At 42.0% G+C, this 72,089-nt stretch overlaps 1 protein-coding gene and 7 non-coding genes across 8 annotated transcripts; 4 read left to right on the top strand and 4 right to left on the bottom strand.

Moving 5' to 3' along the window:
- Positions 1 to 1,159: 1,159 nt before the first annotated feature.
- trnaw-cca (transfer RNA tryptophan (anticodon CCA)) lies at positions 1,160 to 1,231 on the top strand. The gene has a single exon. It is a non-coding gene; the product is annotated as a tRNA-Trp (tRNA).
- Positions 1,232 to 21,729: 20,498 nt separating this feature from the next.
- Positions 21,730 to 21,803, bottom strand: trnan-guu (transfer RNA asparagine (anticodon GUU)). The gene has a single exon. It is a non-coding gene; the product is annotated as a tRNA-Asn (tRNA).
- A 10,913-nt stretch (positions 21,804 to 32,716) lies between these two features.
- On the bottom strand, positions 32,717 to 32,788 carry trnat-cgu (transfer RNA threonine (anticodon CGU)). The gene has a single exon. It is a non-coding gene; the product is annotated as a tRNA-Thr (tRNA).
- A 2,426-nt stretch (positions 32,789 to 35,214) lies between these two features.
- Positions 35,215 to 35,287, bottom strand: trnak-uuu (transfer RNA lysine (anticodon UUU)). The gene has a single exon. It is a non-coding gene; the product is annotated as a tRNA-Lys (tRNA).
- A 1,514-nt stretch (positions 35,288 to 36,801) lies between these two features.
- trnaa-cgc (transfer RNA alanine (anticodon CGC)) lies at positions 36,802 to 36,873 on the top strand. The gene has a single exon. It is a non-coding gene; the product is annotated as a tRNA-Ala (tRNA).
- A 1,314-nt stretch (positions 36,874 to 38,187) lies between these two features.
- On the top strand, positions 38,188 to 38,260 carry trnak-uuu (transfer RNA lysine (anticodon UUU)). Its single transcript has one exon. It is a non-coding gene; the product is annotated as a tRNA-Lys (tRNA).
- Positions 38,261 to 54,769: 16,509 nt separating this feature from the next.
- On the top strand, positions 54,770 to 58,188 carry LOC138242822 (uncharacterized). The gene is made up of 9 exons (XM_069198380.1): positions 54,770 to 54,955; positions 55,074 to 55,208; positions 55,458 to 55,523; positions 55,996 to 56,087; positions 56,209 to 56,335; positions 56,430 to 56,550; positions 57,083 to 57,141; positions 57,249 to 57,363; positions 57,929 to 58,188. The coding sequence occupies exons 1-9, from the start codon at positions 54,878 to 54,880 to the stop codon at positions 57,943 to 57,945; spliced, it is 810 nt and encodes a 269-aa protein (XP_069054481.1). The 5' UTR covers positions 54,770 to 54,877; the 3' UTR covers positions 57,946 to 58,188.
- Positions 58,189 to 67,516: 9,328 nt separating this feature from the next.
- On the bottom strand, positions 67,517 to 67,609 carry trnar-ucu (transfer RNA arginine (anticodon UCU)). The gene is made up of 2 exons: positions 67,573 to 67,609; positions 67,517 to 67,552 (listed from the first exon to the last, which is right to left on the bottom strand). It is a non-coding gene; the product is annotated as a tRNA-Arg (tRNA).
- Between the last annotated feature and the right edge of the window lie 4,480 nt (positions 67,610 to 72,089).

Below are 72,089 nucleotides of genomic sequence, written 5' to 3' on the forward strand. Positions count from 1 at the left end.
GCTTTTTGTGTACTTTAATCAAAGAGTAAAAATAGCGAATCTTTTTCTCTCAGTCATTGATCAAAAGCTCAATAAACGACGAAGCAGAGGCTCCTGTTCCAAAGTCAGCCCACGTCTGATTGTCTTGTTTTGGCCAATATCTGATCTTTGAATTAAGGGAATACTCTGTTTGCTTTGTAATTAAAAAAAAACATACAGTACAAATGTCAATTTCATTTTGGTTTCAAGATCGCAATTTAGTGTGAAACATAAAAGCCAGCTGGATAAGCTTTATTAATTTCCCTCACGGGATCAATAAAGTATCTATCTATCTACGTCATTTACAATGGCCTTTCAACTAATAGCCCGTGCAGGGATCAAACCCTAGCTGTTGGTACACTACGAGTTGCGTAAGGCTCTGTAACGCGCAGATGAGAAACTAACTTCTGCTTCTTCATTATATACACAGTGAGCTATATATATGCGAGCTTACTGCCTCCTACGGGCTCTGTATTTGTTAGCGATACAAGACCGGCCGTGGAGAAATGAAGTGAGGAGGGTGTGTACGTTAAAAGGCTCGTAGCGTCCCTGGAAGGGCTCAAACCACCACCCTTTTGGTTAACAACTGAGCCACAAAGACGCATGTACAGCTTAACACTTCTCGGTCTCAGTGAAAGTGATACACTCCGTAAAATTTCCAGAGATTCATTTATTTTAAAAGGAAAATCACAAACAGCGGCCGAGATCTACTGGAGTTTTTTCATTCTATACTGCGATTTCTGAAGGGTACCCTGTGAAAATACGAGTTTTGACGAGAAGGGATGGACATATAAGGTCAAAAGGCTTGGGGAATTGAACTTTAAGGTGAAGACTGCGGGTTCAGTAGCAGCAGAACCTGATCAGTATCAGTTGACTCCGATATACTTTGAAAATGAACTTGGGGATTTAGAGTCAGACGTGCTACCGTTGCACCATGGGGTACTTAATTTAAAAAAATAGAAAAAACAATCAGTGTTCCTGGATCTGTAATTGAGAACAACACCTGCACAAGAGCTGCGCAGGAAGAATAAAATGTGGTAAGAAGAGACTCTCTTCGGAAGAGCTGCGCACTTCACATGAGATTTTTTTTTTGTGAAGCTGATTTGTCTCCTTTGGGGAATTCAAAGGCACAGACAGCCGTGACTTCGTGGCGCAACGGTAGCGCGTCTGACTCCAGATCAGAAGGCTGCGTGTTCAAATCACGTCGAGGTCAGCTGTTACTTTTTCAGGTTCTGCTGGTCCTGAACACGGAATTCACACCATGCAGTTGAGTTCTATCTGTACACCACATAGATTAGTACATAGAGCAGTACAGGACACGCAGTGTGGAGCTCACAGAGGCTTACAGTCTCCAGCATTGGAGTGAAGGGGAAAAAAAGAACTTTGTATTTTTTTAAGAGAAAAGGCACAGTTCACATCTGCTTAACATCACGTCCAACTTTAGAGACAGCTACATCAGATAATGGAATCCCGGAAGTTTCAGATAACTTTTTTTTAATACAGGTTCAAGCAAACCTGAAAGTTAATGAGTTTCCGGACACTTTTGTTTTATTAAAAAGTGTCTGAAGCCTGAAAATGTAATTTGAAAAAAAAAAACCGCTATTGGACATTAGCAGGTGCTTTTTGTAACGATTTGCTATTTCATGCTGGAAAACAAAGGAAACAGACCCAACGTTTGCTTTCAGGTGCGGTTCATTACATAATATACATCTATTACTGAGGAGCTTGAATAAAATTTACACAAGCCAGGTAGAAGTCGAACCTACAATCCTATGATCCGAAATCAGACGCGTTGTTTATTAAACCGCTGGGATTTCACATACCCTGAATTTCCCCATAGTGTGCTCAGCGCCGCTACTAGTAATGCACCGCTCCGTCTAAAATTTCAAAGTGAGAAACGTGTTTTCTGATTTTTTATGAGTTTTAAAATATAATCTCTTTAAATCAGACAAGGGGTTTATGTTTCGCACTGAAATTCCGATTGACTGAGAATTCAAAGAAATACTGTTTTCTTTCACAACACCGTATAATTATCACATCCACCAGACTCTCCAACCTCTCCAGACCTTGCTGGTTGAGCAATTGCTCCGATAAATTAGGTCACGTATCATGTTAAATCATTTCTTCTCAACACAACATTTCGTGGTGCACGTTTTCTCTATGAAAAAAATACATTTTTCCCTTGCACGATTTCTCGTTTTTTTATCAAAGCTAGTGTCGCAAAAGAACTCTGTCGCCCTTGGGAGATATCAAACGCATTGGGCATGAAAATGCCAGATAAAAGCCAGTTCTCTTCGTTTCTCAGTGTCGGGTCTGCTATGTAAAAGAGGCAATTTGTTCTGAGCGCAGGTTCAGCGCTTACTGAACGCAGATGTCTCAGAGCGGTGTGTCCAAGCGGCTGTAAAAGGGGATGGTTGTCCTGTCACCGTAGCCTAGTTGGTTAAAGCGCTTCTCTGTTAAACAAAAGAACCGGGATTCAAATCCCAGCCGTGTCTTTCTTCCTATCTTGTAGTACAGAACGTATCATTTCGGGCAATCACAAAGGGCTTGATTTCGTTAAATGCATGTGTTCATTTCCTTTCTGGAAAACTTGTTTTTGATTAAATTCACACAGCTTGCGAAAAATGAAATTCAATTCTTGGTTATCAGTGCAGAAGAAATATTACCGTCTGGCAAAATAAACAGTAAGAGAGCTTTTTTTTTAACCGAAAACTTGGCGCAATCGGTTAGCGCATTTGGCTTTTAACTGAAAGGTTGGTGGTTCGAGTCCACCCAGGGATGGGATTCTTCTGCAGTATAAACGTTGTCTTAAGTCAATTGGATTTCTCAGCGAAACCATAACCATTTTAATATATGCAGGAAATGCGAGTGTTTAACACGTGTCAGGGTCACCGGGAAATGTCCAATAATGCCCAACATTGCAACTCCCCAGAAAAAATTCATTTATACTCCAGTTGAATCCTCTGCTGAAATATTTTAAAAATACAATGCAGGTTTGTTTGATAACTTGACAAGCATTGTTACGATAGCACTGTGCAGTTGGATTTTGATATTTTGACATATTTACCTTAATTTTAAACATACATACTATACAGTCTATTGTAATTTTAAAATAAGTTAGCTGAGGATGTAAAGGGGTGAAAGGGAAAGGTCAGAGGGTATAGTAAAAACAAGGATTAGGTTAGGATTGGTGGAGGTGGTAGGGGTGTTGATGGTTTTTCTCTGTAGAGGATGATTGAGTTTTTTATCCTTCTCTGAAGTGAGAAATTGGAAGAGTTGGGAGTTGAGGGATCTGATGAGGTTAGTTATAAAAGGAAGTTGATGTGGAGCTGTTAGCCGTAAAACTTCCTAAAGTCTTTAAACTGCAGTAAGCAAAGATAAAGGAAATTATCTTTGCTTACAGCCCTGTCTTTCTCACACCTGAAGAAGGCTCCACAGCCAACACGTTATGTTTCCTTTCTTCTCTTTTCAGCATGGAATAATCCTTTACTTTTTCCTATGCAGCCTACGCATGCTGACACAGCTACCCACCTGATATATAACATTCCTATAATCACAACTATGAATGTCCACTGTGGGTATTTTTTCCATTATTATTTATTTTGGCATTGAAGCATATTTTATGTAATACTGAAGTGTCATAATCACTGAAAAACATATTTTTTCATTTAGAAAGAATTAAAAAAATATAAATCACTATGAATTACATTTAACCTGTTCTGATCTAGGTTTTCTATATACTTTAACATGCCATGTTCAGAATGTCACAACGCAGAAATGCAACAGTGAAGTTTTGTAATTACAAATGTTCGTGATGAGTGATTTTGTCTCTCTTACCTTAGTGTCAGAATACTAAGATGTTTTGGTAACGAGGAAGGAGGGAAAAAGTAATTCAGCAGAAGGGGTGCTATTTTGTTGACTATAAATCCTCACATGCCATGTTCAGAGGGTCATATTAAAAATATGGTACAGTAAATTTTCTTATGCTTCATGATTTTCATAATTTGTTACATTGTGTCTCACACCTCAGTGGCAGAATTATGAGACGATTTTATAATCAGGAGGGAGGGTCATAGCAATAAGCAGAAAGTGTCATCACCCTTTGCTCATCCTCCGTTAACCATATATTCTCATATGCCATGCTCTAAATGTCCCATTTTAAACTGCTATAATAACATTTCTTGCAAAATGCAAGATTTTGAGACTTTGAGAATTCACGTTTTGCCTTTGTCTTATTTACTTGTTGTCTAACATGCCAGTTTGTGTTATTGTGAGTTTTGAAAATTGGTTTTCGATTTTCTGAAATGTGTTTCATACAAAAATGCAATTTGGATAATCATTACTTACATATTCCCCTTTACTGAGGATATGTGCAGTAATCAACTCGGACTAGTATTTTTAAAAATGACTATAGAGAGCCATCTACAGGCGAAAGGCGGCATAACATCACAGCAGCAGCACTTAAGGTGGAACGAAAAACGCGAATAAGAAGCTGGCGAATAAGCAGCCAACTTCAGCCTCGTTAATGCAGCAGGATTGGGTGAGGTAGAAAAATATTTCTTCCTCTGAATCCTAACATTTTTGTAGGTGTTCTAGGACTTCTCGCCTCAGATAAAGCTGCCAATACATCACTTATTTCTACTCCATCAATATCAGCAGTGTTATCAGTACTGAGCCCTAAGTGTAGGTCCTGTCATCATATAAAAACTTGAACGTATCGACTGCATTCACCTGAAAAAATCTGATAAAATTGAAAAATACATCGGAAACAAATTTGCACTGTTTTTTTTTTTCAGATCCAGAAGAGAATCATCATGAGACTCAAAACAGACCTGTTTTTAATTCTTTCCAGGAGGAAAGATTATTCAGATGCAAACATGGGTCCAAAATCAATGTACTCACCTATCGCTGTTGCTTCTTCAAATCCTTCAACTGAACGTCGATATTGAGGGATGATTTCATACAAATTTTGGTTTTCTTTTAAAGCAAATTTTATTAAAATATGAGCCTCTATTATAGTTGTCTTGGATGTTTCGCAAGGTATAATAGACCCCCTTGTGCCCTCTGCTAAAATATTATAAAATACAACAATCTTTATATATATATAGAACAGCATTTATGGTTACATGTATATTAAAATTAAGATAAATATACAAAAGTATTGAAATACAAATGTACAGTCCTAACATAATCATGCTGTCCAACTGTCTTTTTTGCTTTTCAAGTTCTCCAACAAATCTGTGTTGTAATTTTAAATATTTTAACTAAGGGTGCAACGAGAGTATAAATGAATTCTCCCGCCAACCATTTGAAGGTCAAAGTCCGTGACTGAATACGATTCCCTTGAATGTTGGCCATGACTGGTCATTCCCAGTGATAATGACTAATGTACTCACTTGTTTACTTGTTGTAGTTCGTCACACAAAAAAACTGCATTTCCTGCAAATATCAAGTGGGTTAAGGTTTTACTAAGAAATCCAATTAAGTAGAATAATGAGAAATGGGCTCGAACCACTAACCTTTCAAGTAACAGCTCCCAGAGACTCACGTGCATCCCTTTTCTCCATTTGCAAGCTTTTTGTAAAAAAAAAATACTTTATTCTTGCCGGCCTGTGATATTTGTTTTGCACTGATAAGCAAGATCTGTGTTTCATCTTTCGCAAGCTGTATGAATTTTATGAAAAGCAAGTTGTTCTAGAAAGAAAATGAAAACTTGCATTTAACAAAATCAAGCCGCACGTGATCATCCATAGTGATACATTCTATAAGACAAGACAGGAAGAAAGACACCACTGGGATTTGAACTCAAGATCTCCTGTTTAATAGGAAAACGCATTAACCAAATCAGCCAAAGTGCTGTCAGAGTATTAACATCATGTCTGATGTCAGTGATTGCAGCTGACTATCGCTGGAGGACAGTTCACTGTGAACAACTCAGCCTGCATAATGAGGGGAAGAGACCGGCCTCTGTGATGCACTATAGAGTTACACTAACCTTCTGCCCTACTGTTCTCTGCTGCATTCTACCCTAGCAGATTGGTTTCCATGCGTGTAAGGTTTCTTTTTTTTTGTCAAATATTTTCAAGCATATTTTTGCTGTTGAAAATAAGTGGTTTGTGGTTTTGAGTGTTGTGTTCCTCTTCCCTTAGTGTCACCCAAAGTGATACATTGTGCTTTGGCAATTCTTCAGGCTATAGTGTTAAGAGGAGCTCAGTTGAATTAGTTTGCATAGATAAAGTATTTATTTTCCTTTTAATTCTTTAAAGCATATTACATTGTCAATACATTGTATCTTTCTTCTTACTAATTGTCATCATTTTTTTTCTGGCTTGATCTCGTAATCAGATATTTCAGAATCTTCCTTAAAAACTAGTAAAAGAAGTGGGACAGATTCATGCACATTAAAAAATATGAAAGGGTAGCAGGACACAGTAACCACCAAACATCTCGTAGATTATGAATGTGCCTAAAATATTTCAGTACTTTAGAGGGTTCTGCCAGTTTAGATGTTGTACTGTGCCTGTCTGATTTATCAAATGTGTCATTTAAATCTCCCGTCATTTCTATATCAGTCTCGCAGTAAAGATTGCAATTCATCCCAAAATGCCAAGTTTCCCACTGATGATACGTACAAAGAAATTAATGTACATTTTCCCCTAAAATCAACCAATTTAAAATCAAATGCATCCCTCCTCATCTGCTGTTGGAGAGAAAAATGTCAGAATAAATACAGGTTTTAGAAGTCAGGAGCATTGATAGTCCTATTTTAAAATTATGCTAAAATGCTCAATATATTAAAAAAGTTCTATAAAATGCAAAAAAAATTAAAACATATTAAAACAAGGTAAAAAGAAATGATACACAGTTATAAAGATCAGGAATTATCAATTTGAAGTTACAATCCACTTACAATATGCCAAAAATGGCAAGGATATGTAAAACAGGTGTATACATTTTTTTTTAAATAAAAAAAGTTAAAAATAAATACTAAATACTTTTAAAATTCAGGAATGTGATTGGTCAGATGCTTATGATGAGTGTTGTTGGTGTTTCGTGTGATTTAGCGAAATGAAAAAATATTCAATTTTAAAACGGCAAGAGCTCGTATGAAAAAAATAGTTCGTAAGTATCTTTGTTGTAACAGCTGCGCCAGAACTAGTGTATTCATATACATCAGAAAAGTACCTGAACTTGACTGGTTTATATTCAGTTATGTGCATTGGGAACAAAAGGGAGACTTACATGGATTTTATTAGGTTTTAGGAATCAGAAAATGTATTTTTACACGTTTATGCCTACGAGCAGAAATAACTTCCTGCTTTCAGCGCTTTAATTGTTTCCGCTTATAATCTCGAACAGAGAAACCCAGTACTGACTCAGTTCCTGGGATTTAAGAGGGATGTATGAAGACAGTAAAGGGGAGTTTTTTTTTCCCGCTGTAGAAGGCGGTGTGACGAGTCTGGAGGGAGGAGACGCGCATTCCGCACGGGGAGCGCAGAGCAATGAGTTTCACCTGCAGCTCGCCGAGTCCTGTCCTATATAACCGCTGAGCCCGGACACACACAGCGTCTTCAGCCAGTGTTGGGGATGTACTATATCAATATTTTTTTTTTTATGCAGAAGCTGGGATTCTTTTGCTTTTATAATAATAATAATAATAATTAGTGGATTATTGGAGTTAGTGGTTACTATGCTAAACTGGCGCGAATGGCGCTTCTATTTCTTCTGTCTGCTCAAACACTGCTGGGCAAAGTTTAAATTAAAACCCTTTTTCTGAAACATTGAGTGTGAGGGGTAACAGGTGGAGTTTAAAGCCAAATAAAGGGCTGTATTGGATTAGGTAGTAGATTGCGTGAGTGACGAGTAACGAGCTCGATCAGACCCAAACTCCATACGTGCGGTAAAGAGAAGAGTACAGATGCAGCCATTCAAAATGGGTGGGGTATTCCGCAGCATACCCCGGTAGGCGTGTCGCGGTGTCACGCAGTATCACGCGGTTAATCGCGTCATTTGATGCCACGCCGGAAACTATCCGCGTCACCTTGTAAAACCGCCGGGGGGAGCTTAACCTCTCATGTACAGCATTTGAGCTTTTAATTTTGAACTGTGTATTACAGCATGTTAATCATCAGTCATTAAAATGTTCGTATATTTTATTAAAGCAAGATTGCTCAGTTGGACAAAAATACACAACCTACCTTTATCAGAAATATTTATGCATCAAAGCCTTTACCGAAGATGTTACTAATAGTATTAATAATGAATGATTTTGGACAAGCTGTATACTCAAAGTATAATTTCTTTAGCACATTTGTACAAGCACTTGGAATCTGTCCAAGCCATACTTTGTCAGGCATTTTGTTTTACTTCAACGGGCATAAAAACTTCCTTGCTTTTAACAGGGCGTTTCATAATTTCTAACTACGAAAATGATTTAAAATGCGACGCCTATCATTCAACTAGAGCTCAAAATATCACAAGGATCCTCAAGAGCACAGCAAAGACTGTATTAAAAGATACTTGTATGTATCAACGCTTTCTTTTCCGTATACCAGATTTTATGGAATCACTTCAGAAGGGTGTCAGCCAGTCAGATTCCAGGAATCGGTACTTTAAAGGAAAAATACACACTGGTATTCCATTTCTCCCTAACGATTTTAAGCATCCAAGTATTTAACTAGCATGTGAAATAGCATGTGAAAAAGTGGTAGTTTTAAGCTTTTCTGCTAATATAATATGGAATCGCGTATCAAAAAAATTGAATAACGATATGATTATATTCGTGTACTGCGACAGGGCTGTGTAGGGCTGTTTCGCCTCTCTCTTCATGTGACTTCCCTTGTAGCCTACTGGTCTACGTGCCCGATTACCAACTCACGGGTTGTGTGTTCAAATCCAGCTGGTGCTGGACTTTTCTCTTAACAAACATTACTTCAAAAAAATAGAATAGCGATAGTATGGACAGTCAATTGACTTTTTTTTTATTTCAAAATATCACAACATGATCGATTCTAAGTCATTTTTGATAACAATGAATAGTCACCTTCTTGCCTTCTGACAACGGTCCCTGCTTCTGCTTCCTGCTTCTATTGTGTGTGTGTGTGTGTAATAGAGTAAATTTTTATAGAGAAATGGAGGCTGGACAGTATGCGTTACAATATAAACATTTATATTGATTTAAATCGCAAACGTGTGTTTAATTGTGTTTTTTTATCATAATCAGGCTAATGCAACATAAATTGATACAGTATCTTTGTCTTCTAAGTATCTTAATAAACTTTCAGCATAACTTTCTATCCATTTAGATTTATATCTCTTGGGATTTTGGGATCAAACGTGGAAGGATTAGATTGTAATCATTTTTATTTTTCAAGTACGTTTTAGAAAAGTGTAATCTATACCTGCCCAGACTGAACGCCTTCCTATACCCCGCCTTTCATTCCTGTAATGCTCTTCCCCACGCACCCCAGCCGGGCGCTCTTCGGCCTCTGCCTGGGACGAATGTATATTTTGATATTTACACCCGGCGCGGCACCGAGGGATCGTCTGCATTTAAAACTTAGTTTTTAAAATTAGTCAAGCAATATGAAGCATCTCCTTTTACTTTTAAGTCCCTTAAATACATTGAGCACAGCTTTCTCACCACTTAAGATTGCTTTTTGATACCATCCTTACACAAAGCAGAAACTTTCCAATGACATACAGTACAAGTGGAAAGATTACAGACTTTAATCGTCTTTAATTTTGTTACGTTATACGTTTCATCTAAACAAACACCACAAAACTATTCTCGATTGTACGTCTGAATGTTATGTTACACCTACAGTAGTTCACTGCTTTAAATACATCGAATTAAGAAAGTTATGTGTAGCACTTTAGATCTTTTTTTCTGAACCAGGGAAAATCTGATCATGTTTCTCTATAACAATAATAAAAAACTTTATTTTACATATCACCTTTAAAAGTGGCATCTCAAAGCAATACAGTAGATCGAAAAACAGTTAAAAGGGACCAAAGTAAATACCAGGCAAACGCGTTTTTAATAAAATGCTTTTATTCATTCAGCAGAGAGAGACACACACACCGGTTTCCATTGACAAAATTGTTTTTTTTCAATTCCTCTTGTCTAACAGGAATGTTGAATCAAGTAACAGGTTTATTCCATGCTGAAAAAAAGAAGAAAGGAAACACATTCCATAAGAATTGACTGAGCTCCTATTCTTTTTATGCTCAGCTACTAAGATTTCCCTTCAGTGGTAAAATTCAATATCTACAACGGGCACAGTAAAGACGTTTACTGTACTGTAAGTCTTTCTACGACAGACCAACGGACTACGAGTGCCCCTGTCGGTCAACCAATCACATACCGCGGTACCCCGCATCATCATGCGTCACGATGCGCGACGCCGTAGCCAATTACTTCCGGTACGTGTCTGTACCGCGCACTTTGAATGGCTGCATCTGTACCTCCTTGTGATGCATCAAGAATACACAAAACTACGGAAGCCCGTTTCCGCCAGGAAGTGGAAAAAAAACGCGCTATGGTATCTCATATTTGCGATTTCGAAATTAACCCCATTTAATTCTGTCCTTTTGTTATTGTAATGGATTCAGGTTCTAGGGCTTGTGCACTTGCCGCTCCCGCCCTAGTTCGTGCCTCACTGTATAGGCTCGAACCCAGGTCTTGCCAACTAAGTTACGGCAGCATGGGGAGTCTGGTGAGGGCCACAACTTCCCGGGGTGTGAGCGCCAGCCGCGGCCGGGTATCAGACTGGTTGTCCGGCCAGCTGGCTTATATTCTACACAAGCCAGCACGTGTGAGCTTTAAGAGAAGCAGGACGCTGGTACCTGAAATGGACTGGCAGTGGCAGGCCGACTTGGTGAACATGAGAGACTACAGTGAGTTCAACGATGGTTTCTGTTACATCTCCTCACATGTAGACATGTTATAAGTCTGGAGGTGTCGTGACAAGTGATTTCCAAAATATATTTCAAGAGGGTCGTACTCCTAAAATGCTACAAACTGATGACAGAAAAGAATTTCTTAACAGGACCTTCCAAAATTTTCTCAAATGTGAGAATATTGAACAATTCATTATGGCCAGTGATGTGAAGGTTAGTGTAATAGAGAGGTTTAACAGAACTTTTTCCACAGCACGTTTTATTTCATGTATGAGCTGATCGATGTTGCAGTAGTACCCTCTAGGTAAGGTACATGTTCATCAGCGATTAGACTATATGGACAGAAAATCTTCATCTTGATCAAACGTGTTTAGCGTATGCGGATAGTGCAGCTCGACCAGACCCACTTCCCAGCCCCTGTCCAGGTCAATCGCCTTTGCCAGATGCTCTGTGAAGCACGCGCTGGTGTTCTTTGGAAACATCTTTGAGGATGAATTACTGGCCAGCGTAACCTAGAAGACATTGGGGTTCATTTTTCAGCACCTCTATATTTCTTTGACCTCGGAAGCCTTTACCCAACTATTGAATTTATCGCTCTATCTGCGCCACTTTACCAAAATCTGTTTGTTTTTTTCACGCCCCCTGGCTGCTTTAATCTTTTGGATGCGAAAGACGCTCTCAGAATTGGGGTTTATCTTCTGTAGCTGTTCTGTGTAGAAAGAGCCCTTAATGTCATCGCCTGCGTAGTCCTGCAGTTTGTAATAGAGTCTCAGAGCCGTGGTCCGCTCTTTGACAATGAAAATTTCATCTGTGAAGGTCTGTTCATACCCCTTCTCAAACATTCCCTTTTATTTTGGACACCCGCACATGATCACCTACATTAAATGAAAACTTTGACGGTTTTCGCTTAAAGTGTTCGCCATAGACGGTTCTCCACATCTCAAGGGAGTTATCAGTCGTAACAGAAGCCGTGGGTCGTTTAATAGTCATGTGGTAACTATGATTATAAAAGTAAATAAGATCAGACAGATCGATATATCGAAAGGTGTTTTTGTGTGTCAGGTACCTCCACATTTTTGTTTTAATAGTTTGGTTAAACCTCTCTATCACACTACTGCTCTGTGGGGGAAGGAGGGACATCCACCCTATAACAACACCATTGGTTGAAAAGGGGGTGGGACATGGGGTTTTAAAGTTTTGACAGACGCTGCACACCACAGTGGGGCAGACTTGAGTTTTAGTAGCTCTCAGTTACCAGCATTGGCTAGCAAGGTGCCCGGTACGTTGATTTCGGCCATTGCCCCTGTGAACACATCCCAATCTTTTAGCTTCTTACCGGCCTCAACTGATTGCTGTTGTGTGAGAGCCCTGACAAGATCAATCATGTGAGAGCCCTCAACGGGTGCCCCCTTGTACACAAATTTTCTTTAATTCCCGGCTATTAACGGTTTATTGTGTGCCACAGTCTTTAACAATATCTCGGCATTTCTCTGGAACCACTGAGACGCACTGTCTAAAATATACCCAAAGTCAGCGTCGGTCGATGACGGCTGTTGTGGTAATGCGTGTGATAGATCGGCGGGTGCATTTTCGGGTCGTACAACAGTTAAAGTCCCCTCTTCAGAAACTTCCTGGCATACTAATGTCAAATACCGTTGTAACAGCTGATTATATAATTTCACGTTTTCATATTCAGGCAGATGCGAGTTCTAAAAAATGTCTCTCATTTCGTCATCCAACCTGCGGGTTGTTATTTTTCTCACATCGGTTTCTTTGCCGGACCAGTCTAGGAGTCGATCGAGCTGTTTTTGAGGTACAAGGTACATTTTTTTTCATTGTGGTCCATTATCGGTGTTGTAGAAGCTCCGTAATCAATGGTACTACAATACTCAACAGTGTCCCGATAAAACTGCCGGACTGGTTCACCAAGAGTCTTTCTTTTAAGAGAAAGACCCCTTTAACTCAAAGTCTTTAAAAGCTTATGCTTTCTCTTCAGGGTCCCAAACTGCTTAGCAGGCTTAGCTATTCCCTGTACAAGATCATCTGAAGCCCCACAGAGAATAGCTTTCCGGTGACTGGGGCTGGCTTTTACCAGAAAATGTAAGTGTCAGGTTTCTCCGAATGCGTGAAGACATGACGACGGCCCGAACGTGTTTTTTTGACTGAGTCTGTGGTTGCGAGATCACCGACTTTTAGATTCTTTAAATACATAAGCCACGGGTACATCTGGGGGGAAAAGACCTGTTCACAAACGATAGTCATCTGGGGTGTCGGCATTTAAATCCACCAACAAGTAACCGAAAGGTTTTTTAGTAGCGTCATCAAACGCTTCCAAAAAAATCGGGCTTTACCGGGATACATATGTCGTGACAGGGTTGTAATCTGTAGTTTATCTCTAGGGTTTTTAAACAGCACCATGTACTTTGTATTTAACGCTATGGTTCTACTTTTCCGGCCTTGACAAAACACATTTTGGACGATATACATGATGCTGAGGTTTCGGTGGTGTACGTATTTTGTAAAAGCTTTTTCTATCTCATTATTTTCACACGCAGACTCCATCAAATCATCAACTATAATCAAATTTACTCTATCCGGTGGCAGTAGCTGGTCGTCGGAAAACGACGTCGGTAGCCCTTCTATAAACTGAATGTATGGAAATTTCACAAGCAACTCGGCGTATAGAGGTTGCCAGCAGCTGTAACACCAGACTATGTTTTCGGGTTTACGAGTCATAATGGTATCACTGTTCTCCAAGAGCTGTTTTATAAAATAACTTTTACCGCAATTCGAGGGTCAGGACAAAATGCATGAAAAAGGGTGTTTTAACCTGACATCCATCGTGTTAATATCCGTAGGGCAACAATGTCAAATTTTCTTGCAGCACCCGCTTGTCGTACACCACCTTCTGGGTTTTCTTTAAGGTCCGGGTCTCACTGCGCCAATCCTTTTTAACACGCACGATCATCGGCTGTTGAATAGAAATGTGTTTAAATTCCCGGCACTCTGCAAAAGGGTTAACGCCATAGTCAAAAACCAAGTCCCGCAGACTCTCAAAGTTAACTTTTTCACAATTGTTCACATTGAGCGTAATGCCTTTCACCTTTAAACAGGCTTTCCCACCAGACAGCTTGTACCCGTACGACTTGGGTCCTGTTGATACAAACTCGGTGATGTGTTGTCCAGCATCGATTTCGCTGGTCAGCTCACCCAAATAGTCACCCAGCCCCGGATTCCACTCACCCTCCCGGCTCACAAAGATAACGGAATCTGTGTCGTGGTACAGACAGCGGCCTTGCAAAGCATTTAGCAGATTGTATAACTCCCAGCGGGCAAAGGCGGTTGTAAAGCTAGCGATGAAAATGTTAGTGTTTGAATGGCCTGTATAGTGGTGTTTAGTGTTTAGTGTGTTTCCACATAACACAGGCTGTGTTTTCATTGATAAACTTGCAGGCTGACACCTCATGATATGGCGTAAATAAGTACCTGAACAATTCATCGGGGTTTCTCACAATGGTGGTCTGTGGTAAATTGTCTCTTTGTCCATACTTCCCCCACAAACTGTTCAAGGCAATTTTTGAAAGCTGTCTTTTGGCCGGATTCTTTTTAATGTTGCCGGGGTCCAGCCGGACACCCTCTTTTTCATAATATTCGCTGATATATCTTTGTTGTTTCGCGACATCTGTACACCCCTCTGGAAACCCCGAAGCTTCCTGTTTCCCTTTCAGATGCAGTTTGATGTAGTCTGTAAAAAGATCGTGTGAGGCCTTTTCGAAATGCCTAATTTCATAAATTTTACCCACTCTATACCCCAGATCTAAGGCCATAATTCAGGGGCGCACCAGACACCAGTCAAGGCGCGATCTTCATCACCGTGCTCACAGGGGGTGGTCTGTTTTGTTTCACCACATGTACGACAGTGTTGACAGTTTTTTTTTGTCAATTTTGGTTGGAAGAACTGGAAAGTACAAACATCTGGGTGGGTAAACTTTCACCTTTGCTAAACCGAAATATTGTTTTAAATCTCCAAAGTTTTTATAAATTATTCGGGGGTGCCCCAGTGGGTATTTTTTAGTTTTGTTCACAAATGGATACAGACTGGTGAAATCATAGTAATGGATTTTTTCACCGGGCTGCGCTGTGTAATGCAAACAAATCTCATTTGTTCTCCCCCCCAAAAAGCGACTCGCGCGGTTGCAGAGGCCTCTGGTAACTGCGCAGCTGTTAGAAATTTACCCAAGTCTCCATTTTCAACAAGCATGTCTCTGAACTCGTGCTCCCACAAAACACGCACGTTAAAACCTCTCATTTTGAGAAAATTAATTTTCACCATCGTCTTTCTGTACAACCAACCAAAAGTAATGTTTGTCAGCGGATTAAAATCGTTTTTACAATAACAAACGCTACAACCGTGAAAAAAGCAACCGTTGAACTCAAAGGCTGTCGGCACTCCGTCAATTACAGCATAACCATCCAGAAAATATGGGCCAACCTTGAACTCACCGGCCGTGGTTAACGCGTGTTGGATTTTAATGGGCTCTGTGTGTTCGATGTACATAAGCCATTGAATGCTGGGTGTAGAAAATCGTTTTTGCTGGCGGTGGTAATTTTCATGGGGTAGCAACGCAATCGTCTCTTCCTGTAAAAACATAAGTCTGAACATGGCCATGCAGACACTAGCGATGGTCACAAACTGAAAGGGGTCGATGCAGACAACGCAGGCGGCCCCTGACTCAGTCACGCGTGTCTGTCTGGTCATATTCATGACCTCGTCCCGAAACCTGATACAGCCTTCTCTTAGAATTGCCACATCCAACTGGCAGTAACGTTTCAACTCTCTCTGTAAGTTAAATACACTTCCCCTGCATTCTTCTTACCAAACCAAAAACTCAGCTTTCTTGCTCGGCAGCATGTAGTTAACGCCGTAAAGTTCTGGCGGCGGCATCAGTCCGACATAATTTTGGTTTTCTGAAGTGTTCATCAAGTGTGGAAAATTCCCCTTAGCCCCAGGGAACCCCATGGCGGCCGGCAGTTTGCTTAATTTCATAGGTAGAACGTTTAAAGAATCGATAAATCTGATGTTCAGAGCTTTTACAGTCATACACATTATCTTGCCACCCTGATTAATTAGTTCAACGTCCATCTTTTCAGCTAACAACTGTCTGATCACTAGGTAATTGTCATATCCCTTGCCATTGTGCGATATGAACGTATGGTTTTTAAAACGTCTATCGATAAATTTACACACAAAATCCTTTAGACAAGTTTCACCATAAAATTCCCAGCTTCGTTTGTCAATATGAAGGGCATGGACGTAATTTGGTATGTGTGTCCCTGTTTCTTGCATGCATTCAAAGTCGAAAAAAATGTACTTGTTTGAAATTTTGGGGTTGTCCAAAGGCGGTATGTAGCACAAATCTGTGTCTGGGGTGTCGATCACGTTGTTACAACGCGAGCAGTTTCTCTTTACATTTGTGACTTGCGAGGTTATAAACCCGACATTTCTCACAAAAGACCCTGCGCTCACACTTACTCACACCCGTCGCCGCATTCCGCAAGTGTCTTGCCAACCCCTGAGAGCTACGACAAAAGACCTTACAGGCCGGGCAATTCTGAATTTCGGCATCAATTTTGCAACACTGGGGATCTAAACAGGTTTTACAAGCTGTAACACAGGCGTGTGCGTTCTTGTGGCTATACGCCACATGGCAGTTAGTGCAAAAATACGCCGCCCCCACAAAAGCTTTAATATTTAAAACCCCATAAAAATGCTCTTCATGCAGTAGAACAAAAAGTATTTTAGAAATTTGGTGGTGTGGGTCCCGTTGTAAAATATTTCCAATCACCCTGGTCGTGGTACAAAATTTTAATGACCACCTTTAAATGTTTTTCAAAAGCGGTAATGTCTGACAAACTAATTTTCCGATTCTCTGGAAAACCCAACTCTTTGTGCATTCGTTTAGCGGGCACCCCCCTGCATATTCCTAACTATCGTCACCACTAAGCGGTGGCTGTCATTGGTGAGAACCTCTGTGTGGCTCTGTAAGAGGTCCGAGATGTGGCTTAAAAAATCGGCAGCATTTAATTCTCCGGGGTGTCTCCTGCGTGAGAACAAGGGCTTGTTAAAACCACCCGCAGTCAAACGCAGCTGTACAAAATCATTCGCCCCGATGTTTGGAGAAAGTTCATCCAATATTCTCTGGACTGCACCATGCACAGCGTCTATAGCCTGTACATACGAGGTTATTCTGTCAAGATTAACAAAACGAAATTCTTCATGGTGCTCTGTTGCTCTAAAATTATTATAAGACCTGTTATAACTACGTATACGGTCCAGGAAAACTAAGGGGTCTCTATTCGCCCCTGCACCGCTACCAACCTGATTCAGATCGTTCAGTACAACCGGTTCTCGGTTACCGACATCCTGTTCTGCTACAACAACCTCGGGCCTTAAGTTATTTTCTACCACGGCATTCTCATTGCGTGGTTCGGGCGGCCCTTGGGAAATCTGATGCCTCTCTCTGAATCTTTGACGACGCAACAAACATGCTTTTGCCAGTTTAATTCTTTTATTTATGTACAAACGCTTGCTGTTGGCAAGCGCTCGGTCTTTTAAACACTTTTTAGACCGCATGTTTAGTCATTTATCACCGGGGTTTTGCACCAATGAAGCATGAAATATCATCATCATGGTCTGAAATCCTGAGCTTAGAGCTGCATCTTCTGTAGAAATTATATCTAAGAGGTAAGCGGTGAAAACCTGGATCTGTTTTGGAAACAAGGTTTGTACACCGGCTAAAACCGCTCTTAGATGCTCTAAAGCTCGTTTTTTGGCCACCTCATTACTGATCGCCGTTGATAGTGACTGTGTAATACCGCGCAATGAATCTAGCACATCACCCAACACCAAGTCTTTAGGGGCGTTATGATTTCTCTCCGCAGGCTTGACACGTCTGGCTTTGGTCAGGGTCTTAACAGCCGTCTCCGATGCAGTCACCACCTTAGGGTCCGACGTTTCCGCCACATTTGTTTCGCCGCTCGTCGATACAGCGGCTGTGTGAAAAAAAAGACTTTTTATTACCACGCCAATGCTCCACATCTCAAAATCAGAAAACTACACGGTGTTAAAAATAAAAGACTTTTCAACACAACAATCAATGAAATCTAAACTGTCAAAATCAGAAAACTACGATAACTATGATAAAAACGCCACACATGTGGCGCATCCTTACACACAGGGCTGCAGGTGAATGGAACAAGTTACACGGACATGTTGTTACACCGGTTTCCTTTACGGCTGTGGTGGCGCTACTGGGTCAAGCGGCGTGGTTAACGGCCTATAGACCCGCGCACAGACCAGTCGCTTTTAACTTTAAAAGCTAAGCAGTTTTAAAATAAGGTTTTTTAACACTCCCAAACAGAAAAAACACTGGGGGGTTCTACAGTGTGTATTCCAAAATACAGCGTCTTTTGCACAGAACCTGTGGTAACACCATCCCGCTGATTACGCAGGCAAATTTTTTTGCCCTGCTAGATCAGATCGCCCAGTGTGGTTCGCATGGCTTTAGACACGGGGAGCGGAAGGGGTTTATGAATGCTTTTTCAGATGCCGCAAAGTTTCTCAGCAATGTTGGGGTGGTGGTTACGTGTACCGAACTAATTTTCCCCACCAACATTTAATTGTTGAATGCAAACAGGAGCCAGTAACGCGTGTGTGCTGCGTTGTTTCAGTGTTTGAAAACCCCCACTTGAAATAAAGCGGTTCACATTTCACATACTTGCAAACTGGAGTCTGTAACTTGTGTAAAAAGTGCTGCTGCGCTGTTTCTGTGTTTGAAAACCCCCTGTTGAAATAAAGCGGTTCACATTTCACATGGTGTTTGTCCTGCGAATTCTTTCCGTGAGATTTTACGCAGTCAGTGTGTATGTGTGTGCTTGCACCCCTGCTGCTTTTGAGACTCAGCTTGTGCAGCGTATAAGCAGCCTGGCCGGACAACCACTCGGCCACCCGGCCACCCGGCCGCGGCTAGCGCCGCTCACACCCCGGGATCTCGCGGCCCGCACCAGACTCCCTGCGCCGCCGTAACTACCCGATTTCCTAGGGTTATAATAGAGCGCACTCAACCCCACGGCAGACATGGTCCCCTTACAAACCAATACACACTTTCACACACCTAAAGCGAGGGATGCACTGCCTTGGGGCTTTGGGACCCTGAGGCTCCGGACCGACCGGCCGGGGGGGAGGCGGGAGTTCCAAAAACGACACACCATTGGCTCCTGAGGGGGTGGGACATGCACAAATAACAACACGCCATTGGCTGGCAAGGGGGTGGGACAGCCAACCACCGCAGACGACCATTGGCTGGAAAAGGGGGCGTGGTACCTGTCAAAAGTTTGACGAAAGGTGTTGCTTTATACTACTAACAGGTCTGTTTTGAGTCTCATGATGATTCTCTTCTGGATCTGAAAAAAAACAAGCAAATTTGTTTCCGATGTATTTTTCAATTTGAACAGATTTTTTCAGGTGAATGCAGTCGATACGTTCAAGTTTTTATAAGATGACAGGACCTACACTTAGGGCTCAGTACTGATAACACTGCTGATATTGATAGAGTCGAAATAAGTGATGTATTGGCAGCTTTATCTGAGGCGAGAAGTCCTAGAACACCTACAAAAATGTTAGGATTCAGAGGAAGAAATATTTTTCTACCTCACCCAATCCTATTGCATTAACGAGGCTGAAGTTGGCTGCTTATTCGCCAGCTTCTTATTCGCGTTTTTTGTTCCACCTTAAATGCTGCTGCTGTGATGTTATGCCGCCTTTCGCCTGTAGATGGCTCTCTATAGTCATTTTTAAAAATACTAATCCGAGTTGATTACTGCACATATCCCCAGTAAAGGGGAATATGTAAGTAATGATTATCCAAATTGCATTTTTGTATGAAACACATTTCAGAAAATCGAAAACCAATTTTCAAAACTCACAATAACACAAACTGGCATGTTAGACAACAAGTAAATAAGACAAAGGCAAAACGTGAAGTCTCAAAATCTTGCATTTTGCAAGAAATGTTATTATAGCAGTTTACAATGGGACATTTAGAACATGGCATATGTGAATATATGGTTAACGGAGGATGAGCAAAGGGTGATGACACTTTCTGCTTATTGCTATGACCCTCCCTCCTGATTATAAAATCGTCTCACAATTCTGCCACTGAGGTGTGAGACACAATGTAACAGACTCTCAAAATCCTGAACTTCAGGAAATGTTGCTGTACCATTTTTAAAATATGACCCTCTGAATATGGCATGAGAGAATTCATAGGGAAAAGCTAATTGCTCTTTCTGTTGTATTGCGATGGCCCCTGTTTAGAAAAAAACATCTCAGAACTCTGACACAAAGGTGTGAGACACAATGTAACAAATTATGAAAATCATGAAGTATAAGAAAATTTACTGTACCATTTTTTTAATATGACCCTCTGAACATGGCATGTGAGGATTTATAGTCATTAAAATAGCACCTTTTCTGCTGATTTACTTTTTCCCTCCTTCCTCGTTACCAAAACATCTTAGTATTCTGACACTATGGTAAGAGACACAAAATCACAAATCACAAATCACAAATCCATGTGAGGATTTATAGTCAATAAAATAGCACCCCTTCTGCTGAATTACTTTTTCCCTCCTTCCTCGTTACCAAAACATCTTAGTATTCTGACACTAAGGTAAGAGAAGATTTGTAATTACAAAACTTCTCTGTTGCATTTCTGCGTTGTGACATTCTGAACATGGCATGTTAAAGTATATAGAAAACCTAGATCAGAACAGGTTAAATGTAATTCATAGTGATTTATATTTTTTTAATTCTTTCTAAATGAAAAAATATGTTTTTCAGTGATTATGACACTTCGCTATTACATAAAATATGCTTCAATGCCAAAATAAATAATAATGGAAAAAATACCCACAGTGGACATTCATAGTTGCGATTATAGGAATGTTATATATCAGGTGAGTAGCTGTGTCAGCATGCGTAGGCTGCAAAGGAAAAAGTAAAGGATTATTCCATGCTGAAAAGAGAAGAAAGGAAACATAACATGTTGGCTGTGGAGCCTTCTTCAGGTGTGAGAAAGACAGGTCAGTAAGCAAAGATAATTTTCTTTATCTTTGCTTACTGCAGTTTATCTTTGATGACAACATCAAAGATGTTAGGAAGTTTTACAGCTAACAGCTCCACATCAACTTCCTTTTATAACTAACCTCATCAGATCCCTCAACTCCCAACTCTTCCAATTTCTCACTTCAGAGAAGGATAAAAAACTCAATCATCCTCTACAGAGAAAAACCATCAACACCCCTGCCACCTCCACCAATCCTAACCTTGTTTTTACTATACCCTCTGACCTTTCCCTTTCACCCCTTTGCATCCTCAGCTAACATATTTTAAAATTACAATAGACTGTATAGTATTTATGTTTAAAATTAAGGTAAATATGTCAAAATATCAAAATCCAACTGCACAGTGCTATCTTAACAATGCTTGTCAAGTCTCAAACAAACCTGCATAGTATTTTTAAAATATTTCAGCAGAGGATTCAACTGGAGTATAAATGAAGATTCGACGATAATTTGTTTTGGGTGAATATGGATTTCTGGGGAGTTGCAATGTTGGGCATTATTGGACATTTCTCGGTGACCCTGACACGTGTTACACACTCGCATTTCCTGCAAATATTAAAATGGTTATGGTTTCGCTGAAAAATCCAATCGACTAAAGACAACGTTTACATCGCAAAAGAATCCCGTCCCTGGGTGGACTCGAACCACCAACCTTTCGGTTAACAGCCGAACGCGCTAACCGATTGCGCCACAGAGACTGACTGGTGTGTTCTTTTCTTGAATCAGAGGTTTTCGGTTAAAACAAAATCTCTTACCGTTTATTTTGCCAGATGGTAATATTTCTTCTGCACTGTTAACCAATAATTGAATTTCATTTTTCGCAAGCTGTGTGAATTTCATCAAAAACAAGTTTTCCAGAAAGGAAATGAACACATGCATTTAACAAAATCAAGCCCTTTGTGATTGCCCGAAATGGTACGTTCTGTACTACAAGATAGGAAGAAAGACACGGCTGGGATTTGAATCTCGGTTCTTTTGTTTAATAGAGAAGCGCTTTAACCAACTAGGCTACGGTGACAGGACACCCATCACTTTTTACAGCCGCTTGGACACACCGCTCTGAGACATCTGCGTTCAGTAAGCGTTTAACCAGCGCTCAGAGCAAATTGCCTCTTTTACATAGCAGCCCCGACACTGAGAAACGAAGAGAACTGGCTTTTATCTGGCATTTCCATGTCCAATGCGTTTGACATCTCCCAAGGGCGACAGAGTTCTTTTGCCACACTATTTCTTCTTCTTTTTTATTTCTGTACGCTTTGATAAAAAACGAGAAATCATGCAAGGGAAAAATGTCTTTTTTTTCATAGAGAAAACGTGCACCAGGAAATGTTGTGTTGAGAAGAAATGATTTAACATGATACGTGACCTAATTTATCGGAGCAATTGCTCAACCAGCAAGGTCTGGAGAGGTTGGAGAGTCTGGTGGATGTGATAATTATGCGGTGTTGTGAAAGAAAACAGTCTTTCTTTGAATTCTCAGTCAATCGGAATTTCAGTGCGAAACATAAACCCCTTGTCTGATTTAAAGAGATTATATTTTAAAACTCATAAAAAATCAGAAAACACATGTTTCTCACTTTGAAATTTTAGACGGAGCGGTGCATTACTAGTAGCGACGCTGAGCATCCTATGGGGGAATTCAGGTCATGTGAAATGCCAGCGGTTTAATAAACAACGCGTCTGGTTTCGGATCATAAGATTGTAGGTTCGACTTCTACCTGGCTCGTGTAAATTGTATTCAAGCTCCTCAGTAATAATGTATATTATGTAATGAACCGCACCTGAAAGCAAACGTTGGGTCTGTTTCCTTTGTTTTCCAGCATGAAATAGCAAATCGTTACAAAAAGCAGCTGCTAATGTCCAATAGCGTTTTTTTTTTTCAAATTACATTTTCAGGCTTCAGACACTTTTTAATAAAACAAAAGTGTCCGGAAACACATTAACTTTCAGGTTTGCTTGAACCTGTATTAAAAAAAGTTATCTGAAACTTCCGGGATTCCATTATCTGATGTAGCTGTCTCTAAAGTTGGACGTGATGTTAAGCAGATGTGAACTGTGCCTTTTCACTTAAAAAAAAAAACAAAGTTCTTTTTTTCCCCTTCACTCCAATGCTGGAGACTGTAAGCCTGTGTGAGCTCCACACTGCGTGTCCTGTACTGCTCTATTTTGTTTAGATTATCTATGTGGTGTACAGATAGAACTCAACTGCATGGTGTGAATTCCGTGTTCAGGACCAGCAGAACCTGAAAAAGTAACAGCTGACCTCGACATGATTTGAACACACAGCCTCCTGATCTGGCATCAGACACGCTACCATTGGGCCATGAAGTCACGGCTGTCTGTGCCTTTGAATTCCCCAAAGGAGACAAATGAGCTTCACAAAGAAAAATCTGTGAAGAGCGCAGCTCTTCCGAAGAGAGTCTTTTCTTCCCAGACCACATTTTATTCTTCCTGCGCAGCTCTTGTGTAGGTGTTGTTCTCAATTACAGATCCAGGAACACTGATTGTTTTTTCTATTTTTTTAAATTAAGTACCCCATGGTGCACGTCTGACTCTAAATCCCCAAGTTCATTTTCAAAGTATATCGGAGTCAACTGATACTGATCAGGTTCTGCTGCTACTGAACCCGCAGTCTTCACCTTAAAGTTCAATTCCCCAAGCCTTTTGACCTTATATGTCCATCCCTTCTCGTCAAAACTCGTATTTTCACAGGGTACCCTTCAGAAATCGCAGTATAGAATGAAAAAACTCCAGTAGATCTCGGCCGCTGTTGGTGATTTTCCTTTTAAAATAAATGAATCTCTGGAAATTTTACGGAGTGTATCACTTTCACTGAGACCGAGAAGTGTTAAGCTGTACATGCGTCTTTGTGGCTCAGTTGTTAACCAAAAGGGTGGTGGTTTGAGCCCCTCCAGGGACGCTATGAGCCTTTTAATGTACACACCCTCCTCACTTCATTTCTCCACGGCCGGTCTTGTATCGCTAACAAATACAGAGCCCGTAGGAGGCAGTAAGCTCGCATATTTTTTTTCTTATAAAATATACTTTATTCCGAAAAAAACACATCTCAAAAAGAAAACATCTCACACATGTCCATTCTGCCCCACACCGCCTTGGCGAAGGGGCAGCTCCAGAACATGTGCTCCTGAGTCTCCTCGACGAAACACGTGTCCCGGGGGCAATGCGGGTTCCTGGTAAGCGAGTGTCTGTAGAGGACCTCTCTGGTAGTCAGTCTCTTGTGTACGACCATCCAGTTGAGGTCCTTCAGTTCGTTGTCCAGTTCTTTAGGCTGCGTCCTTTCCCAGACTTGTCTGGGAACTTGCAGCCTTTCGTCGGCGACCAGATGCCCCCTCACCTCTTTGTACAGAGCTCTGTGGTTGGTGCAGAGCTCTGGCTGTCTCGTGGCCTCGTACCTCCTGCTCCACTTGACAGCGTGGGTGTAGAACTTTGGTCGCCTCTCTGCCTTGGGCCCAGTGTTTGACCACTGGACCAAGTGCCTCATCGGGATGGAGAGCCACAGCCTGACAAAGTACTGGTACTTGTGGCCGATGGGCTCCCGCAGCGCCCGACAGAGGTTGCAGTAAAAGATGCAGTCGAGTTTCAGGGGGAAATGTGGGACATCTCGACCCCCTTCCTCGACCGGCTGACACATCCGGTTTCTCGTGATGTACTCGTACCTGCCGCCCCAGACGAAGTCGAAGATCATCCCTTGCAGCGCTCGTCTGAGTCTAGCCGGCAGCGGGTACACCACCGCCAGGTAAACCAAAGCCGGCAGGACGTCTGCTTTCAACACCATCACTTTCCCTGTGTAGGACAGCGACCGCGTTTTCCACAGACCCAGCTTGGCGTTCACCCTGGTGATCCTCTCGGTCCAGTTGTTGGTCTCGTTGTCCCGGCTCTGGAAGGAAACCCCCAGTATTCTGAGGGGCTCCGTGCAGAGCTCGAGACCCTCCGGCGCCATCGTCCTGTGCTTCCAGGGCCCGAAGAACTTCAGTTTGCTCTTTCGGCGGTAGAGCTTCGACACCGAGGCTCTGGAGTATTGCTCCATGACCTGCAGGGCCCTCCTCAACCCCCTGTCTGACCTCAGGAACAGCGTTGTGTCGTCGGCGTACTGGGAGATCTTCAGGGTTTCCCCCGCGCCTCCCGGTATCTCCAGGCCGTCGATGATGGGGTCCCGTTTCACCGCCTCTGCTAAGGGCTCTGTGAAGAGAACATAGAGAAGGGGTGAAAGGGGGCAGCCCTGTCGTACTCTGGATTCCTGGGGAATGAAATCCCCCAGGATTCCGTTCACGTTCACTCTGCTGCCCACGTCAGAGTACAGAATCTGAATCCAGCGGCTGAAACTCTCTCCGAAACCGAAGCGTTCCAGCACCCTGAACAGATAGCTGTGGTTCACTCTGTCGAAGGCTTTCTCCTGGTCCAGGCTGACCACCATCATGGGCACGTTCCGGTCCTCGGCCCAGGCGATGGCGTCTCTGGTCAGCTGGAGGTTCCAGCTGACGGATCGCCCCTCCACACGTCTGGTCGCTGTGGATGATGTGGGGGAGGGTGGTTCTCAGTCTGCCGGTCAGGAGCTTGGACAGGATCTTTACGTCCACGCAGAGCATCGTGATCGGCCTCCAGTTTTTGAGGTCGGCGGCGTCTCCTCCCTTGAAGAGCAGGGAGATGACGCCCTCCCTCATGGTGTCTCCGAGTTTCCCCCGGCGGAAGATCTCCTGCATCACTTCCACCAGATCTGCCGCCAGGGTGTCCCAGAAGCAGGTGTAGAATTCCTTGGGGAGTCCGTCCGGCCCCGGCACCTTGCCATTCTCCATGGACAAGCACGCCGCCTTCAGCTCCTCGGCCGTTATCGGACCCTCCAAGTCCTCCCTCACCTCCTCCGGTACTCGTGCCTTCAGCCCCTCCAGAAAAGCATCGCCTGCCTCCACCTCCGTCTGCTTTTCTGAAAAGAGCTCCGTGTAGAAAGCGGTGGCCGCTTCTACTTTGTCGCTCTCGTCCAGCACTTCCTCTCCATCTCCCCGTCTCAGGCTGTGGATCACCCTCTTTTTCTGGGCTCCCCGGACCTGGTTGAAGAAATAGGAGGAACAGGTTTCATTATTTTCATAATGCTCCCTTTGTGCCTTGACCAGGAAAGCCTTGGCTTTCTCGGTGTGCAGTTTGCGGAGCCTCTCCTTCAGGTCCCGTGCCCGGGCTGAATTGAAGGCTCCTCCCCCGTTAGCCGAGCTGTACTCCTCCTCGAGTTGCCTCTGGAGACGTGCAGCTTCCTTCCTCTCCCTGGCGGCCTTCCGTCTGCAGTACATCTGCGCCAGGGTTCGGGTCCCGTCCTTCACCGACTCCCACCATTCCACCACGGAGCTGTAGCCGTCTCTCAGATCAACTCAGCTCACGTAGTCTTTCCGGAACAGTGCCCTGAAGTCGTCTTCCTCCAGTATCTCCCAGTTCAGCTTCCAGTACCCACGACCGAATGCCGGCAGGCTGGTGTTAGCCACCACCGTCAAGCGACCGTGGTCGGAATACCACGCCGGGGACACCGTCGCCGATTCCAGGGAGCAGGTCGTGTGCAGGAAGATGTAGTCCAGGCGGCTGCACACTCCCCGGGAGTTTTTCCAGGTCGTTCCGGCGTCGTTAGGGCGGCACCGTCTGAAGCCGTCTACCAGGGAGAACTGCTTGAGTAGCGACTCCAGCTCTGCCGAGCTAGCGTCGCTCCCCTTCTCCCGGTCGACGTTGAAGTCCCCGCCGAGCACCATCTGTCTGTTGGTGGTGCAGCAGCTGGCCAGGTCAGCAAACACTTCCTTCAGGATAGAGGGTTCTGTTGGAGCATAGACGTTAATTGCTCTCAACTTCTGCCCCCTCCAGTCGATGTCTGCGACCAGGATCTGGCCCTGCACCACCGAGAAGGAGGAAACCAGCGTCATCTCTGGGTTTCCGAGGAGAATTCCCACTCCGGAAGAGTGGACCCCTCCTACGCTCCAGCATGATTCTCCCTTCGTCCATTCCCTGGTGAATGTCAGCTTGTCGCTTTCATCCTTCAGGTGGACCTCCTGTAAGAAACAAACTGAGAAAGACTTTGAGGCCAGATCATGAAAGACTCCCCGTCTTTTCACGGGGTCTCTCAGCCCTCTCACGTTAGTTGTTAGGAAGGTTAGTTTCACAGTCATGGTTAAACTAGTGAAAGTTAAACCTCCTCTCTGTACTTACAGTTCAAACTTGGGAGTCTACATCTGGGCACTGTTTAGCCTAGATGTAACTCCTCTCGTTCGGGTCCTGGGGGGAATATGCTGGGCTCCCTCCAGGTTTCGCTGGGGACTGAAATGTAAACATGCTGGACAGGTCCAGCCCTACCATCAGTCCGGGCTCCAGGCCGGCTTCGAAATAATCCTTGTCGTCCTCGAGGATACTCTCCGCCACCGCTTCGGGAAGGCTCCTTTCTTCCCTTTCTCCGGGAGTTTCGGGGGCCTCAAGTTTCTCCTGGGCCTCGGGGGAAGGGGGCTCCAATTTCTGGGCTGCCTCTTCCTGTTGTTCCTGGGCTTCGGGGGAGGGGGTTCCAACTTCCTGTGATGCCTCTTCCTGTTGTCCCTGGGCCTCGGGGGAGGGGGTTACCTCTTCCTGGGCTGCCTCCTCCTTTTGTCCGTGGGACTCGGGGGAGGGGGGTTCCGTTTCCTGGGGAGCCTCCTCCGGTTGTTCCTGGGCCTCGAGGGAAGAAAGTTCCGTTTCCTCTAGGACGAGGAAACGGTTTTCCCCTACCACTCTTTTTTTCTGTCCTTCCGAAAGTGGGTCCACCCTGGGTCTCTTCTCCCGCTATCGCTTTCCCTTTTTGCTGGGAGTTATCCAGGACCCTTACTCCGGTCGGCCGTCTTGTCCCTCTTCCTGGCGGCCATCTTGTGGCACCGATGCGGCTGGGGGTGTGGCCTCGGCAGTTTCGGTTCTCAGCGGGGGAGGTGCGGGTTCTTTGTTCTCAGCCCTCTCCCTTTGTCTGGAGACCGGTTTCTGCCTGCCGGCTTCCACCACTTGCGCAAACGAAGGTTTGCTTACCTTACATTGGCGAAGGAGGTGTCCCTCGGCGCCGCATCCGTCGCACTTTTTGGCTGCCTGGCAGGTTTTTGCCAGGTGCCCGTCCTCATTGCAGTTGTGACATCTGACGATGTCACATGTGTTTGTCTTGTGGCCGGACTGTCTGCACTTGCTGCAAAAATCCGGCATCTTGGGGTAGTAGAGGTACCCCCTGTCGGCTCCGATGTTGAAGCGAGCCGGGGGGTGCTGGAAACCGTCAACGCCCTCTGGGTCCTCCTTCAGGAGGACTCGGTACTGGCGTTTGCCGTACCAGACGCCTTTGTCCCTGATCTCTGTTGGTTTTCCCACCACGGTTACATACCTCCCTAGGTACGCTGTTACCCGTTCCGCTGGTACGTAGGGATTGTATGTGCAAACCGTGATGGTCCTCTGATTCGTCTTCCTCATCGGCTCCGGCCTGTAATCAGAGAAACCAGGGTGCTTACCTTTCTCCCTGATCAGTCTCGTTGCCTTTTCGTACGATGCATCCGTAGCCATGTAGGCCTCCATGTATCTCTCTGCCTTGTTGTCCTGGAGGCAGTAGAGATCTCCGGCCACCAACTGCAAGATCCCTCGCAGGAAGGTCATAAAGAAGGCCTTTGCAGTCGGCATCGGCTCCGTCTTCTTTGTCCAGTGGAACCGGATCAATGTCCTCTTGTCTGCCATCTCTGAGGGAGAAAAATAAAAAGGAGGGAAAGAGAGAGAGCAAAGGGAGCAGCGAGGGAGCCCTGGCCTTTGTCCTTGTGGGCAAAGCCCAGCTAGGTGCAGGCGCAGGAGGAGAGAGAGGAGAGCGGAAAGTGCTTCCGGGTCTCAAGGAAGAAAGCAAGCACCGCGGGCAGGCCACGTGTACCTGCTCCCAGCCAAGAGGCCAAGGAGGCAGAGAGAGAGAGAGAGAGAGCGAGAGAGAGAGGGAGCGGATAGCGCTTCCGAGCCTCGAGGTGGAAAGCAAGCACCGCGGGCAGGCCACGTGTACCTGCTCCCAGCCAAGAGGCCAAGGAGGCAGAGAGAGAGAGAGCGAGAGAGAGAGGGAGCGGATAGCGCTTCCGAGCCTCGAGGTGGAAAGCAAGCACCGCGGGCAGGCCACGTGTACCTGCTCCCAGCCAAGAGGCCAAGGAGGCAGAGAGAGAGAGAGCGAGAGAGAGAGGGAGCGGATAGCGCTTCCGAGCCTCGAGGTGGAAAGCAAGCACCGCGGGCAGGCCACGTGTACCTACTCCCAGCCAAGAGGCCAAGGAGGCAGAGAGAGAGGCAGAGAGAGAGGGAGAGAGAGAGAGCGAGAGAGAGAGGGAGCGGATAGCGCTTCCGAGTCTCGAGGAAGAAAGCAAGCACCGCGGGCAGGCCACGTGTACCCACTTCCAGCCAAGAGGCCAAGGAGGCGGAGCAAGAGAAAGGGGGAGGGGAGAGGAGAGGAGAGAGCAGAGAGAGAGAACGTTGATGCCGGATTCCACCCAGCTCAGCTGCTGCTTGGCCTTAACCCCCTAGGCTCAACCTAGAGCGATACCAGCTCAAGCACTCTTCAGAATCTTCGATCGCCTTATAGACCTTTGGAAAGACAAGAACTGCGGGCATGCCACTTGAACTTGATCTTAGCCAAAAGGCCGAGAAGGCATAGGTTTCTTTACGGCATTCCTGAACTCTTTGCACTAATGAGCCCGGGCCTTTTTCCCGTCTCGCCGCTACGCATATGGGTCTTTTTCCGCTCTCCTACTCCCCATGGCTAGTCCCTTTGGACGTCCGTGACAGGTGCCCCTTTGGAATAGTTTTCAGAAAATGTGAGAAAAGGAAAGTTATGTACAGTAAGCTCTCACACACAGCTCTCAAACACAGCATTAGAGATTGGAATCTGATTGTAAAAAAAAACTGCCCGTCTCCCTGGCATTTAACGTTGCTGTTGTTTTTATTTTACATATTGTTAGCATTTTAATGAATTGTTAAAAGATTTATACACAAATCGCTAAATACAAAACGAAAAAAACCCAACTGTATGCAATTGACCATTCATATTCCTGAATTTTAAATCCCTGTGTTTATCTGTGTCCAAGTGCCTGGTGCAGCTATTTTGAAAGCATACCTCAAGGAGGACTTTACACGCAGTCTGGGGTATTTAGCTTGTACTGTGTGCCCTGTTTGCCTTTGTAAGCATTTGTTTAAAAAATAAGTTCACAATACGATAAAAACAGAGAAAGCACAAACTTAATAATATAACGATTCAAAATCAAAACCAAATCATATGAAGAAAAATCATATGACCAAATCATAAAGAAAAAGAGTCAATTTCCGCCTGCACTGATATCCCTTCAAATGTTTTAGAAGAACTCTTGACGTTAATAGAGTAGAAGCCTGCATTTCTTCTACTAAACGAGACTATGGGGAGTGAGTATTTTGATGTCGAACTGGGATTTAAATAAAGAGGAACACTACACTACATTGGGCTACGCGTGTGACAAAACGTTTATTTTAGACCTCTCGATAGATCAGTTGCTAGCTCTTAAAACTGTAGAAAAAACAGTGAGTATGTCTTATGTCCCTGGTCTGAATCCAGTTTGAAGGATGGTGTTTTCTTGTTCCTTAATCAAAAAGTGAAAATTGCGAATTTGTCTTTCACTTTGACGTTCACCCGAAAGCTCAGTATACAAAGAAGTAGAGGCTCCTGTTCTGAATAATTCCGCTCTGAGACACCTGCGTTAAGTTAGCGCTGAGTCGGCTGGCTGAGCATGTTGCCTCCTTTACATTCAATAGGAGCCCCGACACTAAGAGAAACGTACAGAAATGGGTTTTATCGGGAACTTTTCATGTCCAATGCACTTGACATCTCCCACGGGCGACAAAGTTCATTTAGGACACCTTTCTTTCTTTCTTCTTTCAGCAGGAGTACAATAATGGCAACAACATGTTTGGAGTTCGGCATTTCATTTAGTCTGCGGAAACTTCGTATCGGAATGAACTACCTGAGATAAAAGAGTAATTGCGGCTTCAGATCGTTTTTACAGAGCATTGCGTTGTTCTGTTCATGCTGACTACACGCTTTAGATATGTCATTTACTGCAAGCGTTGCTTTTCCAGGTTTTTCTGAAATTCCTCGCATTTGAGCCAGCACTAAAATATTTCATTCCCGTCGCTGAATACATCGTGGAAACGGTATTTGCAACGGAATGCTGTCACACATGAAACCTTTTTGTTATTTGGTTCTGAAGTTTGAAAATGAAAATAAAACGGGGGTCACCTCATAGGCTTGAAAGAAGTTCAAGCAGCATAAAAACCCATGAATTCTCACAAATTGCATTGTGCTGCAACTTTCTTCTGCTGCTGTTATAAATCAGCCTTAAACATTTGAATGCATACCTTACTGCTGCTAATCACATTCACATGTTTATGAAGCTTTTTTCTGTCCGTTATGTTTTTGCTAAGCAGTTTCTCCGTTTTCCTCGTACTGTGATTGTCAGCGAGCACAACAAGACTGAAACAGTGTAAAAGCAGGCAAAAAAGACAGGGTAAAACGCCTGACTGTCGGGAGTGGGATTTGAACCCCTGCCTCTATTTGGAGAGTGAAACACAAAGCTTAAAAGACACGAAGCTGTGAATAAGCTGTTTTAAACCGCTCGACTATCCTGAAAAAATGTGTGCTGATTGCACCAGTCGCATCCAATTTTCTGTAACTTTAGGATGATTGATACGACTGGACAAACACAATTTGTGGCGTTTAGCATGACATGGAAAACGGTACCAGAGCATTTGGGTCCGGACTACCAGACTCAGAAACAGTTTTTACCCCGCACTATCAAACTATTAAACTCCCAGCCTCTCTCACTCTCTCCTCACCTCTCACCTATGATCTGAACCTCACGGTGCCTTCTTTCTTACCAAAAACCCAAACACACATTGAAAATCTACCTCTACCATACATGTCAAAAGCACACTCCCCATCATTTCTATCCCTTTATTTCATTCTTTTGATGCATGTTTTTGCACATAACCTGTTACCTTTTTGTTGTTTTGCACGCTGCCTGTTGTTTTTTGCACATCGGCTGTTGTCTCTGTCTTTCTTTTGTTATACAATTGTATTGTTGTTGTGTTTTCTTCTTTGTACTACTTATGTCCGAGAGCTTGCTAAATAGCATTTCGTTATACCATATACCTGTGTATGAGTATAATGACAATAAACTTGAACTTGAACTTTAAACTTGAACTTGAACTTGACATAGTCTTGCAGGCAGTATATTATTTTATCGTTTACTCGTTTAAAAAAACACGGTCTTCTCGTTTCTAAGTCAGATTTTTAGTGCTTTCGAACGTTCCTTCCAACCTGGACTGACAGCTCACCCGATCTGTTTGTGATCAGACCATGGAGTCGGGGGCTGTACAAAGCGCACATTCCTTCCCAATGCTGAGGCGATCATTCAGAAGATGGGTGTGAAGAGAAACAAGCTTTGTCGACTAAAAAACAAGGCAGGATATGCAAGAATACTAATCACTGGCGACAGTTATGTTCTCTTACTATTGAGATCCCTACATTGTGAGTTTTTTTAAGACTTTGAAACTAAAGGAAAGCAGTGACAAATGAAACAGGCACGGGTGGGGTTTGAACCCACGCTCTTCAGTTTACGAGACCGATGCCTTACCACTTGGCCACCGCGCCTACTTGTAAGCATGGGAATAAGGTTGTTCAAATTATTTTTTTCTGAATCTGGTTTACATCGCCAAATGTAAACCGGAGGCAGCAACAACAATAAAAGGGATACTTGTCCTTAAACTCGGACGTGATGTTCTGCAGACGTGCACAATGTCCTGTTTTCTTGCAGTGTAGACATTTTGCTGTTCACGCTCCGCATTCATCTGCTTTGTGCGTTGTTAGTCCGCACCTGTAACATGTAATGCCAGCCGTCCCCTGTTCTTCTATTTCTCTAGCATGACTGTGTCCTGCTGCTCGGCTTTTGATTGTAAATTTTGAGCGAGCGCCCCGTTCAGTGTCACTTTGTCACTGTGGTCAGAAAGCATTCTTGATTCTGCTTGAGCTGCTTCATGAATTCTAGCGACTGTAAGAGCTCTTTCTAGTGTCAGCCCTTCCTCCTGCAGCAATTTATAGTCTCTTATGTGCACATTTTTCCACAAGTTGATCTCTTAACATGTCAGTTTCCAATACTCCAAAGTCACAAGATTTAGCTAGTTCTCTTAGTGCAGTCACAAAAGCATCAACAGATTCGTCCTGAGACTAAGTTCTCTGCCTAAATTTATGCCGTTCTAAAACCACTTTTCTCCGCGGTGTAAAGGAAGCGTCTAAGACAGCTACAGTCTTTTTCTCCAGGGAGGTTGGCAACAATCCGCTGCACGGGAGCCCCGATACAGTGCAGTAATGTAGCACGTCTCACAGCATCCTGAGCTTCTGTAGATCCACTGGCTATTTAAAAAAAATCTGTACGACTCCATCCATATCTTGTATTCCGTATACAAATCCGGAGCTCCGAGGTTCAGTGGAAGCGGTGGAAAAAGCTGGGCATAAGCAAAGCTTCTCGGCGTGGCTGCCATATCTTCCATGGCGCTAGCTAAACGAAAAGTCCTAAAATTCAAAAGTTCGTTTCTACCAGCAAGAGAACTAAAATCTGCAGTGTTCTGCCCGCTTTGAGTCCGTCAAGCACTCATCTCTCGTTGCAATAAATGTTTTGTATCTTAATAAAAATACGTTTTTATATTATTTTAACTATTTTGTTAACTACACAGATCATGCCCTTACACCATATATTCCCGCCTTCTACTCTCTCGTTCTGTTGTCTCGCGATATCTACTCACTATACTACATTTAGCATGACTTCTTGTTGCAGTTGAGCTCAAAACTGGAGATGATCTCCATATTCTACCGCTGTAACAAGTCCGAAACATAGGACACAGTACACACTTTTTAAGTGAAGTCAGGTTGTTAAAAAATTAAACCAGCGACCTGTCACAGAAACGTACCCCAGTCTCCCGCGCAACAAGCGGGGGTACTCAGCACTATACTAACGAGGAGCGCTTGTCTGCAGCTGAGCGTCAGCTGTTTACTGTCAGCAGTCATTGCCTCATTTCCAAAGACTTTTTCACCTGCTCTCAGCTTTTCAAGACAGTCATAAACGCTCAAGAAGTAATTCATGTCAGTTGAAAGTCTGTTTCTGTTGTCTCAGCTCTTGATAAAGAAAAGCCGTGCGTGGGAGATTCCCTCTCTGAAGAAGTTTGCCGTCACCCTGCGAGGGAGAAGAGCCATCAATCACCGAGGCAACCAGTGAGACAGTTAACATTAAACACGTGAAATGCGAGATGTTGTGATTTTTTTCCCGCTTAAGGCTTCTATCGTTTCTACTCTAACGAGAAAGACCTCTTTATTAGAAGTGAGATTTTAACAAACGTCTCCAGGGTTAACTGCGACCTGAACGCAACGCCTAAGACCACCAGCCATCTTGCCTGTGGTACTTAGAGCAGCGCTCAATAAAAATGATCAGAACCCGAAAGCGCTTCTTATGCAGATCAGTATATTCCGATTCCACTGGTTCTGCAGAAGAAATAAGAAAAGCCGAACTCAAAGCACTGTGTTGCCATTACGGGTACTCTGCAGCTGCTTTAAGATCTACTCACACCGTGTTGTCATTAAGGCTACCTAGTTAAAAAAAAAACTTATCGTCACCTTTTTGAACGTGATTATTAGACACCCGTTAAATCTCCACCGAGGTTTCTTGAGAGATCTTCAGTGAGCGAGTATTAAAAAACTACTTCGCTTCCAACCTCTGCTGTCACTGTAAACTCGGACGTGATGTTCTGCAGCTGTGCAGTGTGCCTTTCCTCTTGTCGTATTCAAGAGTACTCACTGTGTGAGCTCCTCACTGCGTGTTCCGTACTCTACTGTGATTTAATTTAGATGATTACGTGGAGTAGAGTGACAAGATCTACTTGAACATTTTCGGTTTGTGAAATGAAACACTAAATACACTACTGTAAATACAAGTAATGGACATTTAAAATAACCAAGTACAGCTAGAAGAGTGAAAGATAAAAGACTATTAAGAACGACATTCACAATAGACTTAAGAACAGCACAACTGCCCGAACAGGGACTTGAACCCTGGACCCTCAAATTAAAAGTCTGATGCTCTACCGACTGAGCTATCCGGGCTCTGAAAAAAAATAGACACTGTCGGGAGCCTCGCAAGTCACGTGTCTCTTGTGCTGAAGAGCAGTCATACCTGACCCGTCTGGAATGACCACTGACAGACTTTATCATGAAGCGACGGCACCACTCCCAGTAGAATGAGTGAAAAATACAGCATGACATGGGTAGTTAAGGGGCTCCCACAATCCATCTTTCCTCACATTACTGATTTTTTTCAATAGCATTTTGACTTTTTTTCACATTCAGATTTTTTTCTCATTTAATAAAATCTTTTAATCAACAACATTAAAAAGAAAACAAATGGAACATTTTTTGGAACAATAATTAAAAAAAAAACTTTCAATGCCTTGGTTGTATACGTGTGCACACCCTTTATAAAGGGAGTTGCAACAGTGCTGAAATTTAAAGAGCATTTCTGTAGAGAAAACAGCATTTTTTCTGCCTTGATGTTAAGCTTAGGGAGCCTGTCTTTTAGTAATTCTATTTCTTAACACCTTGCACAGCCTCCCGACAGACTAACGAATATTTTTTGTAGAAATTGGCTCACACACCGGAAGACACTAACGTTTATTTACATTAGAGTATGTAAAACTCAGGCTTTAACAGATGTTCATGATGTTTCACACGGGGTGTTACCTGTTGTAGTGTTTCAAAAGATGTGTTAGCGGACCACAAATTATCTTGAAAAGATTTGGGTTTGTACTGGCGGATTCAAACCCGACTCAATTATTTGGAAGGCGCTTGTACCACCAACGCACTTCCGAGAAGCACCTGCAAATTATCACAATCCTCTCTCTCACCAACAAAGTTATAGAGACACATACGTCCAATGAAAACTAATTTTATTCACTCAAGGCTCCACTCTTTTGTTGTGATGTAATTTTAATTGATATTAGCTTTGATAAGGTGTCGTTTTTGCCTCTTAAAGTCTGCTCCTTTCTTCCTGGTATAGAAATAACATGTTCCATCTTTGTTTAAAAACACCACTAAAAGTAAATTATTCAGCTCTAACGCCTGTGTGCATTGACAAGACACGATCCTGCCTGTTACCATTCCTGTGGTTGGGGCGTTGTTTCACCCTTTTATGTTCTTCTACAATATTTGCAGACAGGGCTTTATCACTCGAGTTGTACAGAACAAGTGTGCATCGGCCCATGAAAATAATCAGTAGTGCTGTTTTTCTATGCATAGTTTAATCAAGAGCACTTAAAAGATGCAAAAAGCTTTCAAATAAAACAGAATTGAAAGACAGTCGAGCAAGGAGGTAAAAAAAGCTCTCCCCCATCAAGGAATTAACCACCGTCGCCTGTGTGACTGGATATAAAAATAACTGGTTCATTTGTGCCCAGTCTCTGAAAGCTTCGATGCGATTATTTTTCCTTCCTTATTTCTTCATTCCCATGCATTTACTCTGTAGTAGAGGAAACGCACAAGTGGGAAACTGCAGGCATTCTTCGTGAGTGGTGGATTGTGATCAGTGAGCATCTGGACAAGTCTGTTCCATTACCTTTTCCATCGGGGATGTAGCTCAGTGGTAGAGTGCATGCTTCGCATGTATGAGGTCCCGGGTTCAATCCCTGGCATCTCCAGGTGCTTTATATTACAGTACTCACATCGCAATCTTCTGTTGAGTGAGAACTCTTTGCTTGTGTTCAGAGAGAGCCAGGTTTACACAACTAAATGCAGGCACACTCGACGTGCTGCAGAGTTGCGCTGCTGTTTTAAATGTACCTCATTTAGTTCTGTTAAATCCTAAATTATTTGAACTAATAATTTAGTTCAAATTCAGGAAATCCTGAGATTGCTTCACACTTGTCATGGCTGTTGCAGAAAACACCTGTTGAATCTCACCCAGGATTTCTTAGATCATTCAGCGAGTGAATCCTCCTTCTAAACTCCGCACTAAACTGAAAGCTTCACGAACTCCTCACTGCGTGTCCTGTACTGTTACAAGTGCTTTCGTGTAGATGTGAAACACTGCCATAAACACACTTTGAACTTTTTCCGTTTGTTAAGGAAAATGCAAAAGAGCATGACAAGTATTGAACGTATAAAATATCCATGGCACAACTCGAGAAAGTACTGAAGGACTACACATCGACTTTTGATGATTACAAGAGATTCAAGAAACACAACCGTCCGCACCTGGGTTTGGATCCTGAACTCTAGAGTTAAAAGAACATAAGCGACGGATATGACCTATAAACTCTCTGAATTGTCTTATAGTTTATGAAATAAAACAATTTCTTAATAAATTCTAACTGTTGATAGACGATTTATTGAATTTTAACAAAATCACAATGACAAACTTTTTCGGTTAAACTGTTATTCACATACTCTAACGTAAATAAACGTTAGTGTCTTCCGGTGTGTGAGCCAATTTCTCCAACAAATATTTGTTAGTCTGTCGGGATGCTGTGCAAGGTGTCAAGAAATAGAATTTCGAAAAGACAGGCTCCCTAAGCTTAACATCAAGGCTGTTTTCTCTACAGAAATGCTCTTTAAATTTCAGCACTGTTGCAACTCCCTTTATAAAGGGTGTGCACACGTATACAACCAAGGCATTGAAATATTTTTTTTAATTATTGTTCCAAAAAACGTTCCATTTGTTTTCTTTTTAATGTTGTTGATTAAAAGATTTTATTAAATGAGAAAAAAATCTGAATGTGAAAAAAGGTCCAAATGCTATTGAAAAAAATCAGTAATGTGAGGAAAGATGGATTGTGGGAGCCCCTTAACTACCAATGTCATGCTGTATTTTTTACTCATTCTACTGGGAGTGGTGCCGTCGCTTCATGATAAAGTCTGTCAGTGGTCATTCCAGACGGGTCAGGTATGACTGCTCTTCGGAACAAGAGACACGTGACTTGCGAGGATCCCGACAGTGTCGATTTTCTTTCAGAGCCCGGATAGCTCAGTCGGTAGAGCATCAGACTTTTAATCTGAGGGCCCAGGGTTCAAGTCCCTGTTCGGGCGGATGTGCTGTTCTTAAGTCTATTGTGAATGTCATTCTAAATAGTCTTTAATCTTTCACTGTTCTAGCTGTACTTGGTTATTTTAAATGTCCATTACTTGTATTTACAGTAGTGTATTTAGTGTTTCATTTCACAAACCGAAAGTGTTCAAGTAGATCTTGTCACTCTACTCCACGTAATCATCTAAATTAAATCACAGTAGAGTACAGAACACGCAGTGAGGAGCTCACACAGTGAGTACTCTTGAATACAAGAGGAAAGGCACACTGCAACTCTGCAGAACATACCGGGGTAAAGTTAGCTCGAAGTTCGAAAACGATTTTGGCACGCCTGTAGCGCTTTCACGAAACCTCTTAGAGTTGCGAGAATGCTTGTTTTGTGTATAAAATACATTGTGGATGCTTTCTCAGCCTTTACTTTGTCGTTTTTATGACATTTTTTTGACCAAGCACGAATATTCTTTTGTCCATATCTTCGCGATGGAAGCACAGAATGCTGTCAAACCAAATGCATTTTAAAGACCACGACTTGTGGATATTTCCACACCCTTTATATCAAACTATCAGTGAGCTAATTATCTTTTTTAAAACCTCCGGTTTTTCATCGATGCGTAATTACGCACGAACTGGAACCCGGGGGACCGCTGTGTGCACACGTTCACAACGCGAGAAATACTGTTCAATACGGCTTCGTGCGAAAAACCGGTATATGACCATAGGAAGCTGAACAGCGCAGTCTCCAATTACCCAGACTGTAAGCACGGGAATAAAGCTTTGTTTGATTTCTGAAACCCTTCCTTTACGTCCTGTTTTCATTCAGGTAAGGGTCAACTATATTCACAATACTACTGACAGCAGGAAGATAAAAATATTCTTTACTCAGCAGCTTATTAAAAACAGCTCCCATGATGTTCATACCGACTTTTTACACAGAACACTGACACAGCTTTGTGTTCTGAATCTCTTTTTCTCTTGCTTTTATTTAATGTGGCACAATGCACTGGGATAGGGGTATTCTGTTCACAAACCAATAGCATTTAAACCACAGCACCCACAATGCTGCAGGTAAGTGTTTTGCACACTAAGCAGGTCATCTGACTATTCCCAGCTTTGTTTTGGGTTATGGAACCTTTATTTTTTTATGATTTTCTGAAGATAACACTACAGGTGGGATGGGTGGGTTGTCTTCATGGCTCAATAGCATTTCAAATACAGCACCCACACTGCTGAAACCAAGTGTTTTACACACCAGACAGGCCCCCGAACCTCATACAACCTTACTGTGGCTGTGGCCCCTGTCTTTATTTTGTAATGAGTTTCTGAAGATAACACTACAGGTAATACACTGGGACAGGTGGGTCGTCTTCATGGCTCAATAGCATTTCAAATACAGCACCCACTCTGCTGAAACCAAGTGTTTTACACACCAGACAGGCCCCCGAACCTCATACAACCTTACTGTAGCTGTGGCCCCTGTCTTTATTTTGTAATGAGTTTCTGAAGATAACACTACAGGTAATACACTGGGACAGGTGGGTCGTCTTCATGGCTCAATAGCATTTCAAATACAGCACCCACTCTGCTGAAACCAAGTGTTTTACACACCAGACAGGCCCCCAAACCTCATACAACCTTACTGTAGCTGTGGCCCCTTTCTTTAATTTTTTATGATTTTCTGAAGATTACACTACAGGTAATACACTGGGACGGGTGGGTCGTCTTCATGGCTCAATAGCATTTCAAATACAGCACCCACTCTGCTGAAACCAAGTGTTTTACACACCAGACAGGCCCCCAAACCTCATACAACCTTACTGTAGCTGTGGCCCCTTTCTTTAATTTTTTATGATTTTCTGAAGATTACACTACAGGTAATACACTGGGACGGGTGGGTCGTCTTCATGGCTCAATAGCATTTCAAATACAGCACCCACTCTGCTGAAACTAAGTGTTTTACACACCAGACAGGCCCCCGAACCTCATACAACCTTACTGTAGCTGTGGCCCCTGTCTTTATTTTGTAATGAGTTTCTGAAGATAACACTACAGGTAATACACTGGGACAGGTGGGTCGTCTTCATGGCTCAATAGCATTTCAAATACAGCACCCACTCTGCTGAAACCAAGTGTTTTACACACCAGACAGGCCCCCAAACCTCATACAACCTTACTGTAGCTGTGGCCCCTTTCTTTAATTTTTTATGATTTTCTGAAGATTACACTACAGGTAATACACTGGGACGGGTGGGTCGTCTTCATGGCTCAATAGCATTTCAAATACAGCACCCACTCTGCTGAAACCAAGTGTTTTACACACCAGACAGGCCCCCAAACCTCATACAACCTTACTGTAGCTGTGGCCCCTTTCTTTAATTTTTTATGATTTTCTGAAGATTACACTACAGGTAATACACTGGGACGGGTGGGTCGTCTTCATGGCTCAATAGCATTTCAAATACAGCACCCACTCTGCTGAAACCAAGTGTTTTACACACCAGACAGGCCCCCAAACCTCATACAACCTTACTGTAGCTGTGGCCCCTTTCTTTAATTTTTTATGATTTTCTGAAGATTACACTACAGGTAATACACTGGGACGGGTGGGTCGTCTTCATGGCTCAATAGCATTTCAAATACAGCACCCACTCTGCTGAAACTAAGTGGTTTACACACCAGACAGGCCCCCAAACCTCATACAACCTTACTGTGGCTGTGGCCCCTGTCTTTATTTTGTAATGAGTTTCTGAAGATAACACTACAGGTAATACACTGGGACAGGTGGGTCGTCTTCATGGCTCAATAGCATTTCAAATACAGCACCCACTCTGCTGAAACCAAGTGTTTTACACACCAGACAGGCCCCCAAACCTCATACAACCTTACTGTAGCTGTGGCCCATTTCTTTAATTTTTTATGATTTTCTGAAGATTACACTACAGGTAATACACTGGGACGGGTGGGTCGTCTTCATGGCTCAATAGCATTTCAAATACAGCACCCACTCTGCTGAAACCAAGTGTTTTACACACCAGACAGGCCCCCAAACCTCATACAACCTTACTGTAGCTGTGGCCCCTTTCTTTAATTTTTTATGATTTTCTGAAGATTACACTACAGGTAATACACTGGGACGGGTGGGTCGTCTTCATGTCTCAATAGCATTTCAAATACAGCACCCACTCTGCTGAAACCAAGTGTTTTACACACCAGACAGGCCCCCGAACCTCATACAACCTTACTGTAGCTGTGGCCCCTGTCTTTATTTTGTAATGAGTTTCTGAAGATAACACTACAGGTAATACACTGGGACGGGTGGGTCGTCTTCATGGCTCAATAGCATTTCAAATACAGCACCCACTCTGCTGAAACCAAGTGTTTTACACACCAGACAGGCCCCCAAACCTCATACAACCTTACTGTAGCTGTGGCCCCTTTCTTTAATTTCTTATGATTTTCTGAAGATTACACTACAGGTAATACACTGGGACGGGTGGGTCGTCTTCATGGCTCAATAGCATTTCAAATACAGCACCCACTCTGCTGAAACCAAGTGTTTTACACACCAGACAGGCCCCCAAACCTCATACAACCTTACTGTAGCTGTGGCCCCTTTCTTTAATTTTTTATGATTTTCTGAAGATTACACTACAGGTAATACACTGGGACGGGTGGGTCGTCTTCATGGCTCAATAGCATTTCAAATACAGCACCCACTCTGCTGAAACCAAGTGTTTTACACACCAGACAGGCCCCCAAACCTCATACAACCTTACTGTAGCTGTGGCCCATTTCTTTAATTTTTTATGATTTTCTGAAGATTACACTACAGGTAATACACTGGGACGGGTGGGTCGTCTTCATGGCTCAATAGCATTTCAAATACAGCACCCACTCTGCTGAAACCAAGTGTTTTACACACCAGACAGGCCCCCAAACCTCATACAACCTTACTGTAGCTGTGGCCCCTTTCTTTAATTTTTTATGATTTTCTGAAGATTACACTACAGGTAATACACTGGGACGGGTGGGTCGTCTTCATGGCTCAATAGCATTTCAAATACAGCACCCACTCTGCTGAAACCAAGTGTTTTACACACCAGACAGGCCCCCGAACCTCATACAACCTTACTGTAGCTGTGGCCCCTGTCTTTATTTTGTAATGAGTTTCTGAAGATAACACTACAGGTAATACACTGGGACAGGTGGGTCGTCTTCATGGCTCAATAGCATTTCAAATACAGCACCCACTCTGCTGAAACCAAGTGTTTTACACACCAGACAGGCCCCTGAACCTCATACAACCTTACTGTAGCTGTGGCCCCTGTCTTTATTTTGTAATGAGTTTCTGAAGATAACACTACAGGTAATACACTGGGACAGGTGGGTCGTCTTCATGGCTCAATAGCATTTCAAATACAGCACCCACTCTGCTGAAACCAAGTGTTTTACACACCAGACAGGCCCCCAAACCTCATACAACCTTACTGTAGCTGTGGCCCCTTTCTTTAATTTTTTATGATTTTCTGAAGATTACACTACAGGTAATACACTGGGACGGGTGGGTCGTCTTCATGGCTCAATAGCATTTCAAATACAGCACCCACTCTGCTGAAACCAAGTGTTTTACACACCAGACAGGCCCCCAAACCTCATACAACCTTACTGTAGCTGTGGCCCCTTTCTTTAATTTTTTATGATTTTCTGAAGATTACACTACAGGTAATACACTGGGACGGGTGGGTCGTCTTCATGGCTCAATAGCATTTCAAATACAGCACCCACTCTGCTGAAACCAAGTGTTTTACACACCAGACAGGCCCCCAAACCTCATACAACCTTACTGTAGCTGTGGCCCCTTTCTTTAATTTTTTATGATTTTCTGAAGATTACACTACAGGTAATACACTGGGACGGGTGGGTCGTCTTCATGGCTCAATAGCATTTCAAATACAGCACCCACTCTGCTGAAACTAAGTGGTTTACACACCAGACAGGCCCCCAAACCTCATACAACCTTACTGTGGCTGTGGCCCCTGTCTTTATTTTGTAATGAGTTTCTGAAGATAACACTACAGGTAATACACTGGGACAGGTGGGTCGTCTTCATGGCTCAATAGCATTTCAAATACAGCACCCACTCTGCTGAAACCAAGTGTTTTACACACCAGACAGGCCCCCAAACCTCATACAACCTTACTGTAGCTGTGGCCCATTTCTTTAATTTTTTATGATTTTCTGAAGATTACACTACAGGTAATACACTGGGACGGGTGGGTCGTCTTCATGGCTCAATAGCATTTCAAATACAGCACCCACTCTGCTGAAACCAAGTGTTTTACACACCAGACAGGCCCCCAAACCTCATACAACCTTACTGTAGCTGTGGCCCCTTTCTTTAATTTTTTATGATTTTCTGAAGATTACACTACAGGTAATACACTGGGACGGGTGGGTCGTCTTCATGGCTCAATAGCATTTCAAATACAGCACCCACTCTGCTGAAACCAAGTGTTTTACACACCAGACAGGCCCCCGAACCTCATACAACCTTACTGTAGCTGTGGCCCCTGTCTTTATTTTGTAATGAGTTTCTGAAGATAACACTACAGGTAATACACTGGGACAGGTGGGTCGTCTTCATGGCTCAATAGCATTTCAAATACAGCACCCACTCTGCTGAAACCAAGTGTTTTACACACCAGACAGGCCCCCAAACCTCATACAACCTTACTGTAGCTGTGGCCCCTTTCTTTAATTTTTTATGATTTTCTGAAGATTACACTACAGGTAATACACTGGGACGGGTGGGTCGTCTTCATGGCTCAATAGCATTTCAAATACAGCACCCACTCTGCTGAAACCAAGTGTTTTACACACCAGACAGGCCCCCAAACCTCATACAACCTTACTGTAGCTGTGGCCCCTTTCTTTAATTTTTTATGATTTTCTGAAGATTACACTACAGGTAATACACTGGGACGGGTGGGTCGTCTTCATGGCTCAATAGCATTTCAAATACAGCACCCACTCTGCTGAAACCAAGTGTTTTACACACCAGACAGGCCCCCAAACCTCATACAACCTTACTGTAGCTGTGGCCCATTTCTTTAATTTTTTATGATTTTCTGAAGATTACACTACAGGTAATACACTGGGACGGGTGGGTCGTCTTCATGGCTCAATAGCATTTCAAATACAGCACCCACTCTGCTGAAACCAAGTGTTTTACACACCAGACAGGCCCCCAAACCTCATACAACCTTACTGTAGCTGTGGCCCCTTTCTTTAATTTTTTATGATTTTCTGAAGATTACACTACAGGTAATACACTGGGACGGGTGGGTCGTCTTCATGGCTCAATAGCATTTCAAATACAGCACCCACTCTGCTGAAACCAAGTGTTTTACACACCAGACAGGCCCCCGAACCTCATACAACCTTACTGTAGCTGTGGCCCCTGTCTTTATTTTGTAATGAGTTTCTGAAGATAACACTACAGGTAATACACTGGGACAGGTGGGTCGTCTTCATGGCTCAATAGCATTTCAAATACAGCACCCACTCTGCTGAAACCAAGTGTTTTACACACCAGACAGGCCCCCGAACCTCATACAACCTTACTGTAGCTGTGGCCCCTGTCTTTATTTTGTAATGAGTTTCTGAAGATAACACTACAGGTAATACACTGGGACAGGTGGGTCGTCTTCATGGCTCAATAGCATTTCAAATACAGCACCCACTCTGCTGAAACCAAGTGTTTTACACACCAGACAGGCCCCCAAACCTCATACAACCTTACTGTAGCTGTGGCCCCTTTCTTTAATGTTTTATGATTTTCTGAAGATTACACTACAGGTAATACACTGGGACGGGTGGGTCGTCTTCATGGCTCAATAGCATTTCAAATACAGCACCCACTCTGCTGAAACTAAGTGGTTTACACACCAGACAGGCCCCCAAACCTCATACAACCTTACTGTGGCTGTGGCCCCTGTCTTTATTTTGTAATGAGTTTCTGAAGATAACACTACAGGTAATACACTGGGACAGGTGGGTCGTCTTCATGGTTCAATAGCATTTCAAATACAGCACCCACTCTGCTGAAACCAAGTGTTTTACACACCAGACAGGCCCCCAAACCTCATACAACCTTACTGTAGTTGTGGCCCCTTTCTTTAATTTTTTATGATTTTCTGAAGATTACACTACAGGTAATACACTGGGACGGGTGGGTCGTCTTCATGGCTCAATAGCATTTCAAATACAGCACCCACTCTGCTGAAACCAAGTGTTTTACACACCAGACAGGCCCCCAAACCTCATACAACCTTACTGTAGCTGTGGCCCCTTTCTTTAATTTTTTATGATTTTCTGAAGATTACACTACAGGTAATACACTGGGACAGGTGGGTCGTCTTCATGGCTTCATGATTTTTTGACTGTAATCAAGTGTTGTGCATTTGTGCAAGTGTCAGGCCTCCTGACCTTTCACAGTCATGCTTTGTTGTGTGAAACTTTAATTCTCTTTTTAGGATTTTTTGAACATGGGAACTTCCACCGAGATGAATGAGGTGCTCTTCAATAGCTTTTTCATCTATACACACAAGCGTATGTAACCAAGACACTCAGAACCAACAGAATCAACGTGAAGTCATAGAAAAACAAGAATGCCCCCGAGACATCTGCACCCCCCTCTTGGACCACTCTGGTATCAACACCCCCAAACCAATCCATACCAGCTAACAAGACTCAGAATCGGTGCAACCCTCCAACCTGGACCAAGAGCAGGATGGGACAAGTACCTGCACCACACTACGCACCCCTCATCCAGACCAGCAGGACAGCCAGACAGCACCATCATGACACACATAATGAGATCACTTTCTGTCAGTATGTGTAACATTCTGGGCCTGGGCTCCTCTGTATTTTGGCTGAAGGGAGTTCAACAACATTATTAAACGGACTGACATCATAATCTGACAAGATACATTGTTTAGGGGAGACTTGTCCACCCACTGTCCCCCTGGTAACGTGAAGATCATTGTCCCTTGGCTTACCTAAACCAGAATCACTTGGGTCTCCGGGGCGGATCGGTGTATGGTACAAAGTCTTAAAAACAGAACATTGTTGAATTGTCTATAAAAAACAACCAATATCCCTTGGATTTCCCAAACACAAAGCTGGAGCAAGTATACTAACTCCATACCCTTAAACTACAAAAGGCCTGTGGCGTAGACAGGGTAAACAGCCACATCATGTGACATAACTGCATGAGCCTAGTGATGAGCCTAGTTTAAAATACTCAACCCCATCCTGAAGTACGGATGTTTTCCTTTGGCCTGGAATCCAGGACTGATCACCTGACCCTAACAACTGCCGGAGCATTTGTGTGAACAGTAACCTGGGCTAGCTATTCACCAGTATCTTCAATACCCTATTACTGGCAGCTTGCCAAATACAGTGTCCTGAATAGAAGTCAGATCGACTTCATATGAAGCTGGCACATATCTGACCACATACGCACTCAACACACACTTTAAATGAACAGAAAAATAGTGACCTGTGTCTTTGATTTCTAAAAAGCAATAGGCTCTATTTTGAACAAATAACAAATATACAAACTTTCAATGTGGGGTAAGAGGTACAGTCCACAACTGATTTTTTTTAGCGTACTCAGAAAGTATAAGCGGTTTGAAAATACTTACATAAATTATTTTAGGAAGACTGTGTTGGTTTTTGTATCATTTGTGTTTGTGTTGACTCTTATTGAGATCTCCAGTCACCTGCCCTTATAGATGCCTCTTTTGCTTATGTGTTGTTAGAAATTGAGCTCGCCTGTGTGCCTGCTTCTAGGGTTTTTTTAAAAAAGGAATAGGTTGGTTTTCTATTTTTGTGACCCCTTGCCCAGTAGCAGTCTACTACAGGGGGGATTCTGGGTCCTCTCTCCATACAGTATGTCTCCTTTTGCATTGTTTCCAGACCTGGGCTGATTTGAGTTTTTCATGGTAATGGATTACAAGGGTAGGTGTGACAGAAGTGAATGTGGTGGATCTGCCATCTGCCCAGGCAGGAAGGTAGATACAGTATATGTAAACAGGTTTTAGCATTAATGTTTTGCATACAATCACCCTTTCCAAAAGGTGAGATAACCAGAGAAAACAGGACACAGCTTTTCTAGGGACTTTTTTTCCCTACAGTATTTATGGTTACGATGGGTTTTAACTCTTTGTGGAGATAAGCTATTTTTATCTTTTCTTTGGTGTAGGTTCATGAATGCATGGGCTTTCTTTTCTTCCATGTCTTGTTCCTTTGTTCAGTTGTTTTGTATTCTTTCTGTTTTGTCCCCTTATTTTTGTGCTGGTGCTAGAATTTCTGCTGGCTTTTCCATGTTTTTCCCTTTTGCTCTTTGATTTAATTTTTTCCTGTGACCCATTTTTCCTTATTTATCTCAATGTGATATTTTCCCCTTCTCCTCAGCTGTTGAGTCTCTTGCACTTTCTTCCCTGTTATCAGTATTGTCTGATGTTGGATTGCATTTTAAGTTCCTTATTTTTTAGTAATCCTGTAATTTTTTTTCCACTGTTATTCTCATCTTTTATTGTACTATTGCTGTTATTGCAGTCTTCCCACAGTTTATTTTATTCTTAAACAACATACTAAATAATATAAGAATACATGTTGTGCTCATCTCTTTCCTGCCACTTGCACTCCTGATATTGTCTTCAAATAATTCCAATATTTTAGAGCTCTATATTTTCAAGCCTTGAAGGCCTAAGGTTGTTTTTTAAAGTGTTTGAATGTGATGTACTAACTACTGTCTACAATAACAATAACATACATAAATTACCAATAACATGCATATAAAAAATAGCCCAGAAATCAAGTATGAAGTAAGGAAATGGCTGCAGCTATGAATCAGAATTTTAATCTATTGGTTTTGTAGTTGGTTGGAACTTGGAACTAGTTAGACAAGGGGTGTGAAGATTCGTTACAGATGTATTTTGCTGTACGCAGAACAAGTGAACAATAGACGGACATAATTTCACAAGACAACCCAGTTGGTTCTTGAAATTTCCAAACCACACATCAGAGTGAAAATTAAAACAAATTGAGGAAGGACCGATAGGAGAAGATCAACAATGAATCATTAACATTACAATGCTTAAGTTGCCTTTATAATAAAGACAATTTTGTCCTTTTGTGAGGATCATGTCCACATTGGACCTGTTTTTTTAAGTTGTTTTGAAATTTCACTTAGGGTTCAGAACATTTCACAACTACTAATTTTTTTTCCTACCACCTCAGCTAATTCTCTCCCCCTTTAGGTTTGGGTGGGGGTATGGGTTTTTTCCAGAAACCTGTTATCATTTCTTTGATGTTGGACACATTTGTCTTCAGGAAGTTTTCTTCACACCTCCTATCATACTCATCTGACATGTCCATAGCTACACTCATTTACTTGCAGCAGACAAACAATGACAGAGTCGTCTGCAAATTTTATTAAGTGTCTGGAGTGGTGAGAGCTCTTGAGGGTGTTTGCTTACAGGACAAAGAGTAACGGAGACAATATGCATCCTTGGGGGAACCAGTAAAACAATACCTGTTGTTGGATAATACATTGTTGACTTTCACACTCTAAGTCTGTTCAGAAATCAGTAACCCCTCTGATGATGTTAAGATCAAAACCAAAGTTTGATAATAGCTTTGCTGCCTGTACTTGAGGTCAAATGCAATTGCATACAGAGGAGGAAGTATAGCACAACAAAAATAACACACTTCTAAATCTACCACAGCACAGAAAAAAACTAGAAAAATCACTTATAAAACCACAGGAGTACACAAACATAACACAAACTAGAATGCCACATAGACAATAATCTGTAGCAGAATATCTGCTTATGTTGTATTTTCTTTGTGGATGTTTTTGGATGTTGTATTGGCCTTGGCAACTCTGTGATTTAACAGTCATGATAATAAAGCATTTTTGAATCTCTATGTGAGTGGAACCTGTTGAATATTAGTTCAGATGGCTAGCTGTGTCAGCAGGTGTAGGCTGCAAAGGATCAAGTAATAGTTTAATTCCATGCTGAAAAGAGAAGAAAGAAAACACAACATTTTGGCTGTGGAGCCTTCTTCAAGGGTTACAGTTGAAGAAGGCTCCATGGCCGAAACTTTGTTTTCTTTCTTCTCTTTTCAGCATGGAATTAAACTATTACTTGTTAAATATTAGTTACACTTGGGTTTCGCAATATAATATAACCAAGAGGTATTGTTATTTTTTTAATACTTTTACAGCAGTCAAACTGGCATACTCTGATATCTGAGAGAGAGTTTAATATAAAAATTTTCTCTTGAACTGTCATGAACCAGTTTAATTTGTTTTTACCTCTCTACAAATCAGCCTTCAAAAGCTTAACTCATGTAGCTGTAATGTACATGAACACCATTAAAAAGTTTTCCTTTCTCTATGTGGCACGTGGAGTGCTGAGAACGCATGCTCCAAGCTGCTTGCTCCTGTAAGGAATTAACAACTTAAAGATTAAGTTAAATTATAAATAGGCCTCACCCTGTACATAGGGAGTTATGGGACATGTTTCGTTTAGAAGGGATTTAAAAGTAAAAAGTAAAGCCTGAAATAAACAAACTGTGCCATGTAAGACCAAGGTAAGGAATGTTTGTTACTATTTGTTTTGTCTGGTTATTTAAACCATTCCGTCTATTTCACACTTAACCAATTTTGAATTAGAAAGACTACAAACTGTGCAAACTTCCAAGTCTGTAAGGGTGTATGATGTAGATCATTCACAAGAGCACACGGCTGCTTGTTATAATTGTAAGAACTGTAGTTCACTACTGTTCTTTTGACTCTTGAGCTTGCATCATACAGCCGTTGGAGTGCATTTCAAACCTAAGAGATATCAAACTCATTTAACCTGTCAGACATATGTTAAATGGGTTGTGACTTTTGGCAAAGTTTTTTGCTACATAATTTGTTTCATGAATACCATTTATCTCTATAACAACTTTCCTGTCCCCAGAACATATGTTTTAAGCTGCTTGATCCCATTGGGTGCAACCTTTCCATTGTATTCATAATGTGTTGTTTGCATTAGGAGTGTGTTAAATAAGCAGAAAAGAGGCCTGTTTTTTCTGTTGCTTCTGATCTTATACAGTGGTCAGAATCTCTCATCCAAAAGCTTATGAGTGGAAAAAAATTAAGTACAGATGCACAATCCATTAAAAACCATTTAAAGAGCATAAGGGTTTTCATCACATGGACTTGTTCGACTGTTGAGGATTTCTGTTTTGGTTGAGGATCAATTAAAGGACAACAACCTGAAACACTATCTTCGATCTTTCCAGAGCTGTAAGTAGTCATTCCAAGTTTATTAACTTGTCTCTTTTTTTCTATGTACTTTTCAATAGCCACTGATGTTATTTACAACAGTTTTTTTTTTTCAAAATTGCATCTTTTTGGACAAATTTTAAAGAATTGGCACAATAGGCGGAGGAGTGGCTCTGTGGCTCAGGATCTGCACCGGTGGCTGGAAGGTTGCTGGTTCACATCCCATGGTTGACAGAGGAATCCTACTCTGTTGAGCCCCTGAGTAAGGCCTTTAATCCCAGCTGCTCCAGGGGTGCTGTACAATGGCAGACCCTGTGCTCTGACTCCCAGCTTTTCTCCCTGTCTGTGTGTCTCATGGAGAGCAAGCTGAGGTATGCAGAATATGAAGTCCTAATGCAAGAAAATGTATATGGTCAATACAGTAATCAGATTTATTCCATGCTGAAAAGAGAAGAAAGAAAACACAATGTTTTGACCATGGAGCCTTCTTCAGTTATGATTTGATTTTTTACAATCATACCCACAAAAACTTTGCAATTTTTAAAAATCTTGCAAACACAACCCAGATATGTTGACTTCTTTAAAAACATTTTTTTAAAAGAAACACATACTTCTTTTCTAGTTTTTTTTTATGTGGTGGCTGCCAGGAATCCTCAGTGAAAAGGTATGCAGATCCTGTGCAGACGCAGGAGCAAGTAGTTATTGAGACAAGAGAACAATCCGAAACGTCAGGCAAGATCATAGTCGATCGGCGAAAGGTAGATCAAAATCCAGGAAGTACAGAGAGAAGCAAACAATCCGAAACAGAAGGCAAGGCCCAAGGTCGAGAGGCAAAAGGGAGATCAGTAACCAGTAAGCGAGATTTAGAGTAAACGCGAGGTAGAGCTCTCAAAGAGAAGACTCAATACCGAGGGTTTGGATGGTTAAAATTGTGCTGCTTGCCGCACAGTAGAGTGTGTGCTGATGGATTAACACGTGCGGCGGTGCTTGTTATAATTAACCCGCTGCTGGTAGTGGTTAGTTCTTTTGTGAGTTATTCTCCGCTAGCTGGTGGTTGTGACAGTGACAGAATGCTGTTTTGTGATTGATGCTATATCAAAATATAGGGCCCGTAAAATTAAACACAGAACTAAAACCATTTAATGGACTTGTACATCTGTTGCGCTCCTACACTATTAACATCCATTGGGCATTGAATTTCAATTATGTTTCCAGTCCATTCAGATATGTTCTCTATTTTTCAGATTGCTGGCAATGTCACATGTTAAAGGAGGACAGAGGAGTAGAAGGCCAGACCTGTGGTCAAGGGCTGGTGGAGTAGGGAATGTGATCAACGAATTTCTGAAGTTTTCTAAACTCGAAAAAAAAATTAGGTGGAATGACAGTATGTGGTCAACACTGTCAAACAGACTCCTTGGAGAGGAATGCCCCAGCAACAAGAAATGGTTATCAGTGATTTGGCATGAAGATAGAAAACAACTAAGAACCAAAGTGCTTAGGGCGCAGAAAGAGGAGAGTATTGGTAGGGATTCCAAACCAGATGACAGTACACAATCTATAGTCAATATTTCAAGTCAAAGTGAGGGACATAGTTTGGAAGGCAACACAGAGCTCAGAAGTTCATCAGAAGATACAGAAGATGCATGGGCAGCACACGGCAGCACAGACAGTGGTGACATGTTAGAGGGAGAAAAAATCTGTGTAGAATCAGAAAAAAAGCCTGAAGAGCACAGTGAATATTCCCAGGGGGCAAGCTCATCTGGGACATCACCTCAGGATAAAAGGGGATTAAGAAAGATTATGTCTGTGCCTAAAACTTTCCAAGTATGTTTAAAGGCTGAACAATGGAGAAAAATAGCACCTCTAAAAGGTACATCTAAACTAAGACGACCATGGACCCAGATCTTATATAACGAGTTCAGGAAGATAAATCCTTGTTGCCCAATAGCCTTCAAATACCAATACATCAGGAAAGAGAACAGCAGAAAAAAATAAAACTTTCTGATGATAAAAGCAGTCTGTACCTTCAGGTCCTGCAATGTAAAATACATAATGACAACAAGACACAAACCAATGGGCAATGATGACATCACAATTGATGTTGTACGAGCAGGGCAAATACAGCACAGTAAAAGGGAAACAAAATTTCGACAAGCACGTCAGCCTTATCGTCGAAAGATTGCCCGTGCCCTCACAAAAGGAATCAGCAATGTGTACTACAGGAACCTGAGCAGAACACCGCTTGCTGAAATTGCAGCAGGCAATTTATCTAAACCACTAACACAGAATGTCCTGAAAGTCATTTCATCAGAGTTCAGGAACAGTAAACGCATTCACTATGATCCAGTGTTTGAATTACATATGGCACAAAAATATATGAAAGCATGCGACTTCGACATTGTCCATTTCCCAGGATATATACAGATTTTGCAGTTAGACACATTTGCTGCCTATCTTTACACAGAACAGAGTATGCGAATTCTTATTGCCCATCTAAAGATGAAGGAGAAAGTCAGCCTTTACCTGGATGCAACAGGAGGGGTAGTCAGAAAAATTCCATCGGAGAACAAAAGAATTTTGTACTACAGTCTTACGTTACCTGGAGGTGGAAAAAGAAAGCCTCCATTACCAGTGTCTGAAATGTTGACAACTGACCACACCATTGTCAGTATAGAACGTTGGCTACGGAAATTCATGTTTGACATCTCAACATGTACTACCAAGAGAGTGCAGCATGTAGAAACTGACTACAGCTGGGCCCTGATTCACAGTGTTCTTTTTGCCTTCAATGGGGACACCATCCATGCATACTTAAATCGTGCAATGAAAGTCTGCCAAGGCAAACTTAAGTACACAGAACTTCAGATGTTCACTGTTCTGCACCTTTGCTCTGCCCATGTCATAAAGGCTGTCTCTCAAGCAATTAGTAAAAAAACAACAGACAAAGGACTGCGAGACTTTGCAACATTTTCCTTTGCCATCCTGCAAAACAGCACAACTTTGAGTGTCGCCAGAAATGTTTTCAAACACATGTGTATTGTACTCTCAAGCAGGAGGTTCACAAATGAAGTCCAATCTAGTGTCTGCCTCCTTAACGCTTACATTTCTCAAACAACCACACCAGACCAGATGGAAAAGGAAGCAGAAGTCAAAGACACAGATGAGGTACTGTACCCAAAAATGAGAGGCAGCCTGGGCCGCTCTCCTTTCGCTGTGGAGTTCAAAGGTATTTATGAAGACAGCATATCAGCTCAAGGACATGATGACTATGGGACACAACACAATGTGAACCCCTATTTCTGTGAAGACATAATAAGATTTCTGTTGCAAAGATACATGGCACTATTTCCACTGTGGAGTGGAATTTTGTTGGGTGACCTGGCAAGATATGCTTCAGACAGCAAAAAAGACATATCAATGTCAGAGGTAGCACAAACAAGAGCCACTAATTGTCATGTTGAGACCTGGTTTGGCATTGTCAAGCATTCAATACTTCAGCACAGGAGGAAACTGAGGCCAGCAGAGTTTATTACGATAATGAGACAATCCCTCCAAGGCCGGTACAGAGAACATATAATCCAAAATGCTCTCCCCAAAAAGGTTTTGACGGCTCCATTGATCACCACTAAGACACGTCATGAACATGCACAGGAACAATGGGCAAAGAGAGCACCAGGTGTAGGCAAAGAAACAAAAAATAAATTCTACAGCGCACCACAGAAAATTCCAATCCCCAAAAAAATGAGAATACAGGAAAAAAAAGTTAGCAATAGAAATATTGAAACAAATGAAAAATCGCCAGATGACAGCAACGGCCTGCAAGTACAGCAGGGGAAAGCAGGAACCACAGAATATAAAGAATGGCAGCACAAAGAAGAAAGGAAAGTGTCACCCAAGCAAGCTGCCGTGGGCATGGCTGAAGTGATCACACCACACTGTGATGCACGCCCCATCTCAAAACTTATAAAAGAGAAAACAGATTTCAAAAAGAAGGTAGGATTTGTATTTCAAATATTTCTCTGTGTGGACATTCACTTCTTTTTCAGAGCTTATGAATGTCATCTTCTACTACTGTAGGTGTTCTTTGTCGTTTCTCTCTAACTTGTTATACTTGTTGACATACTTGTGTTATACTTGTGGTGTGTAATCTCAATTTTCATTATGTTAGGTCCAGTGATCTCTTGTGTATGCTTTTGGCTTGGTAAATCTTTTTTAGGTACACGCCCTTTGGAACATCAATCCGAGTGAATTAGTGGTTGCAGTTTTGCCATCCATGCACAGTGCAGACACATATATTCTCAGACACTCGGAGTTTGTGTCTCTGAAACCAGATGAGTGGCTCATAGGCGAGGTAAGATGAAAGTGTTTGATTGCATGCATTTGTTAAGGTTTCTGAGCTTTTGTGTAATCAAATGTGTGTGAGTGCGTGAAATCACATCTTCTTCAATTGTGTTTGCTTTTTCCATAAGACCATTGAGTGTTACTTTCAAGTAGCGAAAGAATCCATGGACTTGGGGAAGAAGGTTTTCCTAATGAACCACTACACAACTGGTGTAATCATGAGTGGGAATAGAGAGCGCATGGCTAGACAACGTTTGTCCAAGGTAAGGACATCAAACACAAATGTTGATGGATTACATTAGTGAGGGGGCAAACATGGTTTTTCACTAACTGATGATTGTTTTATCAATAGAGAAACAAGGAGAGCTACAAGCAATCAAAACAGGTCACAACTGTGCCCATGGTGCTGCCTAAAGAAACTACCTTTATAGTCAGAAATCAAAATTCAAAGGTAGCACACCATCCCTGTGAGGCAGCCTGTTGTACTAATCTTGTCATTCTTTTCATTACAGGTCAACTTTGAAAACTATGAAGCCATTATTAGCTTTTTTAACACTGGTGTCCACTGGAAATTGTTGGTAAGTGTGGTGCAGGTAATCCAAAACAGCGTAGGTTTATAATTACACCTGGAACCATTACAGTTCAAGTGATTATCCTTGTTGCATCTAAAAAAATTACAAAGTCACAATGTATGTGTTCCTCTCCTGTTAAAAAAGGTGGACATTGATAGTGAGTGTCCAAGGCAATGGTGACAGTGCACTTTTCCTAAATTATTATTGTGAATACTGCTGTGTAATGAACAGACAACCAAACAAGTCAAAGTGTCATGTAGGAAAAAAAGTACTGTTAGGTCATTTCCTGACTGTCTTTGCCGAGGTTTGCAAAATATTAAATGTTAAATAATATATAAATATAAATATTATATATATAAAATATTCAAATATTAAAAACCTTTGTTTAAACAACATAAAACTCCTGAAACTGCCTGTGTGTCTGGCCCCACATTAAATGCAACTTCATGTCTGATGATGGGCCCTTTGTTTCTTGCAGTATCTGTATGCTCCATCCCAGAAAGTCTTTGTGGTCGACCCTATGGGGAGTGATGAGATGGGAGACTCCACTGCAGCGGCAAAAAGGTTCAGGTAAGAAATCAAGCATTAGTTTCGTGGTGAAATTCTGCAGGGGCACACATACATTTCAGGTTCAAGTTCAGCATGACAAATATTTCCTCATTTATCAATAACCTATTGTTTTGATTCACAGGGACTTTTTTAAGATGCGAAGGAATGTCCTAGGAAAAGAAGACTGGTTGAATATCAACTGGCACCCAAGCGTGATTGGTCACACCAGGCAAGCAGATGCCTCAAGCTGTGGGGTCTTTGTGATGCAGGTCAGCATAACCTTTCCACGCCGAAATTTTGGACTTAAAACTATTGTATGAGAGATTTTTAGGGAAATAATTGAAACAAACTTTTGTCTGTTAGATGGGCGCAGACATCATTAACAATTTCCCGGATATTCCAACATATATCGAAATAAACAGCAGTGCCAAAGAAATGAGAAAGTTGCGGGAAGACCTGTCAATCAGAATTCTTGAGGCTTCAGGTATTGTACCATTTGATCCTCATTGCCTACGTTTCTTGGTGTATATTATTTTCCTGAAGCATGTTCTCTCTCTGTAACAAGTCTGGATGAAAAAGATTCTCAATTTATTTATATGCAGAACTCATTTGGGTATTCTTTTTGTACTATATAACACAGTGATGAAAAGTTAATTAAATCACATTTCACACAGTTAAAATTCAATGACACTTTGGCCTTCGTCGTGGTTGACACAACCATTGTCTGGGAAAAGTGTGGGTCTAAATTGCCCATAGTGAAGCAAAGGAAACTGAAACATGATAGCTGTGTTATCATGTGCCCCCTTAAAATCATAGCAACACACGCTGACGCAAAAAAGGGTAACAGGTGTTGACAGGAGTATTCTGAGACATGACAATGTGCGGTTTAAGAAGCAGTAGAACACCTAATCAGGAAAGTGCATACGAAAAGGTCTCTATCAAACTGTCTTCAATTATGCAACAATGATCTGTAGATAACATTGGAAAAATCAGTCTATTTGGCATGTTTATTATAGCTCCTCTCCAGGACATGTGCCTGATGTGTGGAGAAACACCAGTGCGGCAGACAAACTGGGTAAGTGAACATCATCTCTATCTGTATGTGTAATGTAAGCACATAATAACAAAACATGCCAGTGAAAGGTGATAGCTGAACTGATATAAGGTTTACTGTCCGTGTAGATTCAGTGTGACAGTTGTGAAAACTGGTTCCATGAATTGTGCATCTCAAAAGAAGAGTATGAAAGCGCAAAGAATGAAGTAACATGGATATGTACATTTTGCCAACCCCAGTTTGGTGAGTATGCTCTGCATGCAAACTATCACTATGAAAGGGTTTTTTAAGCAGGACATGTAGTTTTAGATTCAGCAGAAACATACAGTAGGATGACATATTTCAGTGGACGTTATAATTGTTTGTTATTGTTAAGAAGTTTGGATTGCAGGCTTGTCTTCTGGCATTAATGGTTCTATAAATTAGAGATAACTTTTCAAAAAACACACCAAAGAAGGCACACATAAAAGATTACTGATAATCTGTGCAATTTATTACATGACACAGGCATCTCAAAGATAGAATTACTGTGTCAGATTAATGATTAGACATGGATGCATCAAATCACTTACTAGGTTTCTTTCCAATAGTATAGAAACAAAGACACAACCATGAACACCTAAAAGAGCTTGCCATTTAGCACAGAAACAATATAACGTCTTGCTGTAAAAACACAAAGTAAGAAAAAAGGAGTTTGATTAAGAGAGATCTGGCAAATTGTGCAAATACCTAGATCTTGATTTGTGACCCATTTATACTCCTTGGATCCTTTGCAGTTCGTAACCCTTCTTACGGTTTTATATTTCAGGCACTGTTGATGAGTGAGCATCCACCCCCTACTCCCGAGCATTACATAAAAGACATGCTGGAAACTCAAGAAGACTGTCAACGTGTTCTCAGCAGAATTCACCTCCAAAAGACACGTAAGTACAAGTTTCAATATCCCCCCAAAAATTTTATCTTGGGTAAGAGTAAACTTTCGTACACTTTGCCAAACAATAATGAAAAACACTAGAACACAAAATCACTAGAAACCATTTGTTATCTATTGCCAGAAACCAAACAAAGTCTGTATGAAAACAGTAAAAAATTAATCATGACACAACACAGTCCCTTTTAAATATGATCACTACACACTGTTAACATCACTGTAGTAGTGCAAAGAAATGTAAAACGACAGTATGTCACCATGACATGATTTATGTGAAAGATTTCCAGATAAAATTGTATCCATCCTAGTAAGATAGATTAATCAAGAAATTCCACTCCGTTGTGAGAAAGATCAAAGAAAAATGGCTTCTATCAAATAGAAGTGTATCTAGGGTGATTCCTTTTTATTAGGTTTCCAAAACAGTACTCTATCTACCTTCAGACAGGGCACAGTGCTAAAAGGATTCTAACCGGAACAATAAAACACAATTGCATCATCGAAGTCCGAACCCCACTGGCTTTCAATATCGTACCATGTACATCTCCAGGAGTGGAGACTCATGAAAAAGAACAGCCTAGACACCAAAGTGATACTTTTCTTACAGTAAGGTTAAGGTAGTTGTAGGATGCTGTCTAGATCAATGAACAGATTATGTTAACAATAGCAAGCACGTAGCAGAGCATTTAGGCACACAGCCCCTAAATTGTGGAAATATATGTCAGACCTTTTTAAGGATGCCCCATACCTACAAGCATATTTAACAATGCTGTAGTCTTCTACATCGTCTCTGTAGTCTTCTTTATCCCAAGTGATCTAATTCTTTAGGAGGTGCAGAAACATAGATATCAAGTGGGTAAGTAGACAACCACGTTGCAATTGTTTTTTCTGTGTCTAACCCTTTTTTTTTCTCCACACCATGCCTGCCACTGTTCTCTCTTCGGTGCCTTTGGTTGATATTGAGCTCCGTCCCCCATGACAAGGGATCCTCCTGGATTTCTGAAGCAAGGAACCCAGCCTACAAAACTCAAGATCCTGTACTGCTCAACCCAGTGGATGGGACACACTCAACATTAACATCTAGTCTCACATAATATATGAAATAGAATTCACCGTGTCAATCTGCATGGTTGTGCATGTGAACTGTTTCTAGTAACTATTTGTCATACACAACCAGGACCTGGAGGGGAGGTCAACCATCAGGCCTTGGACCCCCAGAGATTTTTTTTCTCCTTTGGAGTTTTTTGTTTTTCTCTCCTTCGTGCCTGATGGTTACACAGTCACATCATCAAGACTGCATACCACACCTTCATTGTGATTACAGATATAGCTTATTTAAAATGTGAAATTAGGAAAAAACTAAACGAAACATGGGAAATAAAAAGAATGTAAAATCTAAAATTTTCAGATGTTGTGATGAAGCTTTTGACTCATGAATAGCACCCCCCTATCCCAGTGTATTACCTGTAGTGTTATCTTCAGAAACTCATTACAAAATAAAGACAGGGGCCACAGCCACAGTAAGGTTGTATGAGGTTCGGGGGCCTGTCTGGTGTGTAAAACACTTGGTTTCAGCAGAGTGGGTGCTGTATTTGAAATGCTATTGAGCCATGAAGACGACCCACCTGTCCCAGTGTATTACCTGTAGTGTTATCTTCAGAAACTCATTACAAAATAAAGACAGGGGCCACAGCCACAGTAAGGTTGTATGAGGTTCGGGGGCCTGTCTGGTGTGTAAAACACTTGGTTTCAGCAGAGTGGGTGCTGTATTTGAAATGCTATTGAGCCATGAAGACGACCCACCCGTCCCAGTGTATTACCTGTAGTGTAATCTTCAGAAAATCATAAAAAATTAAAGAAAGGGGCCACAGCTACAGTAAGGTTGTATGAGGTTTGGGGGCCTGTCTGGTGTGTAAAACACTTGGTTTCAGCAGAGTGGGTGCTGTATTTGAAATGCTATTGAGCCATGAAGACGACCCACCTGTCCCAGTGTATTACCTGTAGTGTTATCTTCAGAAACTCATTACAAAATAAAGACAGGGGCCACAGCCACAGTAAGGTTGTATGAGGTTCGGGGGCCTGTCTGGTGTGTAAAACACTTGGTTTCAGCAGAGTGGGTGCTGTATTTGAAATGCTATTGAGCCATGAAGACGACCCACCTGTCCCAGTGTATTACCTGTAGTGTTATCTTCAGAAACTCATTACAAAATAAAGACAGGGGCCACAGCCACAGTAAGGTTGTATGAGGTTTGGGGGCCTGTCTGGTGTGTAAACCACTTAGTTTCAGCAGAGTGGGTGCTGTATTTGAAATGCTATTGAGCCATGAAGACGACCCACCCGTCCCAGTGTATTACCTGTAGTGTAATCTTCAGAAAATCATAAAAAATTAAAGAAAGGGGCCACAGCTACAGTAAGGTTGTATGAGGTTTGGGGGCCTGTCTGGTGTGTAAAACACTTGGTTTCAGCAGAGTGGGTGCTGTATTTGAAATGCTATTGAGCCATGAAGACGACCCACCTGTCCCAGTGTATTACCTGTAGTGTTATCTTCAGAAACTCATTACAAAATAAAGACAGGGGCCACAGCCACAGTAAGGTTGTATGAGGTTCGGGGGCCTGTCTGGTGTGTAAAACACTTGGTTTCAGCAGTGTGGGTGCTGTATTTGAAATGCTATTGAGCCATGAAGACAACCCACCCATCCCACCTGTAGTGTTATCTTCAGAAAATCATAAAAAAATAAAGGTTCCATAACCCAAAACAAAGCTGGGAATAGTCAGATGACCTGCTTAGTGTGCAAAACACTTACCTGCAGCATTGTGGGTGCTGTGGTTTAAATGCTATTGGTTTGTGAACAGAATACCCCTATCCCAGTGCATTGTGTCATATTAAATAAAAGCATGAGAAAAAGAGATTTAGAATGCAAAGCTGTGTCAGTGTTCTGTGTAAAAAATCGGTTTGAACATCATGGGAGCTGTTTTTAATAAGATGCTGAGTAAAGAATATTTTAATCTTCCTGCTGTCAGTAGTATTTTCAATATAGTTGACCCTTACCTGAATGAAAACAGGACGTAAAGGAAGGGTTTCAGAAGTCAAACAAAGCTTTATTCCCGTGCTTACAGTCTGGGTAATGGGAGACTGCGCTGTTCTGCTTCCTATGGTCATATACGGGTTTTTCGCACGAAGCGATTTGAACAGTATTTCTCGCGTTGTGAACGTGTGCACACAGCGGTCCCCCGGGTTCCAGTTCGTGCGTAATTACGCATCGATGAAAAACCGGAGGTTTAAAAAAAGATAATTAGCTCACTGATAGTTTGATGTAAAGAGTGTGGAAATATCCACAAGTCGTGGTCTTTAAAATGCATTTGGTTTGACGGCGTTCTGTGCTTCCATTGCGAAGATATGGACAAAAGAATATTCGTGCTTGGTCAAAAAAATGTCATAAAAACGAAAAAGTAAAGGCTGAGAAAGCATCCACAATGTATTTTATACACAAAACAAGCATTCTCGCAATTCTAAGAGGTTTCGTGAAAGCGCTACAGGCGTGCCAAAATCGTTTTCGAACTTCGAGCTAACTTTACCCCGGTCAATCGGTCAATCATATTAGAACAGAAGCCCGTGTCGCCCAGCTCTGATTCAAGAGCGACTCGCATCTTCAGCCCTTTTTTTATTCGTGATCCTAATTTTCTGATCGTTATGATCAATATTGAACGTTTTCTAAATAAAACGACAATAATCTAACATGCAGGCAGACTTTTAAAAAGTATTAGGAGCTGACAGGGTGCCCCTTGGGAATAGTTGTCAGAAAATGTGAGAAAAGGAAAGGTACGTAAACTCTCACACACAGCATTAGAGATTGGCATCTGATTGAAAAAAACAACTACCTGTCTCCCCAGCATTTAACGGTGCTGTTGTTTTGATTTTACATATTGTTAGCATTTTAATGAATTGTTAAAAGATTGATACACAAATCGCTAAATAAGAAAACGTAAAATCCCTAGCTGTAAGCAATTGGCCATTCATATTCCTGAATTTTAAATTTCTGTGTTTTTCTGTATCCGAATGCCTGGTGCAGCTAATTTGAAAGCAGAGTCTACCATTTACTGTATTGCAGAAGCGTATTGTTGCCACCAAGGAAAAAAAATCCTGAGTTTACAGGAGTAAAAGAGGAAACAAATGCAAACACCGTTTAGAAAAAACACACACGTCTCAGGCCTTAACCATGACAAGGATGGGATTTGAACCTAGACGAGCAGAGCACAATGAATTAGCAATCCAAAAAGTGACTCCTGTTTAATTTTCATTTCGCTTGCTCGATTTGTAGTACGCTCCTAAATCCTTACAACCGAAAAACAAAACAGCTTCATGTGCCACAGCATTCTGCTGCAGGTACGGTTTGCACCGTGTATTAGGCGAACCCGAATTCAATATTTCAAATATGTGACGAATTTCATGAAACCTGAAAAAAGATCACAGCCAATGTCAGCAATTCAGAGCCTGTAGGCAGCTTCAACAGAACAAAACGATCTGAAGCCGCAATTCTTTCATAGAGTGTATTGTGACACTCTAACCACGTTGTTGCTATTACTGCTACTTCTGCTGCCGTTGCTTTAAACTCTACTCAGCGGGCAAGTAAAGTTGTACAAAGAATAGACTACTTTGAGCCGTCCAAATTCCATTATGTGAATTTAAGCTTTTTGTTTATTAATAACAGCATTAGTAATACAATGCGTGCTCAGAAACGTTACTTATTAGCTTATGAAGCAATAGTGTTTCGACAATTTGCGGTCTTCAAAAAGTAAACGCTGAAGTTTTTATACTTCCTTGTGAGCAGATCACCTTTGATTTAGAAAAGGAAAACTTACTCCCCTGTTGCTTTCATTGCAATATCTGAATCGAGACCCAAGCGCTAAGAAAGCTGAAAAACGCAGTCATAAACCCGATTTTAATTTAGATACACATTTTCTCATGCAGCCTTCATTACAAGACAGTCTATTTCTCGAAAGCGTGTTATGTAAAAAAGAGAAAAACGAAAATATATGGATGACAATATTAAAAAGCTGAAGATTTTACTTTTGAGAAAGTGTCATTTTATGTATCTAGACGCTTTTCAACCACTGCTTTTAGAACTTTGCTGTGCTTCCTGAATCATTTTCAGTGTTATAAACTGGGTGTGGAAGTAGCGATCACTTTGTAGAGCAGTTGATAGACTGGAGCTGTTCAGACTACTCTTGTTATTCCTCAAATGCTTCCATCATTTTTCTTTCAGGCTAGGACGCGAGTGTGTACATGTGTTTGGTTTTCGTTTCACTGATTCTCATTGAAGACTTGGGAATTAACAACGAAAGAATCAGTTGCCTCGGAAAGCAGGTTTGGTTCTCAACGATCTTGAAGACACGCCCATGTAGAGCAGCGTGTGATGATTCGTACTATAAAAGACCAAGTGCTCAAAGTGACGTCTGCGTTTGCCGTTGAAACTTTTCATCTCGGGCGCACTTTTAGAAAGCAAAGATAGAGCAGTTGTGTTGAATCACACTATGACAGCTGTCAGCAGAGTGGCGCAGCGGAAGCGTGCTGGGCCCATAACCCAGAGGTCGATGGATCGAAACCATCCTCTGCTATGTATTTTTCATGCACGATTGATAAGCACACCATCAGTTTAATGAAGTGCATTAAAACTGATTTTTCTCTCGTGTGTATGCAAGCTTCACACTTACGGCACTCTTTCATCTTTACCAATAGCAGATGCCCAAATGTATCTTTGGTTGTTCTGCGATCCTTCATAGTTTCCTCAATTCCTTCAAATGAACATCCATATCAAAGCAATTATATATATATATTACAATTAAGGTACATATTAAAAATATCAACGCAAATTTGTATAATGCTCATTTAATGATTGTCAAGGATTGTCAAGTTCTCCAACAAATCTGTGTTCTAATTTTAAAATATTTTTGCTAAGGATACAACGGGTGTATAAATGAATTCTCCCAACAGCCAGTTAAAGAAAAATTCCACACGTGAAGATGGTTTTCTTGGACATTGACTTAGGTACTTAATTGTTTACTTGTTGTAGTTGCACATTGACTTAGGTACTTAATTGTTTACTTGTTGTAGTTGCACACAAGTAAAACACGAAGATTTCCTGCAACATTCAAGAGGGTTTGTGAAGAAATCCCTTCAATTTTTAGCAGAGATTATGTTTACATCATCACAATCTGAACCGCGTCCCTGAGTGTGTTTGACCCACCAGCCCTTTGTTTAAGAGCTGCACAGGGACACATTCCTGTTGCTTTTCACAAATCACTGGCATTTGTTTGCAGCATTTCTTCTGTCCTGAGAAGCAAGATTTGTATTTTTTCTTTCAGAAGTTGTATGAATTTCTTGAAGTTCAGAAACAACTTGTTCCAGAAAAGAAATGAACACTTGCTTCAAAGTAAATCAAGACGTATGTGTCTCTTGCTGCGTGTGCTCTTATCTGTCCATCTCTCTCTCCTCTTCTCTCTGGCAGTCTGTCTAGAGTATCTGAAGGGGATGTAACACCACTTGGAAAAGAAGAAACATTCTCAGGAAAAATTCTCAGGAAAATTCTCAGGCAGAATAAAAAATCATTATTCTCTTCTCAGTCAGATTCACAGCTCAGACTCACAATCAGACAGGATCTCTCTATCCTCACAATCCAGAACCAGAAGATATTCAGACAATCAGTGCTGCTACATGAACAATATCAGACAGAACAGCCTGGACTCAAGTCACATCTCCCCCTTTTATCCTTCCTCCCAGCCCTCTTAGAGACATAAAAGAGCTCCTGGTTCTCCTCTCTGTGAACTGGGCTCAGGGGTCACTGATCTGGCAGCTTTCCAGGACTTCTAGCCCTTCAGTATTACTTTCTTTACTGTATGTCAGCCTCCCAAAATGTTTATAAACGTTTTATAACACACATGAGTGTGGAATTATCTAATTATTTATGTATAGTATTTATGTAATAAACACCAGTAGTGACACTATAATCAGTATATTGATTATTTGTAGCCGACGGTCCGATGGTCGTGTCTACAATAGTGACCATTTGACCAGTCTGTAGCTCTGGGCAGTGGGACTCAGATCACACAGAAGACCTGTCTGTGTGTGATTCCACACCAGCCCTGGGATTCAGCTACTCTCACAAATGTCTCACAGACTGTCTTATAAATTTACAATTAGATGAAGTCATGTAACAGTTTTAAAGATAATTTAAATAATCAGACAGCAGTTTTGGCAGTGGATACATCTCCACATGGGGGAAAGGGACAGTAAAATAGTAAGGAAAATACAAAAGAAGAAACTGAAATATATGCGCTCACTGTAAAGTATGAAGAGGTGGTCAGACAAGCAAAACAGCTTTGCGGATAATGTGAAGTGACATTGTTTTGTGTCAATCAGCTCACGGATTCAGCTTCATGTGCCTTAAGCTGTGCATGCCCTCATGAAGACTCTCTTTAAGATGATTGCACCTTTCATTGTCAAATCGCCTTCTTTGCATACAAAAGTTGCACCAATACTAAGAGAAAGGATGAGGAATGGCTTTTATCAAGCGATTGCAGTGTTTGTTTGACTGAGGATCCTTGTGTGCTGAACTGGCCTCTGGAGAAGTGTAGTGCAGTAAAACAGAAGGTTTGTGTCACTCAAGATTGTAACAGAACAGAACAATACAATGACAATACTTTTATGAGAGTAAATATTACTGGTGCATCACAGTTCTTATAATGGTGAAAACAGGAGCAACTTCTCTACATTTTGGACTGAAGTATTTAAAAGGCAAGAAATACTATCATTATGCAATTTAATGCAGTTGAGCTCCTCTAAATGTTGTAGTGTGATGAAACAATGTATAGAATTAGGTGACAATATCGGAATTCATTCAAATGCACAAGATTAATTTTCAGCAACAAACATGCACTCGAAAATATTTTACAAGAAAGAAACCTTAGATTTGCCTAAAACACTGCGACACAGAGGCCAATCTCTACTCCCTCATTATGCCGGCTTACCCGCTCATCTCCAGCGATAGTCAGCTGCCATCACTGACTCAGACATGATGTTCATGTACATATTATACCTTAATATGACACTGCGTTACAATGATTTGATCAAAACAACTGGTGAATTAATAATAATCAAATATTTCTTTCCTTTCTTTTAGTAGATAAAGACCAAAAAAGAAGCATTTATTCTTTTCCTCTCCTACCAGCCCTTACAAGTCACCCAGTTTTTAGTTTAGAGCTGGATTAAAGCTCCAGTCTCTTTGAGGGTTGAGTTGAAATCCCACAGCTGCCAAATATCTCCAACTATCTCAGTGTTAAGAAGCAAAAAAACTCACATTTGCTGCAGAAGGAACAGGATAATTCGTGCCATTCAGCCTTATAGCGTGATGTCATTTTCTCATTCTCGTTTTTAGATGCTTGTGATCGAATCTATGATCCTTATGAGTGTGGTCACCCTCCATAAAGGTAGCACAGATACAACGTGCCACGTTTTCAGAGAATCACATTAATTACAGGTCAGAAGAAGGCGACAAAGTGTCCGCTAGGCAGTTCAGCGATTTCAATGGTGTTCTCTGTTGTTTAGGTCCAGAATGACACCTGTTACAACCAGGAAACACACAGTGTCAGGCATCAAAAAGACTTCCCAAAACCCTGATCCTCTTCTTGATCCGGTGATGGCATCCAGACATTTCCTGCAACACAGCCAGGATACGGTCTTCAACAACACGAGTGAAAAGCTAATTCCCAACCTTTGCAATCCTTTGCAAAGAAGGACCGCATGTGCTCAGTGTTAAATGCACTGTTCATTATTAATAATAATAATAATCTTTACATTATATAGCGCTTTTAAAGGTGGCTTTTCAAAGCACTTTACAGAATGACAACAATAAAGTTAAAAAAATACACAAGATAAGCAGGATGAGAATACACAGTTAGAGGAGACAATAGATGGTGGTATTAAATACAGTAGGAACAGAGGGGTAAAGAATAGTTCATTAAAGGCTCTTCTAAAGAAGAGGGTTTTGAGTCTGGATTTGAAGGAGTTTAGAGAAGGTGACTGATATCCTTGGGGATAAAGATCCAGAGCTTTGGGGCAAAACAGGAGAAGGCCCTGTCACCCATAGAGTGTAGTCCAGATGGACTGGAGGGCAGATAGGAAAACACAATTAGAAGAGCGAAGGTTGTGAGGTGGGGAGTAGGGCGATAACCCAGACAGGTCCTGAGGTGCCAAGCCATGGAGAGCCTTATAGCTGAGCTTGAGGATTTTGAAGTTGACAGGAAGCCAGTGCAAGGACTCCAGGACAGGAGTGATGTGATCACAGTCCAGTGCTAACTTCTTTCTTGTGGCTGCTGGTTCATTTTCAACTGTGGACTCTTAAGAAGTCCTGTATTTGACTTGATCAACACCAATCCCTAGAGGATTTCGAAAGGTTCAATAAAAATGATAGATGACTCTGGTGGGACTCGAACCCACAACCTTTGAATGACTTCATTCTATCGAGGCCTAGAAGTCCAACGCGCTCTCCATTGCGCCACAGAGCCAGCTGTATGAAAAAGTGTTTGCCCCCTTCCTGATTTCTTGTTTTTTTGCATGTTTGTCACTGAAAGTTTTAGATCATCAAACAAATTGAAATATTAGACAAAGATAACACAAGTAAACACAAAATGCAGTTTTTAAATGAAGGTTTTTATTATTAAGGGAAAAAAAAATCCAAACCTACATGGCCCTGTGTGAAAAAGTGATTGAGATTTATCAGTCTGGAAAAGTTTATAAAGCCATTTCTAAAGACCAAAATTACCCCAAGAGCACAGCGACAACTCATCCAAGAGGTCTTAAAAAACCCCACAACAACATCCAAAGAACTGCAGGCTTTACTTGCCTCAGTTAAGGTCAGTGTTCATGAATCCACCATAAGAAAGAGACTGGGCAAAAATGGCCTGCATGGCAGAATTCCAAGACGAAAAACACTGATGAGCCGGAAAACATCTTGATGACCCCCAAGAATTTTGGGAAAATACTCTGTGGACTGACGAAACAAAAGTTGAACTTTTTGGAAGGTGTGTGTCCCATTACATCTGGCGTAAAAGTAACACAGCATTTCAGAAAAGGAACATCATACCAACAGTAAAATATGGTGGTGGTAGTGTGATGGTCTGGGGCTGTTTTGCTGCTTCAGGACCTGGAAGACTTGCTGTGGTTAATGGAACCATGAATTCTGCTGTCTACCAAAAAATCCTGAAGGAGAATGTCCGGCCATCTGTTCGTGACCTCAAGCTGAAGCGCACTTGGGTTCTGCAGCAGGACAATGATCCAAAGCGGGCAAACTTCTATGCCCGCTTTGATGCTCTGAACACGGGCAATGCTGAGAAGACCCCAAGTGTGCAGGGCGAGTTTATTCCGAAACTCTCATAGCAGGACGTGCAGAAGACTCTGAGCAGGGTGAAAATCCGTAAGGCTGCAGGGCCTGATGGGATACCACCTCACGTCCTGAGGACATGTGCAGCCCAGCTGACCACAGTGTTTACGGACATCTTTAACTCCTCCGTGTCACAGTAAAGTGTCACCCACCTGCTTTAAAAAAAACACTATTGTTCCAACCCCCAAAAAGACAAAAGTGACATGCCTGAATGATTACTGCCCAGTAGCATTAACATCTGTGGTGATGAAATGCCTGGAGAAGCTGGTGTTGTCACACATCAACTCCTCCATCACAGAGTCCCTGGACCCCCTGCAGTTCGCCTACCAGAACAACAGATCAGTGGATGATGCTGTCTCCCTGGCTCTGCATACAGCCTTGGAACACCTGGACACTAAGAACTCGTATGTGAGAATGCTGTTTGTGGACTACAGTTCAGCATTCAATTCCATCATACCCTGTCAACTGGCGACAAAGCTCAGGGGATTAGGTCTGTGCAACTCTGTCTGCAACTGGCTGCTGGACTTTCTTATCGAGAGACCACAGGTGGTGCAGATAGGCAATAAAACATCAACACCACTCACCCTGAGCACTGGAACCCCACAAGGCTGCTGTCTGAGTCCAAGGTTATTCCCCCCCCTTTACTCACGACTGCACAGCAAGACACAGCAACAACCGCATCATTAAGTTTGCCGATGACACCACTATAATAGGACTGATCAGTGATGATGACGAGTCCACTTACAGGGATGAAGTTGTACAGCTGCTTAGGTGGTGTCATAGCAATAACCTGGACTTGAACATAAAGAAAACGAAAGAGATAATAGTGGACTTTCGGAGACACAGGCCATACACTCACAGCCCACTCAGTATTGATAGAACGGAAGTGGAAACAGTCACCAGCTTTAGGTTTTTGGGAATTCACATCTCTAAAGATCTAACCTGGACTGTGAACACTGACTCTATCATGAAGAAGGCTCAGCAGCGCCTTTATTTCTTGAGGTGCCTCAAGCGATGGGGGATGCCAATACATGTGTTGATGAACTTCTAGTGCTGCACCATCGAGAGCATCCTCACCAACGGGATCACTGTGTGGTATGGTAACACCTCTTCGCGAGAAAGAAAGGCACTACAGGGAATGTTCAATATGGCCCAGAAGATCATCGGCTGCGGTCTCAACGAGATTAAACAGCTCTATGAGGACCGCTGCCGTGGTAGAATTCTGGCCATCACAGAGGACAGTCACCACCCCGGGCATGAGCTCTTCACCCCACTGCCCTCAGGCAAGAGATACAAGAGCATGCGGACACTTAACACTAGATTCTTCAATAGCTTCTATCCACAAGCAGTGAGACTGGCGAACAAATTTAGCCATCCCCCTCGGACCACATCTACACCATCACCATCTACCTCTTTATGATTTCTTATTTATTGCACATCTCCAGTCATTGTTTACACGTCTGTATTGTTTACATTCAAACTGTCTACATGTTTACTTGCACATTGTCTATTGTTTGTTTGTACATTGTCTTGATGCACTGTTTGCACTTTGTCTTGTTTTTTACACTTGTTTTACAATCGAGAGACTTTCTGTAAGTAAGAATTCCATTGTACCAGTACCGGTTACATATGGCAGTAAAGTTCAAGTTCAAGTTCAAAACACACCAGCAAGTCCACCTCTGAATGGCTTAAGAAAAACAAAATGAAGACTTTGGAGTGGCCTAGTCAAAGTCCTGAACTGAATCCGATTGAGATGTTGTGGCACGACCTTAAAAAAGCGGTTAAGGCTCGAAAACCCTCCAATGTGGCTGAATTACAACAATTCAGCAAACATGAGTGGGCCAAAATTCCTCCACAGCATTGTAAAAGACTCATTGCCAGTTATCACAAACGCTTGATTGCAGTTGTTGCTTCTAAGGGTGGCCCAACCAGTTATTAACTAACATTAACTAAATGTTATACACAACTTCAAACACCTGTGAGAAACGGGCAACTGCAGTGTTACGCCTGCTGGCTCCACAGATAATCCTTTTTTGAAGTTTAAGGAGAGGATTTCTTTGTCAATTCAATTAAACGTTTCAGAAATGCTGAACTATTGATATGTTTCACACGCAGCACGGGCTCTCCTTTGTTTACAAATATTTTTTTTACACCAATTTACTCAACTACGATTTTTGCTGAGCATTTTGTTTGCTTGTTTCCTATTGTATACTGCGCTGATTTCTGTATTGTTCAATTTCCCTGTTGATTTTAATTACTTGTTTTCTAAGACAATCAGACCAGCTGTTCTGACCTTACCTTGCACTGGAGCCACTCTTTTCTTTCCAAAGGTGTGGAGAGAGATACTACTGCAGGTAACACCCCATGAGAAACATCATGAGTTTCTGGAAAAGCTCTCTACCTGCCCTCTCCCCACACCGACGTGTGTGAGCAGGGATTTAAAGGGACTTTCTGAAGTGTAGAAACATTTTATCGTTACATACTTTTTCTGTGCAGTTAGTTCTCCTTCAACTCCGCCCGACAACAGAGGTCGTTTTTAATACATGAGTAAAGGCACACTGCACATCTGCAAAACATCACGTACAGGTTTAGGGAGAGCGACATCAGTGATTGGAAGGTACAGATGCAGCCATTCAAAGTGAGCGGTACAGACACGTACCGGAGGTAATTGGCTACGGCGTCACGCATTGTGACGCGCGATGACACAAAATACCGCGGTACGTGATTGGTTGACCGACAGGGGCACTCGTGGTCCATTGGTCTGTCGTAGAAAGATTTACAGTAAATGTCTTTACTGTGCCCGTTTTAGCATTGAATATTCATATGGAATTTTACCACTGAAGGGAAATCTTAGTACCTGAGCATAAAAAGAATAGGAGCATACTGTAACGCGTGTGAAGGCCAAAAACAATATTAATTTTGGAACATAAACATACAGTATATGGCTGGTCTCTGTACTTTAAATAAAAAATACACACCAGTATTCCATTTCTCCCTAAACATTTTAAGCTTCGAAGTCTTTAACTAATGTGATACGGGAGTCAACAAGCATACTTTTAGAATTTGATTAAAAGGGAATATAATATGGAATCGCGTATCTAAAGAAATTAATAACGATATAATTATATTCATGTACCGCAACACAAGAATAGTACATGCTGTACATTGTCTGTTGATAATGTTTCTGTAGTACTTTTTCAGCGCTCTACACGTGACCTTGCCGGTGGCACTGTGGGTTAGGCTCCTGACTCCTACCTCACACGCTGTGTGTTTGAATCCTGCTGGAGTCATGACTTTTTTTTCAACAAACATTTCTTTGAAAAAATAAAACATTTCCCTGGGTCAGAGATTAAATAAAACCTCACTCGCACCAAACAAATTTATATTTCTAAATATCACAACAAGTCATTTTAATAACAATGAATAGTCACCTATGTGTTACAATATAAACATTTATATTGATTTAAATCGCGTTTTGATTTAAATCGCAAACACAGGTTTAAATATATGTGTTTTTTGATTCACAATCAGACAAATGCAACATAAATTGATATCTTTGTCTTCTAAGTATCTTAATAAACTTTCAGCATAGCATTCTCCCCGTT

This window comes from Lepisosteus oculatus, chromosome 14 (genome assembly GCF_040954835.1).
Source record: "Lepisosteus oculatus isolate fLepOcu1 chromosome 14, fLepOcu1.hap2, whole genome shotgun sequence".
NCBI classification, from domain to species: domain Eukaryota; kingdom Metazoa; phylum Chordata; class Actinopteri; order Semionotiformes; family Lepisosteidae; genus Lepisosteus; species Lepisosteus oculatus.

Bases quoted from the DNA above. Each gene is read 5' to 3' on its own strand.
- LOC138242822 (XM_069198380.1), top strand. From the start codon at position 54,878: ATGCACAGTGCAGACACATATATTCTCAGACACTCGGAGTTTGTGTCT. The intron at 56,088-56,208 runs GTAAGAAATCAA...TTTGATTCACAG, and splicing joins GCAGCGGCAAAAAGGTTCAG to GGACTTTTTTAAGATGCGAA. The intron at 56,551-57,082 runs GTATTGTACCAT...TGTTTATTATAG, and splicing joins CAGAATTCTTGAGGCTTCAG to CTCCTCTCCAGGACATGTGC.